The 60,948-nt window shown below is 38.3% G+C and overlaps 1 long non-coding RNA gene across 1 annotated transcript; it reads left to right on the top strand.

Annotated features, from left to right (window-relative positions):
- Window positions 1-6,590: 6,590 nt before the first annotated feature.
- On the top strand, window positions 6,591-12,619 carry LOC140533500 (uncharacterized). Its single transcript, XR_011976942.1, has 2 exons — window positions 6,591-6,839; window positions 12,556-12,619. It is a non-coding gene; the product is annotated as an uncharacterized lncRNA (long non-coding RNA).
- The last annotated feature ends 48,329 nt before the right edge of the window (window positions 12,620-60,948 follow it).

The raw sequence follows: 60,948 nt of genomic DNA, 5'->3' as shown, positions 1-60,948 counted from the left end.
CAGTATCAGAAATAGATACAATTTTATCCATGCAAATGACATTAGAGAAGATGTATTACCATCAGCTATCTCACTGCACCCTAAGAACCTTAGGACTTTTCCATCTGACTTAAAGCTAACACCTTTTTGTGTAGTCTCTACTTTTAAAATGGGAGCTCCTTGAGACCAAGGATTGTCTGCCTGAACTTAGCACAGGGCTTGGCACATAGTAAAGACTTAGCAAATGCTTTTTCATTAGTTCATAATACCTGGTTCACAAGGTTATTATAAGGTCATGCAAAGTAAAGTGAATTACAGCTGTAACATATTATATAAAAGTTAACTATTATGATACCACTGTTAAAGAATATAGGGAGGCTTTGGTCAAAAAATCCTTATTTGTGAGAAATTATAAAAATAGACATTTGGATAATTATGTTCTATTTTGCCATTTTCTTTATATTGTCAGGATGAAAATTGCAAAGTTGCAGGGGATAATGAAAATCATTTCTACCATGATCTTTTTCCTCATGTTGTATATTATCTTGTATCAGGAATTTAGTTCTTTTTCTACGTAGTCAAAATGAACACCAGAATAACCCTTCCATTGACATGTAATTCATCACTAAGATTCGGAGTTAATGTGGCCTCTTCTTGACTTTTTAAAAAAATTATGACTCCATTTAGGAAGAAATAAGATAATGAATTTTTCATATTATCACTTATCCAGCCATGGAACAAAAAAGATATCCTGGGTGAATGATTTGTGTGTTCTATGTCTTCGTTTCTTCTGTAAAATAGAGATGATAATAGCTATCTTATCCACTTCACAGTACATAAGAAGTTTAAAATAACAGGTATAAAAGAGCTTTGAAATTAAGAGTTGTCACAGGAGATTGTTATTATTAGTTTTTTTTAAAAAAAAAAACAATAATCAAGTTATAAGGAGTGTTCCACCAACCAAAAAAATAAAACAAAGGGAAATCAAACTACATTTACCCTGGCAAAAACAAGAACTAAACTCACCACCATTCCTTTTTTCATTGATGACAGACAAGGTAAAAAGTATCAACCTAGGATTCAGCAGAATCTCCCAAAGTTTCCAGAGTAAGTATAGGTACCTATTCAGGTAATGATTTAGAAGAAGACCATATGTTTAGAGAAGTGTGTTAAAAACAAAATCTGATATCAGTTGAAAATATTAATACAAAAACGACAGTCAAATTAGATCAAAAAGTTGAATTCATACTGGCATTCCTACTCCCCACCTCCATCCCCCACCATTTCATGTCCAATCTCTGAGCCTTTGTTCAAGTTGTTGCTTATGTGTAGAATACCCTTTTTTTCCTTTCTCTCCAACTTTTCAAATTCTCCCTCTCCATATGTGCAATTCAGCTCTGAAGCTTGCCCTGACTACTGCACTTCCTAGTTCTTTCTCTCATCTCTGAAATACTATTCAAATGACTTCTCTGCTTTGTAGTGTTACCTAGTCTGTAGTGATTTTTGTATTTATGTATGTGTATACAAAATGTGTGTGTGTGTGTGTGTATATGTATAATGTATATATGCATGTAGAGGTGGATAAGTGGTGCAGTGGCTAGACCACTAAGCTTGGAATCAGGAAGACCGAGTTCAAATCTGGCCTCAGGCATTTTGTAGCTGTGTGATCTTGGGTAAGTCATTTAACCTCTGTTTGTTTTAGTTTCTTTATTTGTAAAATAGGGATATAAAAAACCTACTTCTCAAGAGTGTTGTGAGGATCAAATTAGGAAAGATTTGTAAAGTGCTTAGCATAATGCCAGGCACATAGTTTATGTCCTTCATTCTCTAGCTCTCTTTTAAGTATCTAAGGACCAGGACCATGTCTTAGATTTCTTTTTATTCTCTCTTCATTGTCTACTAGTGGTTGGCACATAGTAGGCAATTAGTAGTGGTTGGTTGGTCGTTGTCCTTCATAATCAACAGGGACAAAAATGATGGCACTGTGTTGGAGTCAAGGTTCAGTGTGTTTGACTATAGCTGACCAGACCAATGGGAACACCAAAGGCTCTACCACAGATCAGGCACAAATAGTCCATGTGGACATCTGGAGGGGAGATGTCTCTAAATTTGCACATCTCACATGTCTTACGAGCAAATGAAAGTCTGCTTTGCTTATAGATCACAGTACCTTCTTTGGTATAGGCATGCCATGCTGGGCAGTCCTGTGCCAGTGTCTCCTATGTCTCACAATCCATGCCAAAGTTCTTCCAAGAGACTTTGAGAGTGTCTTTGTATAACTTCTGACCTCTGTGTGAACACTTGCCTTGTGTGAGTTCTCTGTAAATAGTCTTTTAAGCAAATGAAAGTTTATCATTCAAACAGTGGCCAGCCTATCTGAGTTTCGCTCTCTACAATAGAGTTTGAATGCTTGGCAACTGAGCTTGAAAAAAGACCTCAGTGTCCAATACTTAATCTTGCCAGGTGATCTTCAGAATCTTCCCAAGACAATTCAAATAGAAGTGATTCAGTTTTCCTGGCATGACACTGGAACACTGTCCAGGTTTCACAGGCATACAATGAGACTAACATAACAGCTCTGTAAACTTTCAGTTTGGTAGGCAGTCTAATAATTCCTCTCTCTCACACTTTTGTTCAGAGCCTCCCAAACACTGAGTTAGCTCTGGCAATACATGTGTCAACCTCATCATCTATGTATACATCCCTGGAAGGTACCCTGCCAAGGTAAGTGAATTTATCCACAACATTCAAAATTTCTCTACTTGCTGTAACCAACGGTTCCATGTATGGATGGTGTGATGCTGACTGGTGGAGAACCTCCATTTTCTTGGTGTTAATTGTTAGTCTAAAATTAGCACAAGTGGCAAAGAATTGATCCATATTCTCTTGCATCTCAGCCTCAGAGGCTCCACTGAGTGCACATTTATCTGCACACACACACAAAAATTATGCACCAACTTTCTCTTCCCTTAATAACTGAACTGACAAATCTGGATGATGGAATATCTTTCAAGTTCAACTTTCTTTCTTCTGGGTGCAGTTAATCAACAAGCATTTATTTGTATCAAGTACTCTACTAAGCATTGAGATATAAAGAAAAAGTAAAAATAGTCCTTGCCTTCAGGGAGCTTATATTTTAATAAGGAAGTCAATATGTATAAAAATAAGCAACTGCAAGATACATAGAGTAGATGGAAGGAAGCCTTAGAGGGAAAATATTAGCAGGTAAAGGGACCAGGAAATGCCTCCTGATACTTGACCCAATCATAAAAGAATACAAAGATTCTAAGAAGCAAAGGTGAGGAAGGAGAGCATTCCAGGGATCAACCAGAAATGCAGAGAGAAGGGAGAGCTTGTGTGAGAGGTAGCAAGCAAACCAGAATTACTTCATTGTAGAATACATCGATGGGCAGCTGGGTGGTGCAGTGGAGATAGCACTGGATCAGGAATCAGACAAACTCTTCTTCCTGAGTTCAAATCCAGCCTCAGACATTTACTACCTGTGTGACCCTGGCCAAGTCACTTAGCCCTTTATACCCCAGTTTCTTCAACTGTAAAATGAGTTGGAGTAGGAAATGGCAAACTGCTTCAGTATCTTTGCCAAGAAAACTTCAGATAGGGTCACAAAAGTTGGACATGACTGAAAAATGATCCAACAACAAAGAGTATAGGGAAGAGAGTGATAAATTATAAAACTGGAAGTTAGGAAGGAATCTGACTACTCAGTTTGTGAAGAATTTTAAATGGCAGATGAGTTTATATTTGATTCTATATCAGAGATTCTTACCCTTTTTTTTTGTGGTATGGATCCCTTTGGCAACAAAGTGAAGCCTATGGACTCCTTCTCAGAATAATGTTTTTAAATGTAAAAAAATAAAATGCACAGGATTAGCAAAGAAAACAATTATGTTGAAATACTGTCATGAAAAAGCCATCAAACTTGGTTATTAAGAGATTAGCAAGGTTTAACCCTTGAAATTCTTATGATAGTAATAGCTTTATCGTTTTACTTTCCCAGTTTATCAGTTGTTTGTGAATAGAGAGATAAATTTCAGTTGAGTGATGAGATCTGAGCCAGATTGCAGATAGCTTATAAGACAAAAGCATCAAGGACATATGGCTTTTCAGGGACTTTATCAGAGAAGGGGAGAAGATATATAGAACATTAGGTAGTTGGCACACTGGGATGTAGGGAGGAAAATTTTTAAGAATGAGAAAGACAAGCACGTTTTTAGGCAGCAAAGGATGACCCAGTATAAAAGGGCAGAATAAAGATTATAGTGCAATAGGAATGATACTGGTAGCTAATATGCTAGAACAGACAAGACAAGATGGGATCAAGGGTGTATAGAGAAGGCATTGCATTAGCAAGAAGAGTCACCTCTTCATCAGAGGCTGAAAAGATACAGAGATAGGGATGTGAGATGAGGAAAAACTGGAATCTCTCAGTGAATGGCCACAAGTGCACTTTTGTGTGTAACGTATAAATCAAAGGCCTCAGTTGATTGAGAACATGGGATTAGGAGGGTGCAGTGGAAAACTTGAGGAGAGAAGCAAACGTTTGGAACAGCCACTGTAGTGAATAAGATTGGAAATAGATTAAGAAGGAATATTAAGATTGCTTTCTGCAGTAAAAGCCTAGTTGAAATTAGATAATGTGAATTTGCGGTGAACTCAGTCAGCATGGCTTTATAAGTTCTTCTAGTTTCTTTCAATAGCACATGATTAGGAATAAAGGAGGCAGATGGTGGGAATAATATAGGGTTGGGGCTTGAAAAAGCATGATAGCAACAGAACATGGGAATAAGGGATTCAAAAATAGAGGATGGTATAGAGTTAAAGTGATTCGCCAACAGATCAAGATTGGGAAGGGAGGCCAATCTAATGTCCTGGGAAAGTCTTGAGAGTAGAAAGATAACAGTGAGAACAGGGTTAAGAGGAATAAGAAATAGGGATAGATATAAAGAATACTATGGAAGTAGGATAGTTACAGTGATGATCAAGGGTATGACCATGTGTGTAGTTGAGGAGGAGTGAAGGAGTAGGTCATGGAAGTTGAATGGATTAAAGAAATAGAAAGCTAGAACATTTGAGGGAATATCAACTGGTATGTTAAAAATCCTTTAATATGAAGGCAGGAATTGAGGTGCAGAAGAAAACTGTGAAGCCAGCACTGAACTTATTGAGAAAGGAGAGATGATATTGTGAGAACTGGTAGATAACGGGGTACCAGCATCTGGACTGGAAGACAAATTTAAATTCCATGAATCTTAAAGGATGAGAAGTTGCTGATTGATGGGGGTGGGGTAGAGGCAGAGTCTGGAAGTGACAATGGGGAGCAAGGAGTATTCTGAATCCCCATCTTTGACCAGTATGAGTGAAAGTGCAGCCAGAATCAGGAAGGTTGGTCAGGGGTGCAAGGTCATTCGGAGGGAGCCAGGCCTCAGAGTTGGAGAAAATGGAAGAATCGAGTGAGAAAGGAGTATAAGATGAAAAGAAATTTGTTATGGAGCAGGAGTTTTAGAGGACAAATCTGGAATAAGACATTGTGGAGGTAAGGTTGAGCGGATGGGAAAGGCAGAGTAAACAGCTAATGTTGAAGAGGGAGATTTTTCCTTCAGCAGTCACTATCACTAGAATATGGAGAGTAAGAAGGAGTGAGTGTGTTAACCACTGGAGAATGAGTACAGACAGACTATTAGTGAGGTACAAGCAGTAATAATAGCGTTGCTAGCATCTAAGATTCTAAGTCTAAGGGGATTACACTGAAGAGTGCTGCTTAATGTTCTATGGTCCTGTGGTTGTTTCCAGTTCTTTTAGAGATAAGCCTAGGGTCCCTAAGCCACACTTTCACTAGATTTGCTGTCCTTGGGACTCACCTTGGTAGACAAAGTAAAAATCAGACTTAGGGGATCAACCTGAGGGCTGCTGGACATTTAGTGAAATGTCAGGGTACATGAAAAGACAATAACTATCATTTTAACTGAGATTTCTACATGTCCCACTGTACTCTAAATGACATAGGATAAGCTCAGGAGACTGTTAATGAGGTAGAGGGTATAAATATGCATAAGCTGGAGTCACACCAAGAAGCTAAGAAAAGTTGAGACTGAATTGACTATGGTTAGCTGGTAAGAGAGTTGAAAGAGATAGGGAGTCAATTGTTAGTTAGAGGATATTCTTTCACAACTATTGAAGATGAATTTTTTCTTTTTTCTGAGCTATATAATAAGCCCTTCAATGAGTAAATTTTTAAGTTTTGTGTAGCAGAAAAAACATTGGACTGGGAGTCAGGAAACTTGTGTTCTAATTCTAGCTTTGAAACAAATTAGCTGTGTAAACTTCAACTTGAAACTTGTACCTTATTCTTTTAATTCTTATTGTTTTAAAATTTTACATGAACCTTTCAAAAATATATTGCATGACACCATTTATTAAATACTATCTTAACATAATTTAACCTTTTCATAATAATAGCTATCTTTTCCTTCTTTTCTCCTAGTCTGTCTGAATCTGTGATTCCATCCATGTGGAGAACTCTGTGGTATAGAAACTCCACAAATGCAGATCAGCAACTCCTTTGTAAGTTACAGCTTTAGAAAGAATTGTGAGAGATGTGAAGTTCAGTGGATTGTGCCTGGTCTCATGGTCTGTGTGTGTCAGAGGCTGGACTTCAACCAAAGTCTTCCTGACTCCACAATTGGCCTCTATTTGGTCGCAGGGGCGGCCTCTCAGATGACATCAAGTCATTTTATAGAGACCATTTCCTTTTATCCTCTCAAAGACTCTCTGAGGAAAGACCTGACTCAGATCTTCTTTCAATATTTCCTCTTCAAGGTAACCCTGTATCTGAGTTGCAGGTGTGTGTCATACAAACACACACACACACACATGCATATACACATGCATTATGTAGCTAGATACATATAGGCACACATATATACATAGACAAGCTCACACACGGAAGGGCATACCTCGGAGATATTGTGGGTTTGGTTCCAGACCACTTCAATAAAGGGAATATTGCAATAAAGGGAGTCACACAATTTTTTAGTTTCCCAGTGCCTATAAAAGTTATGCTTACAGTATACTGTAGTCTATTAAGTGTGCAATAGTATCCATGTCAAAAAAAAGCAATGTACATACTTTAGTTTGAAAATACTTTATTGCTTAAAAATGCTAAGCATCACCTGAGCCTTCAGCAAGTCTTACACCTTTTTGCCGGTGGAGGGTTTTGCTGGAGGGTGTTGTTTGCTTATCAGGGTGGTGGTTGCTGAAGAATGGGTGGCTGTGGGAATTTCTTAAATGAGACGACATTTGCTGCATCGATCAACTTTGCCTTTCACTTGCACACTTAGAGGCCATTGTAGGATTACTAACTGGCCTAATTCCAATATTTTTTGTGTCTCAGAAAATAGGGAAGTCCAAAGTGGGGCGGGTAGGAGCTGGGGCGCAGGAAGAGAACTGAATGGAGAAGTCACAGCATTTATCCGTTAAGCTCGCTGTCTTATATGGGCTCCACTGGCATCTCCAAACACCTACAACAGTAACATCAAAGACCTCTGATCACAGATCACCGTAACAGATATAATAAGAATCAAAAAGTTGAAAATATTGTGAAAATTACCAGAACGTGGCACAGAGACATGATGTGTGCATGTGCTGTTGGAAAAATGGCACTGATAGGACTTGCTCTCTCTCTCTCTTGCACAAACCTTCAATTTGTAAAAAAACAAAAACAAAAAAAACCCCACTGGTGTCTACGAAGGCAATAAAACGAGGTGTGTGTGTGTGTGTGTGTGTGTGTGTGTGTGTGTGTGTGTGTGTGTGTGTGTGTGTTCCTGATGTAGAATAGAAGCTCCTATAGGGCAGGGATTGTTTCAATTTTGTTTTTGTATAGCCTGTGCATAGTACAGTTTCTGGTACGTATTAGGAGTTTAATAAACATGTGTTGATGGATTTATGTAGAACCATTTAACCCTAAACTAAATGGTCCCAGACCACTGGTGGTGCTTTCATTTCCTCCCTCGCTGTCCCTTGCTACTTTCCAATGCTTCCATTTCAATCCCACCCCATCATCCTGCTGTTTCTAACCGGCTGTCCTAGTCACCTAGGTAACTCTAAAGGGCAAATCAGATAAGTGAGTTTATTAAATCAGTGACCTTCATTTATATACCTTTAATTCAGTAAGCTCTGAACTCCTCCCCTGTGGAGTCAAATACATGAGCTATAGAACACTAGACTTTTTCCCAGTTAGTTCCCTGCTGTGTTTTTTAGGTAACTGAAGTTGCTAGGAGTCTGACGCTGGAATAAATTGAGCATTACTGTATGTAAGTAGGAAAAGAAATGATACCAGGCCTAGGGCTAATATTTAGTGATTTTATTGAATAGAAAACCCCCAACTGGAGAAGCCTGAATAGGGAGTGGACATATAAGCGATACCTATGTAATGTCCCAAACTCCCCAAGCTACAATTACTAGGGCTGGAGGTGGGAGGCGTTGTGAGTACCACCCCTCAGGCTACACCACATAGGTAACCAAAAAAGCACTCCATTAAGATTCACAGGACCTGGGTTTTGATCCAGGTTCTGCATCTGTGTGACCTTGGGGAAGTCACTTGACTTCTCTGGGCCTCAGTTTTCTTACCCATATAATTGGCAGGTGGTATCTGATGTTTGCTTATGTCTATTGTGACGCTTTACATTTTCACCTCTAAATTCTATGATCCTGAAGTTCCACCCACTCTTCCTCTCCTTCCAGCCTCCCATATCCTCCCACATCTTCTTAGCCCCTCTCTCTATTCACACACACCATCCCAGTCCAGTCACTCCACCATCCCCTCCCTCACCATAATTCCTATTTTTATAATTTTTTTCTAAGGTACTTATTTCTTCCATAAGATGTATGTGGTTTGGAGTTTTGTTTGTTTGCCTAAAGTCATGTTTTCATTTAGTAGATTAATTGGCAGGGCATACTTATTTAAAAATATAAAAACCTAAGGAATTTAAGGATGTTGGGGGTCAATAGTTAGGAGTTGAAATCCAAGATAAGGAAGGAGACAGGATGGAATTTACCTAACTTCAAACTACATCCCAGACTGCTAAAAAATACCAAACAAATACCTAGTGACTGTGGTTGCTAAGTCATTGTCATCAATTGCTGAAATATTGTGAAATATTATAATATTTTTGAAATATTGTAAAACATAAGATGTACTGTAGAATTGAAGAGGTATAAAAATTTTCTAATTCTCCAAAAAATTGGAATATGAGGTTATCTTTAGCTTTGAGCAGAATTCTAAATAGGGAGTGGATATACATAAAGGGACAACTTATCAACATTAAAAAGAAAGAGATGATCGTGAACTCCAGTCTGACTCCATCAAGAATAGTCACGCAGTCATGCCATTCAATAAATGCTTGTTGAATTTTTAAAAATCTGAATAACTGAATATCCTTAATGGGTTGATGGGCTTTCAAGTACACGAAATAACTTCATTTTGGATAAGGCTTATTAGACTAGAGTTAGGATAGATCAGGGTACAAGCATGTTATGTTTAGATTTCAGCCAAGCATTTGATGACACTTCTCATGCTACCCTTCTGGACAAAATGGAGGAACATGGGATAGATAAAAGTATAATTTGTCAGATTCTGGACAAGTTGAAGTCCTAAATCCAAGGAATCCATAGTTAATGAGTTGTGTAGACCTGGAAGGAGGGTGCCCCAGGGATCTGTGCTCAGCCCCGTGCTATTGAACATTTTCATCCATTACTTTTGTAAAGGTACAGATAACATGCTTGTCAAAATAATAGGAAGCTGGAAGGGATAACAAATATGTGTATCTTAATAGGTTCACAAATACAGGTAGAGGAAAAATTGTCTGCAACCAGGAATATTCTTCTAAATGTTTAATAATTAGCTTTCCAAAATGCGTGGCATACTTTTAAGTTTAATCTGAATTGTTAGCATTTTCTCCATCACTTTCTTAAGTATAGAAAGTTAACAAAACAAAAATCAAACCCTGGTTTGTCACTTTTACCAATTTCCAAAGTATAAATGCTCACACTAAGTTTTATATCAGCTGATTCTAGCTCACCCATGTCTGCAGTCAACTCTCTGAAGAGTCCTGAAGTCCTCTCAGACTGACAGCTCCCATCACTGAGCGCAAATGATCAGCAAAAAAGTTTATTTGGTTTCTATTTCCTGCTTAATTATTAACTTGAATCACTTTAGACACTTAGTTTAGATCAAAGGGTATTTCAAGATGTCCAAAATGGAACCCATTTTATTTTCCTCCTCAACCTGACTCTCCTCTAGACTGTTTTATTTCTTTTGAGCGAACCACTCCACTAGTTTTCTAGTCAGCAGCATCTGCAGATTCAGTAATCCTCAAACCTTCCTCTCCAGATGGCTCTGGAGGAGAAAGCAAGGCTGGCAACTTTGCACAACCCTCCCTCCCTTTAATCCAATTCACTTGCATGCCACGGCATCACTTCTCTGATGTCCTGGTCCTCTTCGAGAACAAAGGACAAACAACGAAATAACTAATTAAGAAACATGGAGCCAAGTCTTGCCAGTTCTGCCCGTGCCACATCCCTTGAGTCCAATCCTTTCTCTCCTCCTCCAGGGCCACTTAGGATTAGAGCACTGTCTTAGAGTCAGAAACACTTGGTTTCAAACCCTACCTCATATGCTTACTGTATGACTCTGGACAAATCATGTAACTCCTCAGTCTTATTTTCCTCCTCTGTAAAATGAGAAGAATAACAGCACCTGCCTCATAGGATTGCTGAGAGAATCACATGAGATAACATGTAAAGTATTTTGTAGACCCAAAATTATTATGTAAATGATAACTATAAATACCCTAGTCTCCTAACTGGTACACCTGTTCCTAGTCTCTGTCTCCCCAACGCGTCCTCCCCTCAGTCACCAAAATATTCTCCCTAAATCATAGATTGTTCAAAGATCTTCAATGGTTCCGTATTACTACCAGGATAAAATCTAATCCCTTATCCTTATGGTTAAAACCCTTCACAATTTGGGTCCTACCTACCTTTTTCAGAATTACCTCATATTGCTCTTATTCACAGGCTCTACCTTCTAGCCAAACTGACCTCGCTATTCTGGGAACTCAATATTTAATTTTCTTGTCCATGACTTCGCAAAAGCTATTCCTCATGCCTAGGATGCACTCATTCCTTACCTCCGCTGGTTAGAATCCCCCGTTTCATTCAAAGATGAGCTCAAGTGCTAATTTCTACAAAGAGCTTTCTCCAGAAATTTGGAACTATGCCCCCAAAGTTACCAGATTGTACATACCCCCTTGACCTAATGATGGGTTCATCCTTCGTTGCCGAAGAAGACCATGCCATCAGAGAAATGATGACATGACTTGCACTTGACTTTGTTTTGAGTGAGGGAGGGTTGTGCAGGTCACCAGCCTCACTTCTCCTCCAGAGCCATCTGAATCTAGTGACCAGATATTCATCAGGATGATTGGAGATGACCCAGGATGAGGCAATTAGCGTTAAGTGACCCTCAGCTAGGTGGTGCAGTGGATAGAGCACCAGTGCAGGAGTCAGGAGGATCTGAGTTCAAATCTCACCTCAGACACTTGACACTCACTAGCTGTGTGACCTTGGGCAAGTCACTTAACCCTAATTGCCTCATCTTGGGTCATCTCCAGTCATCCTGATGAATATCTGGTCACTGGATGACCTAATGATGCCAGAACCACAGAGGTGGTACAGTAGATAGAGTGCTGGACTTGAAGTGAGGAAGACCTGAGTTCAAATTCCACCTCAGATACTTAGCTGCATGACCCTGGACAAGTCACTTAACCTTTCTTCAGTTTCCTGATCTGTAAAGTGGGGATAATAATAGGGTTGTTGTGAGGTTCAAATGAGATGACATCTCTAAAGTGTTTTGCAAACCTTAAAGCACTTTTATTTTATTAATGCCAGCTTTTATTATTATTAATATTGTTACCACTATTTGCCTTATATTCCAAGCAGATCAAAGAAAGAGGAAAATATTATATACATATATATGTATGTATGTATGTATGTGTTCATTTATATGTGTGTATATATGCATATGTATAATATATACAAAAATATGTATAGCATTTCTTTTGGTAGTAGCAAAGAACTGGAAACTAAGAGGGTATTTATCAGGTGGGGAACAGCAGAACAAATTATGGTATATGAGCATAATGAAATACAATTGTGCCCTAAGAAATGATGAAGAGGTTTCAGGGAATCTTGGAAAAACTTGTATGAATTGATGCAGAGAAAAGTGAGCAGAACCAGGAAAGCACTTTATAATACAATAATGTAAACAAACAATTTTGAAAGACTTGAGAACTCTGTTCAACACAATTTTCCATCGTGACTCCAGAGAACTCATGGTGAAGAACGCTATCCGCCTCTGGACAGAGAGATGATGGACTAAATACGTAGATAGAGACACAAATTTTGTGGAATGGCTAGTATGAATATTTGTTTTGTTTGATTATGTGTATTTGTTACATGCGCTTTCTTTTTCTTTTTTTCTTTTGTTTCTGTTTGCAGGGAGGAGAGGTTCAGAAAGAAGGATGTGGAAGCGAGAAAAATAAATGCTTGATAACTGAAAAAATATTAAAAGCAAAGAGTTTTTCTTGATCTACCTAATTGGGATCTCTCTCTCTCTCTCTCTCTTCTCTCTCTCTCTCTCTCTCTCTCTCTCTCTCTCTCTCTCTCTCTCTCTCTCTCTCCAAATTATCTTGCATTTACTTATGCTTATATGCTGTATCCCCTAGTAAATTACACACCTTTTGGAGGATAAATACTGTTTTTCATTTTGTCTTTTCCATCCCAGAGCCTTACCACAATACCTTGCTCATAGCAAGGGGTTACTTCTTGAATTAAATTGAACTGAATGACATGCCAAATCTATAAAGTTCAAATTTAATAAAGATGATAAATGCAGACTCCTATACTTGGGCACAAAATACCAATAGGTGATTTCTCTTCCAATGGGGCTTGGAGTGGATGACTCTGAGTCTCATCAGAGATCCTATGACTCTGTAATCCTGATAAAAATGTGTAATTTCCCTTCCTGCTCTAATATTCCATGATTCATCTCCAAGTCATAGAAAAATCTGTCTCTCTCATCATCAAAATTTCTTTTTAAGTATTCATCTGCATTTTAGTCATTATACAGGCTAGGGCTTTACCTGCCCTTAAAGTAGTTATAATCAAAGAAAGAAAATGATGATAGATAAGGCTTCATCAGATTTATAGCAGAGATGGGGTCTCTTCTCCCCTTTCTAGCTACTCAACCACAGGAAAAAAAACTAAATTAAAAGTCACATAGAAAAGACAACTTAATTTAGCTTCTCCCTCCCACCCACCTCCCTGGACCCTGGAAAGACACAAAGCATTCAATTCACCTGCTTTTTAAAACTAAAATGCACTTCAATTATTACATGTTATGTCTAATTAATGGAGTATAAGAAAGAGTAAGAGGTGTGTGGGGCAAGGGAGAAAAAAGAAAGAAAGACAAGAAGGAAGAGGAATGAAGATGAAGAGGGAAAAGTGCAGAAAGAGATACACATAGAGGAAAACTCCTTAAGAGCAAGGATTGTTTCTGTATCTCCAGTACCTAAAATAGTGCTTGGCACACAGTAAGTACTAAATAAATGCTTGTTGATTAACTGATTAAATAGCTGATACATATGTAGCAAATTGAGGTTTGTAAAACACGTTACATACACAATATCATTTCTTACTCACAACAACTCTATGATACACATAGAGTTGTTCTCATGTCATCATGAGGAAACAGCTCAGATTAATAAATGATTTGCTCCAGGCCATGAAGCTATCCAATTACTGAAGGGAAGAACTTCAAGGCTAAGTAAGTTGAGGAGGAAGAGGGAGATAAAGATATGAAAAATGGGGAGAAAGACAGCTTTAACTGTTTGAGAGTTAAATATTATGAACCATACACTCCTGTCACCTAGGCTGTGAACTTAAGGGTGCTATGACCAATTACCTATTTCTCTTTGAAGTATTGATTGCCAGAGTAACTTCGGTCAACAGCAACTCAACTCTCCTATTCCTTAAATAGCTAGAAGCTCTCAGCCAAATGATAATAATATTTCACCAAGAGGGAAATTCTCCAACTGAGCTGCTACAACATTGACCAAAGCAGTTATCTCCTCCAAAGGTTGTATGAAATCAAACAGAAGGCCACATTTGGAGATTCTAAACATTGATTTACGGAAAAAGAAGGTCTTCAATTGCATATAATTTTAGTTGCATCTGATAACTACTATTTTCATTGGAAGATTGATTGCCATCTTCATTAGAAATATTAATCTAGTTATTAATGAAACGATAAAGATGCATTTATATTAAGGATTAAGGAAATTTTAAAGCTGTCTTTGGTAGAAAATTATTATAAAATGGATAGAACTATTGCTTGGGACAATGATAAGGGAAGGAGAGAAGGCACAAGTATTCAACTTTTGCTTATGTTTTCCTGCCAAAGAGAAAAATCTTTGGATTAGAAAGGGGGAAAAATGCTAATGAACAACTGAAATCCAAGATAGTTAAGGAGATATAGTAAGAGAGTAACTACCCTTCATGAGTTCAAGTTAGCAGACCATATGAACCACATCCTAAATTACTGAAGGAACTACCATCAGTGATTACTGAGACATTGTCAGTAATCTTTGAAAGATTCTGGAGAATAGGTGAGGTACTGTAAGAGTGGAAACACTCACATATTATTCTTATTTTTTTTCACAAGGGAAGAGAATAAAACTTGAGAACTTATTCCAGAGAATTTTACTTCGATTTCTAGCAAAATTCTAGAACATCTTATTACTGGAATAGTTACTGAACATATAGTGTGATTTGGCAGTCAGTCACTCAAGTAATTATTAAGTACCTACTATATGCTGAGCACTGTGTTCAGTGTTAGGGATACAAAAAGAGGCAAAAGACAGTCCCTGACTTCAAGGAACTTACAATTTAATTAGAGAAACAGGTAAACAAATATTTACAAACAAAAAGCCAAAAAGGTTAACATGATCTTAACTGCACAAGATGAAGAACCAGTTAGTGTCTCTCCACCCCCACCACCCCTGAACTTCTCTGATCAGATTCCATCTGGAGTATTGTTTTCAGTTCTCGGCACTATTTTAAGACTATCCATTTGCTGTGAAGTCTCTGTGTTCATCCTTCGTTACCCGAAGAAGACCCTGCCATCAGAGAAATGATGACATGACTTGCACTTGACTTTGTGTTGAGTGAAGGAGGGCTGTTCAGGTCACCAGCCTCACTTCTCCTCCAGAGCCATCTGGATCCAGTGACCAGATATTCATCAGGATGAGTGGAGATGACCCACAATGCACTAGGAGACCTTGGGCCCTTTAGTCCAAGTCTTTGCAGGTACTCACTTAGGGTGGGGTAATGTTCATTCATTGAATAGACTTGTTTAAGCTAAGGCTAAATGCCCACCTGCCAGATATACTGTAGAGGGAATTCTGGCTCAAGTATGAGTTGAATAGATGGTCCCTTCTGGAGACCTCTGAGATTCTGTAACTACTTCAAGAGTTCACAAAATTTTATATTCTATACTATGTGGTTTAGATCTGGTTTCAGTTTTCATGGCCACAAGAAAAATTATGTACCTTCATTATGTGAGAAAAGAAGAATTCAGATCTATTGTGTGTGCTTTATAAACTTAAATTTTGTAATTGCTCTCTATAATTATTAATGATAAAATTTATACTCTAGTTTTATAATCCTGGGTCATTGATGCTCTAAATGCCTAACTTTGATTATAGAATTCTTTATTCTAAGATTTTAAGTGTAAAGTGTTCACATATCAAGGTTTTGTTAGTGAATGTTTTTAGTGCTACTTTTTAGTATACTCATAAAATGGAACATATGGTTGCATAGCCATATGATATAAGGCAAATATAGGGTAAATTAATGCAAATCATATAATTACAGTAGTTAAGACTAGGAATTAAAGAACTTAAAGTTTAGGAAAGAATATAATATCTAGATATAACTTTCTTTAATTAAAGGAAACAGGATATGTGGACTTGAGAACTCCCTTACATTCCCAAACCAGATTCCCAGAATGTGTTGATTTGAGGTTGGGGAATAGAGAGAAAGAGAATAAGCAGACCTTGAAGTAAAGGATTCAGAATTTTTTAACTATTCCCAACTGACATGGAATGGCTGAAAAGACTTTACAAGCCTCTTAGTGGCTATAAAACCAGAGAACTAAGTCACGGATGATGTGGTGTGTGTGTGTTCATCCTTCATTGCCGAAGAAGACCATGCCATCAGAGAGATGATATGACTTGCACTTGACTTTGTTTTGAGTGAGGGAGGGCTGTGCAGGTCACCAGCCTTACTTCTCCTCCAGAGTCATCTGAATCCAGTGACCAGATATTCATCAGGATGCCTGGAGATGACTCAGGATGAGGCAATTGGGGTTAAGTGACTTGCCCAAGGTCACACAGCTAGTGAGTGTCAAGTGTCTGAGGTGAGATTTGAACTCAGGTCCTCCTGACTCCTGCACTGGTGCTCTCTCCACTGCACCACCTAGCTGCCCCAAGTCATGAATGGTAGAGTTTGAAGGGACCTTATACATCATTTAGTCCAACTGCTATTCAAAACATGAATTCCAGCTGGGACATCTTCAGCAAGTAGTCATCTGACTTCAACACGAAGCCCTGCAATGACAGGTAACTCACCACTTACTGTGATAACCCACTCCATTTTTGAACATCTACAGTTGTGAGGAAGTCTGTCTTTGTACTGCATCAAACCGTATTACTTCATTTTACAGATGAGAAAACCAAGGCACAGAAGGATCAAAGAACTTGCCCTTGGTCACACAGGTAACAAACATTAGAGCCAGGATTCAGATCCAGGTAGTATTGATTCCAATATTCTTTCTACTACACCATGCTGCTAAACTGGGGACATAGGTTAATATTCTTCCAGAGGTCATCAGCTTACAGCCAGGCACACATCTCATAAAAGTCATCATAAAAGAGAGCAATTCTAGTAAAGATGGGGACTGCCATCCCTGTCACCAGCAACACCAAATGCTGCCTATAGGCAGGTATGCTTAAGAGCTTCAGAAATAGTAGCACCTTCAAATCACTGGTGTTTCATGCAGTCCAACCTTGTAGATGTCATCCAGAGAAACAACCATTGTAGAGATGTAACTTAGCCCCTGCCTCTTCAGCAGCCACAGCAATTGGAGACCCAGAAAAGACAGTTCTTATCATCAAAGTCTTTAGCACTGTCAAATAGCTTAATATCAGAAGTGGATATGATTTTATCAGTGAAAATGACATTAAAGAAGATGCATTACCATCTGCTTTGCTGTTGTACCCTAAAGAACTCTCAGCTTTTCAATATGACATGTAACTAAAACCCCCTCTATTCATTTTCTTCCTTATCAGAATCTGGGCTCCTTAAGAGCATGGATTGTTTTGTTTTTTTTATTTATCTTGAACACTTTGCATATAATAAGTGCTTAACAAGTGCTTTTCCATTCATTGTTTATCACAATTTTTTATCAGCTTCATAGGAAACTCCCCAAATGAAAATCCTTGAACCTCACATAATTTTATTAATGCATAATGAATTCTGTTGTCCTCAAATGGCTCTCTGCAGATATTTCTTTGAATTTAAAAATGAGATTTACACCACAACCTGCCTGCCCATCCTTCTGTGACTCTTGTCTATGCTCTTTCTTAAGTTTTCTAGATACAGAGGTCCACTCAATGTGCAGGGTACCCCAACAATTTCTCTTGGCAATGAGGGGGTATCCATAGAGTGTATATAGGCTGTCCATTAATTATTCCTTAATCTTTCCCCATGATTATATATTTATATGATGACATCTTTTATTCTGTTTTTCCTTTGTAATCTCCTGTTTAAATTATGCTACATCTTACTTGCACCCAACATATACCTTTCCATTGTCCTCTGGATTGTTTACAATTATTTTCAATTCTGATTTTTCAGAGGCTGAAAACCATACTGAAAGAATATTGGTGGAGAAACTACTAAGTGATTTCAGGAACCTCAAACTTCTCCCTGAAAGGCAAGGTCTTTTAACTCCAAGGTCTTTTAGGTATAAACCTAAGATACAATAGAAATAAATGTAAACTTATATACGTGGGTTAGGACGGAGAGGTAGTACAGTGGATAGAATGCAGGGCATGGAGTCAGGAAGACACATCTTTCTGGGTTCAAATCTAGTCTTAGTCACTTAACCCTGTCTGCCTCAGTTTCCTCATCTGTAAAAGGAGTGGAGAAGGAAATGACAAACCATTCCAGTATCTTTACCAAGAAAACCCCAAAAGAGGTTATGAAGAGTTGGACACAACTGAAAATGAGTGAACAAACAACTGTTTTATTCAGTTCAATATAATTCAACAAATACTATTGGTTTCTCATCTTCTTCCCACCCCTTAAAAATGAGTATTCCCATATGTCATGTTCCAGCTCACTCCTCTCTCTGTACTCTATGCCTTAGCGATCTCATCTACTTCCATAGCTTCAATAATCCCCTCTATGCAAATGATTCTCAAACTACATTTACACTCTCAACCTTTCCCCAGAGCTCCAATCTAGTCTTTCAGTTCAATTTATTTAATTCAATAGACATTTCTGGGTGCTTACTACTTGCCAAAGAACTGTGATATATACTGGGGATACAAATGTGAAAGCAAAAATCCTTGTCTTCAATGAACTGACATTCTACTGAGAGAATACAACTTGTATATAAAGTCAATATAGAGTCATTTGGGGAGCGGGGAGCACTAACAGCTGGGGGATCAGGAAAAACCTCCTGTAGTTCCTGTAGGAACTGGGATCTGAGCTGAGTCTTAAAGGGAGCCAGAGGCTCCAACCAGCAGAGAAGAGGAGAGAGAATTTTTTAGTCCCAAGAGATAGCTTGTTCAAAGGTGCAGAAGTAGGAAATGAAATATCACGTATGGGAACATTTCTCTGCAGATCTTTACTTTATATCTCTACCTACTTATCCTGATGGCTCCTCAAAGTTAACATGTCTTAATCTGAATAACTCTTTTTCTTCTCTATACCTGCCCTGCCTTTAAAAATCTCTATTCCTGTTAATGGCTTATCCATCTTCTTAGTCTCCCGGGCTTACCACTTTGGAATCATCTTTTACCCCAATGCACTTATCAGATTCTATGGATTCTATCTCTGCAATAGTTTCTGCATACATCCTCTCCCCTCTTTTCATGTTGCATTGCAACTTCCCAAGTTCCTTATCTGTTCTTGCTCTATCCCCTACATTGTCACTCAACCAATGTTTCCAATATGTCACTATGATGTCAGTCCTCAGTTAAAAAACCTTCGGTAATCCCCAGCTGCCTAACAAATCAAGTTGAAGTCCTGATTCCAACTCACCCAATCAGCCTTTTCTCATACTACTTTCTTCATGTCCTCTAGAGTCTAGGGCAATGGGTCCCTCATTCTTAATTTGCTCTTTCCTTTACCTATGTCTTTGCTGCCATTCCTGTAATTAACTCCCTACCTCCCCATCTTTGTCTCGTCTCTCCCAGCCCTCCAAGATCAAATCAGTTCCTTACTCTCTTTCTCTCCAGGTAAAAATGATTAGTTACTCAGAATCAGAATTGCAGATTTTGGAGAGTAGGGAAGGACTTCAGTAGTCCTGATTTCTCATAGAGCTTTTCCAGAATCTCTCCTTTATATTTCTCACTTTTCCTGTCAGTTATTGGTATAAACATTCTTCCTACCACTGAATTATAAACTCCTTGAGAGTTAGGTCTGTGTCTCTTTCTATCACCTTAACATAGTGTCCTGTTCATAGTGGATACTTAAATGTTTGTTGGATTGAATGGAACTGAACAAAACAATCCTATTAACAAAAACGTATGAGAAAGTAGTCAAGTTTATGATCCAGTGGTCCTATCTGTATTAGTAAAGATTAAAAATAGGAAGTACTTGGGATCTTTTGGTGATCCACTAAAATGAGTAACAATAGGTCTGCTAACCAGGATGCTCCCACGCAGGCCTGATTCTTTTCGTCCTGCCTGTTTTCCTGTCTGGAAATATGCCCTCTGCTCTTGCCTCCCTCTAATCAACTAAACCACTTCTCCTTTCCCAGCCTACAGAGTGCCTTGTTTCCATGCAGCCTGACACACACCACCTAAGCAGTCCTTGGCTCTACGATGGGGCCTTCGTAATGACTCCAGCCAACGCCTGGCATTCATGAATGTGTCTGTTCTGCCGGCCCTGCGGGGAGAAATAAGGAATGAACCCCGCTATGCAGCTGTGACATAATATGCCAGAATAGACCTCCATGTCCCATGGAAGAGAGGGGGGTGGGATAGAACCAGAAAGAATCTAGCTCCCATTTTAATTTTGGTGTATTTTACAATCCAGATCAGATGGCAAGGCCATTATTACGGGGGAATTCTTGTGGTTTCATCTTCTGGTGCTGTTGCTTAAAAAAAAAGTCAAGCGACATTAGGGCAAAGTCAATACAAATAAATACTGTGTGAGTGCTTTAGTCCAGACCCACTCAGTGTGAGACTGTGAGAGAAAATACAACCCTGTGTGCAGCTGCTTGTGGATAAATGAACAGCTAATTTCAACAGGGTTGCTGAATAATCAAGGCTTAGAAGCAGATTTCCGCCTGGAAAATTAACTCTTATTTGTCTCATTGGAAAATAAGCATCTTTAAATCAAAACACTAGGCATCTTCCTACCTTATTTTAAAAAAAAATGGAGAGGGTTAGAGCCATAGGACTGCCCAGGTAGATTTCAGATTTAAAAAAAAATTAATGTCGTGGTTGTTTTGAGGTTGGCAAAACAGGAGGAAGGGGGATGGGCTGGAGTAGGGGAAAGCCATCTCTTGTTCTTTAAATGGTTTTATTTAAAGCGCTGCTGGCTAGTTGCTGCCAATCCCTGGGTGGCCACAGATTAACATAAACTCACTTGGTTAGACAGGAAGCCCAGGGAGCCTCTTTGTCGTACAAAAGGGACATCTCATCTCTCCCTCTCAGACATTCGATATTATGGAAAGGGGAGAATAATAATGAGGCTGATGACGATGATGATGATGATGGCTCTTTGATTTCGAAGTACTGACTTATACTTTATCTCATTTGATCCCCACAACAATCTTATGAGGTAAACAGGTCACATAATGTGATCTCCTTTTCCATGGAGTTGTGAAGCTCAGAGAGGTTTATTGTTCAGTCATTCAGTCCTGTCCCACTCTTCCTGGTCCAGTGGATCACACCATGCTCATACTGTCCGTGGAACTTTCTTGGCAAGGAGACTGGAGTGATTTGCCATTTCCTCCTCCAGAGGCAAACAGAAGTCAGGTGACTTGTCCAGGGTCACACAGGTAGTAAATGTCTGAGGATGGATTTTGAACTCAGGTCTTCTTGACTCTAGGTCCAGAGCTCTAGCCACTGAAGAATCTAGCTGCTCAGGGAGGTTACATAGAGGAAAACTGCACCACCAGGAACCCCAGAGTTATGTCTTCTAGTGCAAGGCAAAAACACAGAACTTGAGGTTGGGTTGGTATAAGGAAAAGATTAGAATAATTCATCTGCTTCCCTCTCCTCCCTTCTTAGCTCTCCCTACAAAGCTGGGAGGGGGGGGGGGGGCCGGGAAAAATAGAAGGAAGCAGAGAACAACTTTGTACTGAAAGCTATCTATCAAGTTAAAGAACTGGAATGGCATTGGCCCTCATTTCCTCCCACCCACTGCCCAGACTAGAGCACTGAAAACCACCTGAATGAATCACTTTCCTTTAAAGTCTACTGTAACCCACTTCATTCAACAAAACTTCCATTGAGTGACAAACCACTGCCTAGTCCACATCATTTCAGTGCTTCTAGGTGGATATTAACCTCCTCTATTTCTGCTTTACTGAAGTACAAATGAGACACAACAGCCACTTCCTTCCACACACTCACACACCCTACTGCCCCAACATCATCATTTAGAGAGTGCAGAGGGGAAGATTTTCTTTGGTCTAGGAAAATTAAAGGGAGTGGATATCAGCCAACTGGCACCCAAGAGGTAACCAAAGATGGAAGAACTATGTCCCACTAAAAGCTCAGCCTAAAGTTCCAGCTAACCACAGCAGGTAGTTTAGTAAACTTGGAAGGGGCAGATTGCAAAATTGGGGATATCTCAGTGAAGGCTTGGCTGGAGCAAAGTCATCTAAGTGTCCATAATCTATGAACTTTTTAAACCCAGTGAAGCGATCCAGAGATAGCTCATACAGCATAGTCAGTTCAAACGTGCCCAACCTTTCCCGATTTGTATTTCATGGTGCTTCTTAAGTCATTTTCTATTGCTTGTCCATCTTAACAAGGATCCCTACTGACAAATAGCTAGGATTGATTTACAAAGAACCTTAACCCCTTGATCCTGGATCAGCCCGGGAAAGTCTCATTATAAATATAAAATTTCCCTGCTACATTCATAAACCAGTGTGATAACTCTGTGTGCTTCCCCCTTAGAAAACTTATTTTTCTACTGTTTTAGTAAATTCTGTATGATGACAGTACTGTGGGGACTGTGTTAGTGAGAGGGAAGCAATGGACTTCCTCCCCACCTTGGGAAAAGAATAGGGACCAGACTAAAGATACAGTGAAGACCAAACCCTTCCTGAACATCTGGTTTATCTGGAATCCAGTATAAAGAGTATACCTGATTGGACATTGTGACCTGCCCTAGGGAAATAAGTCACTTATCTACTGATTCATTTGACAATCATTTATTAGGTGTCTATCACACACAGAATGCTAGGCACTTGGGGAAATACAAAAATAACCTCTTCCTGGGACTTACAATCTAATACATTTACAGGATGTCCCAAAAGTTTGAGTGCAGTTCTAGTAGGGTTTAAAACTGCACTAAGACTTTGGGGATACCCTGTATACAGTATGCACAAGAAGGTATCAAAAGCCCCCCTAGATAACTTTGATTTCTGTGGATATCTAGAGCAGATGAGTATGGTTACTTGCTAGGCCAGGGAGTTAGGGAGCTTGAGCTGCATGAAAATCCTTGGAGTTGTGAAGCTGGGAACCTCAATCTTTGCCCCTTTCAGGAAATGGTTTTAGAAGGCTTATCACCTTAGAACCTGTTGCCCTGCAAAGAACTATCTCCTTTGTGTCTCATCCCCATCATGCTTTGCTCTACCCTTCCCTGAAACCTATTCTATTTCACCCTCCCCATACATTGTGCCCTGTCCATTTGGAAGCCCAATTCTAGCATTAACAAATATCCTGTGTTGTGGTCTTACTTACTTTGGAGGAACAGTTGTTAAATTTTTAACATGAGCATTTACACCTTAAAAGAGGACAAATGCTATAAATCATGGATTGAGTTACTGACTAACTGATTTCTAAAATTAATAAAGTGATGGAGAAAATGTTAATAATGCAGATTAAATGTAAAAATATGCCATACATTTCTGGGGAGCCAGTTGTTAAACATTTAACAGCTCATTCCCCCAAATCACCCTTCATCCTAAACCTTTTCTTCTCAAATTTCCTCCCATTTTCTTGTACTCACAGAAGACTAGCTCTCTCTGGAAAACACTTGAATTCCAGCCCACCCTCTGCAATACTTGGTGTTGCTTCTTTCATGCCTTCTGGAATACTGGGCTACTTTTGGGGGGCATGTTTTCTCTCCTTTACCTATTTTTAATAGTATTTTTTTTCCAATTACATGTAAAGACAATTTTTAACATTCATTTTTTTAAAATTTTGATCCAAGTTATCTACCCCTCTCCATCATCCCCTCCCTAAGACAGTAAGCAATTTTATATAGGTTATATATGTGCAGTCATGTAAGATGTATTTCCATGTGTCATGTTGTGAAAGATGAAACAGGACAAAAGAAAAGAACTACAAAAAAATAAAGAAAGTAAAAACAGTCTGCTTCCATCTGCATTCAGACTCCATAGTTCTTTCTCTGGATATGGATAGCATTTTCCATCATGAGTCCTTTGAAATTGTCTTGAATCATTGTATTATTAAGAAGAGGTAAGTTGTTCGTGATCAATCATTGCACAATGTTGCTGATGCTGTGCACAATGTTCTCCTAGCTCTGCTCACTTCACTTTGCATCAGTTCATATAAACCTTTCCAGGTTTTTCTGAAATCCATGTGCTCATCATTTCTTATAGCACAATAGTATTCCATTACATTCATGTACCACAAGTTATTCAGCCATTCCCCAATTGAACCAATTGATGGGCATTCCCTCAATTTCCAGTGCTTTGACTGGGCTACTTTCTTGCTCTACTTCCAGATCCTTCCTCTGCCACTATCACTCAGCAAATAATCCTGTTCTGAAGTTCATTTTACCTGACTATATATCACCCTTATCAGGATTCTCATTATAGCGATCTGCTGGCCACTAGGTCACTCTCCTTTCTCAAGGAGTTCAGTTAAATCCTACACTCTACCCCAATATCTGCTCTTATTCTTAGGGATTTCATTATACTCACTGATGTTTCCTCAAATACCTTGATTTCCCAATTCATATTCCTCAATTCTCAACAGGACTTACATATTCACTCTACCTCATCATCCTAAGGGTCATTTTGTCTTATATCTCCACTTTTTCTTTTAAATGCTTTATTGATGTTCACTTCTCTTTATTTCATTTTCTTATCCCAATGATACCATAAACAGTAAATCAGTATAGATAAACAGAGCACTTGTTAGATGCCAGACACTTGGCCCTGGGGGTATAATGACAAAAATGAATTAGTCCTTGCCCCTAATAGAGTTTACATCCTGTCTGGGGACTTGCACATATATAAGTATGTGAAATACACAAAAATTAAATATAATTACATATTTTTGGAGGGGAAAATCTAGTAGCTTAGAATCAGGAAAGGCCTAAGGCAGGTATCATCTGAGCTGAGCTTTGAAAGAAACTAGATATTCTAAGAAGCAGAGATGAGAAGTGGCTGAATTTCAAGCATGAGGGACAACCTGTGCAACAGGAAGCAGACAGGAGGTCAAATGCTACATGGCAAGAAGACCAGGAAGTCAAGTGAAGCTGGATTTATGAGTATGTAAAGGGGGGTAATACATACTAAGTCCAGAAACACAGGATGGAGCCAGGTTGTGAAGGGCTTTAAATGAACAGAAGAGTTTATATTTTATCCTAGAAGTAAAATAGGGAAGCAGTGGAGTTCCTTGAGCAGGAAAATGACACAGTCATTTAGGAATATCATTTTGGCAGCTATAATAAAGACATCACAAAAAATGAAGCAAAACTTGTGTCCTGGGTCCTTTCACAGGCTTCTGATACAAGACCTCACCCTCCCCCCCCCCCCCCAGATAAAGACTTTTCTCTACCCTTAACATTTGTTATGTACCTACTATAGGACAGAGACTGCTAAGGTTTGGGTGGGGCACACAAGAGGTTTTCCTTGCTTGGGTATGTTACTTACTAATCTAGCACTTCTTCTTGGATGTGAAATGGCAAGGAAGATAATTTCACAAATACTAAGTATCCTCTGTGTGAAAGATTCATACTGGGGACTGGGGATACAGGTACAAAAACAAGCCACAGTCCATAAGGATCTGGATAAAGTGAGTTCTCAGATTGTTCAAGGATTTCCTAGCAGAAGACAAACAGGTTTGTTTGCATATGCCTACTGCCCATACAGAAAACAGACTAACAAATAATAGATAAAACAAATGCACTTAACCTTTTCATATTAATATATTATATGCCTAACTTCCATCTCAAATCCCTATCAATCAATCTGCTTCTGAATTTCCATCCTGTGCACTGACCTTCAGTGAAAAGAGAGTATAAAAATATTGTTTCATATGTAGAGATTTAATTTCACAAATAATTACATGATGCAGATTGAAAGATGGTCTGTCTAGTGGACGTGTATTATTATTGGTAGTGGTGGTGGTGGTGGTGGTGGTAGTAGTAGTAGTAGTAGTAGTAGTAGTAGTAGTAGTAGTAGTAGTAGTAGTAGTAGTAGTGATGGTGGTGGTGGCGGTGATAAATTTTTAGGAACCAATAGAAAACTCGGACCAGAATAAGGCAAAGAGAAAGGCATGATGGACAGAGAATACTTTCATTTCAGCCTTCATCTTACATTGCATTAATCCCGATGAACTACTCACCATTTGAACCAATGCAAAGATTCTTGCCATGATGTATAAAACAATTTTTGTTATTGATTTCTGTTTTCTTTTCTTATCCTTGTCTTTAAATGTTACCCTCTGCTATTTGCGCTCAGTAGTATCAGTCTGGTTTAGGCAGTCCTTAGCCACTGCCTCCATAAAACATTTTCAGGATCCCTTTCATGAGTCTCTGCCATAAATTTTGAGTATTATCAATACAAAAGAGCAAACCACAATGTAATCTTGAGGTTTCTTATATCTCTAGAAGTTCTTACCTTGGGTTCTCTGGGTTTACCTGGCTGTATATCTTTGTAAACTGAGTTAACTTATTAATGGAAAAGCATGGAGTCTCGGTTTGAATTTCAGACCTTACAATATACCATAACCTGTAGAAAATTCTAAAATAGACCCATTTGCTTCCCACAAAATCTAAGTTCTCATTTTGGCTTCTTATAGAAAAGGATCAGTTGTGATCCTATTACTTACTGGTTGATTTCCAACCCTGATACTGCTACTATGTCTGTCTTCTCTTTTTGTTGCAAGACATTCTCAATGGGGCGCTTGGTCTACAAAGGCTCTCCAATACTCATCAGCACTACCATTCTTTACTGGCTTTAGGTATCCAATGACCCTAACTCAGACACCTCCTTTACTGGTCTCTCCAAAGAAAACTCATGAACCATCCTTTCATTTAACATCAGCCTTCTTATGTCTTCTGATTCTATTTAAGATAAAAATGTCAGTATTGACATGGGTCAGTTTCTCCAGTAATATGTCTTCTCACAAAGACTTCATGTTTAGAGGACTAATAATTAAACTCATTTATGTAAATGATCTAAACCAGCAATTCTTGACTTTTTTGTGTCATGGACTTCTATGGCAGTTTGGAGAAGCCTTATGAACCTCTTAGAATAACGTTGTTAAATGCATAAAACAGAGAAAAATACAAAGAAACCAATTTATATTTAAAAACAGTTATAAAAGCTTTTTTAAGTTCATTGACTTTCAGTTAAGAACCCCTGATCTAAACTATGTGTAATTCTTAGCACCTTGGACTTTTGTCACAGTAGGTAGGACCACCAGGACTGATATCTATTTTGTCTTTTTCTGCATTCTACATGTTACCATGGCCAAAGAATTTACCACTTAGTGGAGAACTCACTGGTGATAAATGTCCCTGTTCTTAGCTAAGTTGGTCTTCAGACAGTAGACAATCTGTCACCAGTACAATTCTTGAAGTCTTTCCAGATTTGTTGAAGCTGCCAGAGTATAACCCTACCCTTTGAAAAGCCAGGTGTCATCTCTATTCTAAAATGAAGCATTAGAGAAGGACTTTTTAGAGCAGCAATGGTGATGATATTCAAAATTAATATAATAACAATAATGGCAACTAAAACAAAAATAATAACTAATTCCAGGCAAAGTGCCATCCATCAATTAATAAACTTGGTATTCTCTTATCTAGGCCATTTACTGAAATGTTATTTCTTCAATAAATAGCTTGAATTCTGCTTACAGTACACAAGAACACACATTTATATTGGTCATCATTGCTGAAATATTTATCGTTTCTATTTTGAATCATCAGAGTACAGCTTTGAATTAGGTAGAGAACAAGAATTACTATTCATGTTTTAAAGATGGAAAAAAGAAAATCCAGGAGGTTAAGTGACTTGCTTGAGGTTATAGCTAAGTGAAGTCAAGGCTAGAAATCAGATCTATGATGAATCAAACCACTAGACCATCTTGCTTCCCTCTAGGGAGGGTAAAGTGATAAATTGGCGAAGTGCATGTGGCTTTAACAATTATCATTTTCATCGTTTGTAATATTTTGTGCTTTGTGCCCAATATTGATGTGAATAGAGGAGCCATGGGTTTCTCATCGTTTCCTGGGCTTGCTCAGTACTTGAGGGTCAGCGTTTTACATGACTGCACAAGTATAACCTATATCACATTGCTCACCATCTCAGAGAGTGGATAGGAGAGGGAGAAAGGGAGGGACAGAAGTTGGAATTCAAAATTCTTTTTAAAAATTGTTTTAACATGTAATTAGGAATATATAAAATATTATTTTAAAAAAACCTTACCTACCCTTTATTTATTCACATAGTGTCTACTAGGTGAAGACTAGATAATCTAAAAAAACAAATTCAAAATAAAGGGTTAATGATAAAAAAAGGGGGGAGGGGGCTTCTGGCATTTCTAGAAAAGTAAGATGAAAGTGAATGAGTGATTTTATCCAGCAGCTCAATGCCTTCTTCATAGAAAATGAAATTTTATGTGGTTTGATTTTCCTCTATATACATTGTCATTAACTACTGGGAATGGGAAAAATCTTTCCAAAGCAGCATCATAATTGCTGATGATTTGAGCAAGCCTGTGGTGTCTGTTGCCTCTTGTTTTGCCTTATATATAAAATGAAGGAGCAAGCTAAATGACCTCTAAAATTCCTTCCCAGTTTTCAATCTTAACAAATGCAGCATGATGCAGACCAAATATGACCTGATCAGAACAATATGTTAATTACCACCCTCATTCTGGATCTTCAGATTCTAGTAATGAAATCTAGGTTTAGATTTGAAGCTAACTTGATTAAGTGTTTCCTCATTTTGAGTTTGTGATTCACAAAAAGTGTCAGACCTTTTTAAGTGAACTTCTGTACAGATGCATTTTCCTCATTCTGCACTTAGGTGTGGCTTTAAATGGAGAACTTTGCATTTGTAGTACTTATTAAATGCCTGTTGAGTTGAATTGAATTCTAATTAAATTTCTTTTATTTTAGACATGTCCCTTCATTCCAACTTGCTGAGATCTTTTTAGATCATAAGTTTGTTAGTGATTTTTTTAAAATGTCATTTGAAAAGCATTCTCAATGCTTTTATCCGTATCATTGATAAAAATACTGATCTGAACAAGCATAAAGATAGATACCTGCGAGCCTCTACTAAAGATCTCCCTAAAAGGGTGGTCACACTAAATCTAGTCTACTTCTTGATCTTGTCCAAAGTTATGAAAGACTTTGTCAAATGCTTTACTAAGATACAACAAATATTAATGCTATTCTGTGAGTCTCCTAACCCTACCAAAATTAGCAATGGAGATGGTTTGACATTACCTGTTCTTGATGATGCTATGATGGTTTTTAGAGATCATCACCTTCCATTCCATGTGGTCACAAAACATGCTTGTAATAAAACATTTTCAAGAATTTTTCCAGGAACTGAAGCAAAGTTTACTGGTCTCTAGTTTGAAAAATACTTTCTCTTCCCCTTTTAATAATCTGGACAAAATTTCCCATCTCTAGTCCTATAATATCTCTACCATTTTCCCTGATTTTTCAATGATCATCAAGAGAAGTACAGAAATTCTAGGCATAAATATTTTCAATACCCTGAAATACAATCTGTCTAGACCTAGACACTTGAACTCCTCAAAAACAATTTATCCTCTCCTGAAGTGTCTTAGATTTCAGTTCCTGGTTAACTTTTTTTCCTCCCTATTCTTTCTAGTCAGAAGATTTACATCTGTAGTATCCATATAAGTTAAATGGGAAGAGAAAAATGATTTCTTTTTTCTATTGACTACACAATTGAATCTAATTTTTTTTAAAAAAAAAGTCTTTCTAATTATAATTATTTAAATTTAACTTAATTTTCAAACTTAAGGTTTTTTTTTAAAAATCCATTTAACTATTCATTATCCACCTAAAATGTGAAGACACCATGCTAGGTAATAGAGATTCAAAGACCAAAATCAAATTGTCTCTGCCCTCTCAGAAACTGCATTTTACTTATGGATATAGTGTATGTACAGAAATGTAATACAAGGCAATTTGAAGAGGAACAAAGAGCACACAAGTGAAACTACCAGGAATGACTCTATGTAGATGGAACCTGGAATGAGTCTTGAAGAAATTTTAAGAAGACATGGAAATGACAAATAAGTACATTCCAGACACAAGGGTCAGCATGAAAAGGGGAGATCTTAGGATCATAAGACAAAAGAGGATATAGAATACTTAAATAACCATATCTTAGAAAAAGTAATTGCACAAGTCATCAATGAGCTCCCTAAGAAAAAATCCCCTGGGCCAGATGGATTCACAAGTGAAATCTGCCAAACATTTAAGGAACAATTAATCCTAATTCTATATAAACTAATTGAAAAAATAGGTAAAGAAATTGTATCAAATTCCTTTTATGATACAAATATGATTTTGATCCCTAAACCAGGCATATCAAAAACAGAAAAAGAAAACTGTAGGCCAATATCCTTAATGACCATTGATGCAAAAATTTTAAATAAAATACTAACAAGGAGATCACAGCAATGTAGGACAAAGATCATACACTATGACCAGGTAGAATTTATACCAGGAATTAAGGACTGGTTCAATATTAGGAAAGATATCAGCACAATTGACCATACCAATAATAAAACCAACAAAAATCACATAGTTATCTCAATAGATGAAGAAATAGCTTTTGATAAAACACAATACTGGTTTCTGTTAAAAACTCTAGAAAGCATAGGAATAAATGGAGCTTTCCTTAAAATAATAAGTTATAGCTATCTAAAACCACCGGCAAGCATTACTGTAAAAGACATAAGCTAAAAGCATGGATGAAGCAAGGAGGTACATTATCAACATTGTTATTCAATGTTGTGCTAGAAATGTTAGCTCTAGCAATAAAAGAAATTGAAGATACTAGAAAAAATTCAAAGGGGTCATCTGTGGCAAGGAGCATTCTTACTTCTTCCTCAGAGTCTAGTTCCTAGAGGCAAAGAAGCAAAGAATTGGAGTGACATAGAAGGAGGTATAGAATGGAGGAAAAGAGAGATCTCATGTGGATGCCTCAATTTTCTCAGTAAAGTAGTAAATGGGGTCCTCTGTTGATAGGGAAGGTCAGTAAGTGATGTAGGGAGCCTGAGGAAAAACAAATACTAATGGAATATCATAGTCACAAAATCAAAATCTAGAGCTGGAAAGGATCTGGGAGGCCATTTAGTCCCTACTTCTCATTTTACATATGAAGATACTAAGGTTCATGAAAGTAAAATGACTTGCCCAAGGTTTCATAGGTAATAAACATGAGATGAAGGATTTAACCTGGATCCTCTGACTCCAAAGTGTCTATTCTCTTTTCTTTGTACCTTGCTGCCTCTTTTCTACTGTATCACACTTCCAACGAAGAGTAAGAAAATAGCTGTGCAGCAACAAGGGTCCAGTTGAAGTGAAATAACATAAATTATGGATGTAGTCAGCTTGTTTGTGTGACGTCCTCCAGCATCAGTGAGAAGCATATGAGAAGGAAAAGTAAAGGATGATGGTGGAATTTGGCAAGGTATGAATGTTACAGAACACGAGAGCAAAGAATCAAAGAGTAAAGGAGAGTAAATAGTTGTATTGCTTAACTAAAAGGAACAAGGGAAAGGAGCAAGCATTTATTAAGCACCTGCTATATGTCAGACATTGTGCTAAGTCTTTTACAGATATCTCCATTTGATCCTTACATCAACCCTGTGAAGTGGGTGTTATTTTGACCCCCTTTTACAGTTGGGAAAACTGAGGCAGACAGAATTTAAGTGACTTGCTCAGGGTTACATAGCTAGTAAGTGTCCAAGGTCATATTTGAACTCTAGTCTTCCTGACTTCAGATTCAGCTGTCTATCTACTGTGCCACCTAAATGCACTATGAAGACTATGAAAGTGAACAGTGATCAAGGGTGATGGATAGGAAGCTGTGATCAGAAAGAATTTCAGAGATTGAGATCGTGGAGGGAACAGTTATAGGGATAGTGAGCTTTGTGGGTGTCTGTAGTTGTAGGCATGGAACTTCAGAGTTTGATAAGTGGAGTCAAGGGGTTTGAGTGAGCATCGATGTGCATATTGAATTCCCTACGACTGAGGGAAGGATTTGGTGTCGAGAGGAAGACTGTGATTCTGGTAGATTATTGCAACAAGGATCTGGACAGAGAGATTTAAACTTATGAAATACACCTCAAAAAAGTATGGTTTGATGAGGAACAGTGGCAGAGTGAACATTTGCAAGTGGGGATCAGGAACAAGCAGCCTGCCTACTCTGGGTCCAGTGTGTCAGGTGATCTGAGAGGGGATGAACCCTTGAAAGAGGAGTCATGTCCCTACAAAAAACAAGAGGATAAAAAGAATGTGAGAGGAAGATGTCTAGAATGTTCGAGGCTTAGTGTTTTTAACATTTAAAACATATATTGATGTCTTTTGTTCAGTTTTCCTCTATATCGCTTCTCCTCCCCTCCCCTATAAGAAAGAATTATTTCTAAAGAAGAAAAGGAAGAGGAAAAAATCAGCAAAAATAATTCATATGTCTTGTCCAACATTTATCAATGTTTCATAACAATGGATCTCCTACTTTTGTTTTCTCTTTTCTTTTTTTCTTTGTAATTTTGCAATATTCATTTAAATTATTTTGTGCTTGTTTTTCTTTCCAATTTATATTATTATAGTCATTTAATATATTTCTTCTTGGCTCTGCTTACCTTACTTTGGATCAACTTCTCCATATTCAATATATTAATCATTTCTTATATCACAGTAATATTCCATTACATTCACGTACCACAGTTGATTTAGCCTTTCCCCAACTGGTAGATAACTACTTTGTTTTGAATTATTTGCTACCACAAAAAGTGCTGCTATTACTATCTTGGTGTTTATAGAACCTTTTTGTTTTATCAATGACCTCCTTAGAGTATAGATCTAGCCCTGGAATCTCAGGATTAAAGGGAGGAAGTTTGCTAATCATGGAATGGGTGATTAAGAAGGCACAATGGCATGAAGAAGAAGGTAGGGAAAGCTAGGAACTGGTCTATGCTGCCTACAGGCTTTGACTTCTGCTGTTACTCTTTGGGGGAAACTGTCCTTTGCAAGTCATGTCATTATTTCTCTAACGGCATGGTCTTCTTCAGCAATGAAGGATGAACACACCTTTGTTTCCTAATGCAGACCCCTTGGTCTACCATTAGCCCAGAAAAGTACTGATTTTAGGCATGCAGAGAATTTAACATTACTAGTACACCATAAAATTCTTGCATCTGCAACTCTATGGATTGGAGATGTGTTACTGATATCTTTCCTTGGAACTTTGGGAACATTTTCTTATGGAAATATTCAGGGAAGCTGAAATAGAGTATTATGGCTTAAATAGACTCTTGAGGATTGCCATGATTATTTAACCACTATAACATTCATTCAATGGAAAATACGTTCTGAGTTTCAAATAGCTTAATTTAAAACAGCATTTGGGAATACATCCCTTTCATAACAAGGTCCGGCCCAAGGGCATAGACCAATTGAAGGCCCGGGTCAGTGATCAAATTTGTAAGGCTAGACCTGAAAGATGTTGAGTATGACTGATATCTAAGCAGTTGAATCACATTCAGAGCTGAAGCTAATATGTGATGACATGTCTGCTGTCAAAATAATTCTCTTCCTTTCAAGACCCTATAGGATTTCCAAAGATCACAGATTTAGAATTTGAACCTCTCTCATTTTATAGGTGAGGGAACTGAGGTCCTAGATGTCAAAGCTCAAGAATCCATAATGTCATACGGTAACAAAACTGTTTATTGAATTTAGGTCCCTGAACACCAAAATCTAGTGCTATTTCCATTCTCCTATCATTCCTTGATGAAATCTTCCCATATCCCCCTAGATAAAAGTGATTCTTTGTTCCTTAAATATGTCAAACTATGCTGTGTCACTATCAATTTATAATATAATTTGGATTAGAATTATTTAGATACACCTCATATCCTCATTATATTTTAACACCACAAGGAAGGACTTTGGATTTTATTTTATTTTTTGTATGTCTTTAGAACCTAGAGATGAACTTTGCATATGGGCTATGATTTCAAGGACCTATGATTTCGATGTGGCAACTCCTTCCACCAGTGAATGTTCCAATTTATCTATAATGTATAATCTTAGTTTCCTGAGGTTCAGAGAAATTAATTAACTTGCTATATGGTTATACATCTACTGTTAGAAGAGAGATGTGAACTGAGGTCTCCCTGAGTAAAAGTGCAGCACTCTAACTGCTATATTAAGCTGCCTGCTTTACACATGGTAGGCACAGAATGTCTATTGGGTTGTTGACCTGCCTGAGGTTCATTGTGAGAACATAGGCTAAGGCACAATGACAGGTGGGAAATGGGGTCAATAAGGTAGTTGGAGAGAGAAATTTAGGTTAGAAAGGAGGACCAGAGCAACCAGAAAGTGAGCTGGTTTCTGAGATTGTTCCCAGAGGTCCCTTCCATCAACAATTTGTTTCTAGCTTAGGGTGACCTTTTATGTGATCAAATGCCAATCTTTTCTTGGTGGCTTTACCCTGGGGAAATACCTTAAGGAATCAGAAGCCCTTATATTCTCACAAAATCTGACGCATAAATATTTGGAAAACAATAGAATTGCTATTAAAAAAGGTGAATATGATGAATAAAGAGAGACTTGGGGAAACACATATGAACTGATACAAAATGAAGTTGTTGTTTGTTCATCCTTTGTTTCTGTAGAGGATCAGTGACATCATGGGGTAACATCTTGACTTGCCTGTGAATTGGATTTAAGTGAGGCAGAATTGCATAAAGCCTCACTCTCTCCTTGTGAGTCCATTGGCAAGACAAAAGTCAGGTGATGGCCTGGGATGCAGTCGATTTCTTGATGTCTGACCAAGCTCCAAGCACTCCACAATGCCTGCTTTAGCTGCTTTCATGGCCTCTGGAACAAAATACTCTCATCCTATAATTCTACCAGGGGAAAACTTTACATGCAAGGTAGAGATCCCCCTAAGTCACTTATGGGTTTGAGGCCTGCTGGTTATCCTCAACCTGGTTTAGCTCATCTGTTGAGACAGTTTTACCAAAGTGTGGTCACTGTACACGCCATAGCTTCTTGGAACCACAAGTGAAAGTTGGATGAAGGCGGACACCAAAGATAAATGTTTGTTATTCAGGCCTTTCCATCAAATCTGAGTCTTCATGACCCTTTTTGGCAAAGATACTGGAGCGGTTTGCCATTTTCTTCACCAGTTCATTTTACAGATGAGGAAACTGCGACAAGTATGGTTAAGTGACTTGCCCAGGGTCACACAGCTAGTAAGTGTCTGAGACCAGATTTGAACCTGACTACAGGCCTACTGTTCTTTCTACTGTGCAACCGTTTGGCAAGCCCTCACACCAGAGGTGCTAGTCCTCCCTGAATATCAAGCAAGAAAACAAATATACACAGTCACTGCAACAATGTAAATGGAAAGAATGAAAACAACAGAACTACCAAAACTGTATGTTTTGAAATATTAATCAAAATTAGACTAAAAGAAGAGATATGAGAAGGTATCTGACCCTGCTTCTTTGCAGAGGTAAGAGGTTATGGGTGAGGAACACTGCATATAATGTGAAGGGGAACCTGCAGCCTCAAGGCTACATGTGGCCCTCTTGGTCTTCAAGTGTGACCTTTTGACTGAATCCAAATGGATTCAGTCAAAGGGACACACCTGAGGAAGACCCACACATGGCCTCGAGGCTGCAGATTCCTGACCCCTTGGCCATTGCTCCATATAGCCTTTCAGATTCCTTCTTGTTCTAAATCTAGAATCCTATAACTTTTTGAATATCTTGGTTACTTTTTTTTAAACTTTTTTTCTTTGTTGTAAGAGTTGGCTCTCTGGGTGGGGGAATAAGGAAGGATACATTGGGAAATATAAGTGGCATAATGACAGAATGTATCAAAAAAAATTTTAAAGAAATTTCTCAAAATCTTGTTCAAAAATTTATACCTTTGTTCATGATGTTTCCTCTGCCTGGAATGATCCTCACTTCTTTTGCATCTCTCAAGATCTTACCCATCCTTCTAGACCCTACTCTTACTAACTGGTTCATGAAACCTTGCCTGGCTACCCCATCCCTAATCCTAACCAACTCATTTTACAGGTAAGGGAATATGAGGCTCATAACTCACATAACTAGTATGTGTTGGAGTCACATCTAGAATTTGTTGATTACTAGTCCAGGGTCATGAAGAAGAAAGGAAGTGTTTTGTCTTTTCTTTGCCTTGCATATACTTCCTTTTCATCTCTGACTTCTAGCTTCCCTGTCTTCTTTCAAGACTTAGCTTAAATCCTACCTTGTGTAGGAACCCTTGCCCAATCCTTCTAACTGCTAGTAATTTCCTCTCTGAGATTACCTCATACTTTTTTAATGGGAAACTGGTCACTGAACCTAGTCCTTATGAGCATGTACAGAATGCCTCTAATGTGATTCCCTATGTGGAAGAGTCTACTTCTGGGAGAGTTTTGATGACATGTGATAGAAGTGCCTTGGAGAGATCCGAAGCTTCTGTAGATGTCTAGCTGTAAGTGGTTCGAATCTGCTAACCATGTGGTGAAGAGGAGCCTCTTTAATCATCTGCAACCGTGTAGCTGGAACTGAAGGGAATTTAAAAGGCACTATTTGTCCTCATCCCTTCTCTTGGCTTGACATCTTTAGCAAACTTATTTCTGCTGTTGGCATTCCAGAGAGAGAAGAGAGACAATGAAGTAAGAGAAGGGTCTTGGTCCCTCTCCATCTGAGGCCAACATGTGGCTCATGCATAAAGGCCTTGTTTCTTTGCTCCAGAGTTTGTTCTTTTGTTTTGGATGAAGAAAATGGAGACTACAATCTTACAGATTTTGAAATATCAGAAGAATGAGCCCATTTCAGAATAAGATCTAAGGAGTATGACAGTGAATTCAACACTGAGTTTTGCAGCCAGCTCAGAACTGACGTCCCAAGGATCAATAGTGACCTTCAGGATCCAGCCTAATGGTAGCTAAGATGAGGATTCATTGAGCAACAATGTTGCATATGGAAACGAAGTTGGTGGGACCAATGTGACGTAGGAACTACATTTGAGTCTGAACTTCTCTTCCTAGATAACAAGATGCTATATGGGATATAGTGCCCTTCTACCCCACTCCCCACTCTCCACCAATGTTGGAGAAGAATTGTTTATTTCTCTTCTTGTATTTTTGAAGTACGTATCCTTTTGTAAAAACCAATTGATGTTAACTAGAAAAATAAAAGTTATGACTAATAGTGGGGGTGGGGGAGAAGACATCCAGAATGTGGACTGGAGCTGATGGCACTGGAGAGCTGATGGCATTAGTGAAGAGATATCCCAACTCCTCAGGGATACCCCTAGAATCCTGAGGGGAAGATGTAGTCATTCTTGCTGCAGTAGAGTGTGGTCGGGGCACTCACTGTATTTACACTGTGTTTATCTTCGCATGTATGTAGTTGTTTCCATGTTGTCTCCTCCATTAGAATATAAGCTTCCTGAAGGTAGGCACTATGTTTTGCCTTTCTTTATATTTTCAGTGTTTAGTTCAGTGATGACCACATAGTAAACTCTTAATAAATGCTTATTGACTGTGACCTGTCTTTTTGCTCCTTAGATAAAGGTCAAACTTAGCATTTTCTCTTCATTTTATTTTCATTAAATAAAAGCTTATATGAAATGGAGACTCCAGTTCTAATTATTCAGTAGATTGAATATCCTTTTCCCAATGGGAACATCTATCGCCTCTAGCTTTAACTAGGCTTGGGTTCAAAGCATAACTGATTATACTACATACTCCCCTGGTAGATATCCACTTTACGATCACACAGATGCTTTGAAGATATTCCTTGCTTTAGTGCTGTAACATGTTTTGTTTTTAGAGAATTTAGAACAGGAAAAGTCTTCCAACTGGTCCAACGTGATTTCTTTTAAAATACTGTCAACAAAGACCTACTGTCTTATTACCAGCAATCTACTTAATCTTTTCCATCTCAAATACCTCCATTTCTTTCTATTCTTATTACTTTAGCAATTTTTACAGAACCCCTGCTAATTTAGGTGCAAACTATCAAGATAGAAGAAGTATTTTGTGAGTTGGGGCTCTCATATCACTCTAAGCTTGAGAAAACCAAGACATTGAGTCCTGTATGTGGCTAACTCCATGGATGGAAAGCCCACATGGGATAATTCCAAATCACTGTCCTTCATCTAGAGCATATCAGAAGCCTTCAGATGGCTGCCAGGAAATAAGGACAGAGTTAACATTGAACAAAGTCACTTTGGGCAACATGATGAGATAACAGTGGCTTAACAGAATTTAAAAACCCATGTGAGGTTTCTTGTGTAGGTTTTACTGAGTGACACCAGTAGTGAGATGTCAAGCAAAAAGGGAAGGATGTTTCCTCTAGCTTTCTTTCTTTCTGTCCATAAGTAACTTACTTACCTTTCAGATTTCAAATAATAATAATGCATTTATAATGCGTGTTAGGACTGGCAAATCATTTTTCTCATTCTGTCATTTGAGAGGTGGATATTTCAGGGACAATTATGTCTATTTTATAGATAAACAAAGCCTCTGGGTTGCTTAAAGTTAGCACAACTAGTGATTTTCTGAGGCAGGATTCAAACAAAGCTCTTTTGATGCCAATTCTCGCACACTTTCCACTATACTTCACTGTCTCTCAGCACTCTGTTCTTCCTTTCTCTAATATATTTAATATGTAATATTAAGAAAACACAGTTGATTTCTTTCAGTAGTGGCCAACTCTTTGTGCCTCCATTGGGGATTTTCTTGGCAGAGATAATGAAGCGGTTTGCCATTTCCTTCCCCAGCTCATTTTACAGATAAAGAAACTGAGACAAACAGGGAAAAGTGAATTGCCTATGGTCACACAGCTAATAAGGTCAGATTTGAACTCAGAAAGATAAGTGTTCCTGACTACAGGTCCTGCACTTTATCCACTGTGCCACCTTGCTGCCCCAAAACTGTAGTACATATGTTTATGTCTAATTTCCTTATTAAATCATATATTCCAAAAGGAAAAGGGCCCTGTCTTACATTAACTTTGCATCTCCCCCAGTGTCCAATACACAGTAGTTTCATAATAAATCTCTGTCTCTCTTTCTGTCTCTGTTACTGTCTCTCTCTTTCTGTCTCTGTCTGTCTGTCTCTGCTTATAACTGCTATAGCATTAAGGCATGATCCATGTAGCAAAGATGACAAAAAATGGAAAATGGGAATAGTCAGTGTCAGTGAAGTTGAAGGAAGCCAGGCACACTAATACTCTAGTAGTAGAGCTATGGGTTGGAGTTCAACCATGCTGGGGAGCAACTTGGTGTTGTGTAAATAAAGATCCAGAGACTGCACAGCTAGGCATATATTCCAAGGAGTTCACTGATAAAAAGAACATTTCCACATACACTCAAATGGTTTTGACAGCACTTTATGTGATTGCAACAGGAAACAAAGTAGATTCACCTCAGTGGGGAAATAGCTAAACAAATTGAGGTACATTACAGTAATGGAATATTACTGTGCTGTAAGAAAGAAAGAAGATGATGAATACAGAGACTTTACAAGAATTGAAGCAAAATTAAGTAAGCAGAGACAAGAAAATAATATGTCCTGTGGCTACACCTATCTAAATGGAAAGACAACAAGCACAACATTGTAAAAAAAAAAAAAATGAAGGTTGCTTAATTACAAAAAGAAATTTTAGCCCCAAAGAAGAAATATGAGAAAGCACCTCACCTCCCTGCTTTGCAGAGGTCTACTGATATGGAAAAATGTTAGATTTTTTTTCCTCTTTGATGTAAGAAAGAAAAGAAAGAAAGAAGAAAAAGTTATGACTCTAAACTGAAAAAGAAATAAATATATCTGGGGGAAGGAGGAAGATGTGATTCACAATCTTTTTAGCAGCTTGTAGGGACCATTAGCAAAAATAAATATGATAAAGGTTGATATCTTGCATTAGACTAGGAATCAGGAAATCAGGTCTAACTCTTGGGTATGCCACTAATTTACTCTATGGACTTGGGAAAATTACTTGACCCAATTTCCTTATCTATAAGATATATACCTACAAATACTTTCCTTATCCATCCCACAACATTATATTGTGAAGATTAAATAAAATAATGGGCATGAAGCCACTTCCTATATCTGCATAAGCATGATGAGGATGATGATGATGCTTGCTCTAAACCTAGAGAATAATGTCTCTTTTCACCTTTATTGGAGTGATAGAAAGGATGTTTCCTCCATAATTGTTTCCCTCTTATCATCTCTCATTTCTACCTGCTCATAGCAGAAAATAAACAACTCTCTACTGATTTATGAGTACATAGGGTTATAGGATCATAGATTTTGAGTTGAAAGGGCCCTTAGGGCTATTTTATCATTTTATAGATGAGAAAACTGAGTCCAGAAGAGATCCATTGACTTGCCCATCATCATACATGGGAGGTGTGAGATAGAAGTCCATTTCCCTGATTTCAAAATCTATTATGTCACATCAAGTCCCTGATAAAGGGAATAAAAATGAAATTGTTTATTATTCATCATCTGTGATAGGGAAATTGTTTGAAAGAGACTCCATAAAGCTACTGACAGCATGAGAGTCCTTTCTGACTTGAAAATTTTATATTCTTCACAAGAAAATCAAAATTTTATGGTATTAGTACTTTAGTCAGGAATTTTAAAAATATGCTCAAGGTTCAAGCAAGCTAAACTTCTTTGAGCATAGTGGGGAATACCCCAGTTACCACTTTGTTCCATTAGGATTCCAGCCCCTGCCTTCAGTAACGTAGTCTACAGAGTTCTCAGCTCTTTTTATGGATGTGACCTCAATGTCCTTTTTGCCCTTGGGTACAAATCACTTACACAGCTTCAAAAAGCTCCTTTATTGCCTGCCTTGTATTCTTCACTTCATAAATCTTCCACTGGTGTCTTCTCTATGGAAAGCAGTGACTGTTTCCCTCATTCTTGCGATTTAAAAAGTTCCCCAATGGCTTGTCACCTGGATAAATTATGAATGACTTTCAGACGTGTACTCCCCATTAGTCTGAACAAGCCTAAGAAAGAAGACATAGTGGCTGTCTGGTTTTAGAATTTGCCCTTTCTTCTCCTGGACATTCATCTGCAACTTGTTCTCTGCTGGATAACCATGACGGAGCTGAGCTCCACTGGAGAGAATCAACTGTTTGTGTGAATCTATGACTTTGAAAGAGTGCTGGCTTCCAAAGAGTTTGTGTGTTGGCTTATGTTATTCTTCTCCTCCCATTTGCTAATGGAAAATAATGCCTCAGAAAGAAAACAAGATAAATACTTTTTTTTTTCAAATCTTCTCGTGCCTCACTCACACTTCAGAAAAGGTTTGCTTTTTTTTCCCCAAAAACTTTTCTTAAATCCAAGATAAGTTCCCTTCCAGATCCTGTTTCAACTCACTTTGGCTCCCACATGTCAAATTCTTAATACTGATTAAAAACAATCTTTCTTGGTGGAAACAGAGTATCATGACACAATGGGATTTTTTTGTAGTTTGTTTTTTTTAAATGAACTTAATTTTTTTAAAAGAGCTAGCTAATAACCTTGGAGACCAAACCATCTGTTTATGCAAAAACAGAAACAGTTTAGATGGCTGTCTTTTTATCACTTCCTCTTTGCCACATCAAATTTGTTTTATCACTGGATTCCAAAGAGACCCACCCAATTTCTACCTTTGACTATCTCTACTAAGATGTGATAAAGATAATTCTCGGTAGTCAAGTTTAGATACCAAGCAACTGGGTGTTTTGCTTTGTTTTTTAATTTGCCTTCAAACTAGGTCAGATTCTGTAAATTGGTAACAGTCCACTTTTCCAATAAATTCAACCTATATTAAGTGCCTACAATTACAAGGCTGATTGTATGTACAAGACGGCTAGGCATCTCCTCTCAGGGCTCTGTTCTCTTATAATCAACTTGCTAGTTTGAAAAGGGTGAAGGCATTTCCAGCCAACCAAAATATTTATGAATTCATTAACAATAATTGTTGAATAATTGACATTTATAGAGTGCTTTATGTTCACAGTGTGCTTTCTATGCTTGACCTTATTTGAACCTCACAAATAACTGTGTCAGAGTTAATATATTATTATTTCCATTTTTACAAATGAAGAAACTGTCAAAAATGAGAAATGACTTGCCCAAAGTCACACCATAAGTTGAAGAACTAAGACTGGAATCCAATTCTCTTGATTCTAAGTCCAGTGCTCTTTCTATTATATAATCTAGCAAACATGAAAAAAGAACAATAAAAATTCATATCCACTTCGTACTTTGATGTTTGCAAAATGTTTTCATCACAACAGCTGCATGAGGTAGGTGGTACAATTATCATTGTTCCCATTTTACAAATGGAACCCATTACAAAATATCATAGCCTGCCATGGGTGTGCTCCAAGACTGTTTCACATTATCATTTCATAAGGCAAAGAATCAAAGGTACAAAGCAGAGCAGTGACTAGGTCTGCCTACAAATTGTATGGAATTTAAAATTGTCACTGCATACATAAGTACAACCATCCTAATTTTTCAGTAGCTTACCACAATTCCTACTAAGAAAGGCGAATACTGGAAGGAAAAGACATTTGAGGACCATTGAAGTAGAGCAAGAGAAGAGATAATCAGTTGCCCTTACTATATAAGAATCTAGCATCTCTCTAGGTGGAGATGTTCTTCACAATATTTCTCAACATAGTGTTTTGCTATTACTTAGCCAATCTGCCGTTTGTGTGTTTTTAGATGCTGACCTATAGAAAATGAACAGTTTTATTTGCATTCAGAAAGAAAAAGGAAGAATGAAGATAGGAATGCAATGAAAATTGATTCATTTGTGGGGCAGGGGGGATGTCAGTCTAAACCTGCTCTGAACAGTTTTAGCAAATTTGAAGGAAAAATTTTAAAAATTACCTTTTTAAAAAATCACAATTGTTTGAATTTTCAAGTGCTTTCTATTTTTTGGTAAAAATTGAATCATAACTAGGCTAAAACACTGAGGAAATTTTAGCTCCATAGTTATGAACTAAACAATAGCAAAATATATATTATATATAACACATTAAATGTAATATATCTATTTATAATGTTTATATATACATTTATCTACATACCTACACATACATGCACATAGATATGTATGTGTGTGTGTCTATGTGTATCTATCCAGATCTCACCAGAAAACTTGGATGAAAAAGAAGAACAGTTTCATTTAGAGCAACTGTAATGCTATGGTTTACCCACCCTTAACCAAAAGCAGGCGTAACAGTTATATCTGTAAGCTGACTAGAAACACAAAGGGGAGAAAACATAAGGAGGAAGAGGTATAGTTGGCTAAGTCTTTCAGAGGGTTCCAGTTGCCAAGGAAACCACTTCCTTTCTGTTCATGCATCTAACCAGTGAGTTATTCATACCCCAGTAGAATAATACTACTGGGCTTAAGAGGAAAAAGAAACTGCTCCCAAAGTCCAAGACTGTCATGGTTACACTAGAGAAGGCCCACTTTCCCTTACAGTCACTAAAAGGAAAAGAAGAGAAAGGGAATAGATGGTCTTCTAAACTTTATTTTATACAGCATAATATCTGCTCCCACCAACCCTGCCCCTCTTTCTATCTTCACCTACATGTGAAATAATCTCTCCAACAAATATTTATTGGGATATATGTGTTTGTATATATACATATTTATGTATCTATATAGGACTATGCTACATGCTATCCAACATTGTCCCTGATTTCAACAAGCTTATAACCAATATTGGACACGTGGACAAAATGTGATCTATGGCAAATTCTAAGAGAGTAGTACAAAGCACCATAGGAAATCAAGAGGACAAGAAGGGGAGAGATTACTTTTGATTGTAATGATCAGGGAAGTTTTCATGGAAGAGCTGGGCCTTGAAGAAGCAGTGGAATTTCAACTAGTGAAAATGTAGCAAGTGTAGTTTAGGAAGAAGATGTGAATACATGGGCATAGATAGTAAAAGTCAAGGAACTTGAAGAAAACTAGGTAGTCTAGTGTGAATGGAACACAGGGAGCATGAGAGTATTTGGAGATTAAGGTCAAAATAATAGATTGGGGCTATATTGTTAAGGGATTTGAATTTTAGATAGAGTAGGATCCAATAGGTCATAACTAAAGTTTTAAAGAAAGTAAATGAAAACATTAGAAGAAATGAGAACATTTAGGAAGATTAATCTGGTAATTGTGTTCAGGATAGATTGTGGAAGGAGATACCAGAATCAGGTTGACCTATCTTAATAGGTCTAATAGGAGGCTATCTCAACAGTCTCTATGTGAATTAATGTAGTAGAAACAGAATGGAAGAGATGTGAGAGGAATCCAAAGGAAGAAATGTCATGATTTGGTGACTCTTATTGTTATCCCCATTTTATAGAAGAAAATAAAGTTAAGAACTACTATGTAATGGGCTGGATACAATCCAGCTAATAATTGTCAAGGCTAAGATTCAAAACCAGGTCTTTTGTTGAAGTCTTGGGTGCTGGAAACCCCAAAATGTAAAGGTACAGAGGATCTGCCTTGAAAGAATTAGACCACCCAAGCCTTCTTTCAGTCAGAGAAGCGAGGTTTTATTATAACACCAGCAAGGCAGACAAGATTCCTAGTAAAGCTGTAGTATTGTAACACCATTATTTGGGTTTGGATGACTCAGAGTCAGTGTAAATAGTAATTGTTTCTGTTCTGTCCAGTAACTCTGAGGGTCTTCCCCTTCAAGTTTTGTTTCTTTCTTTCTTTCTTTCTTTCTTTCTTTCTTTCTTTCTTTTCTTCCTTCCTTCCTTCCTTCCTTTCCTTCCTTCCTTCCTTTCTTTCCTTTTTCCTTCCTTCCTTCCTTCCTTCCTTCCTTCCTTCCTTCCTTCCTTCCTTCCTTCCTTCCTTCCTTCCTTCCTTTCTTTCTTTCTTTCTTTCTTTCTTTCTTTCTTTCTTTCTTTCTTTCTTTCTTAGTAGGCAAACTAGATCATCTTTTGCCTCATTTCTTAGCTAACCTTCTTGCCTCAGACAAACTGAGACCTGGAAAAGACCTTAACTTAAAAAAGCCAAGATCTCCCACTGCATCTGGGATCATCTATGGTCATCCTGACCTATGTCTTGCCACTGGACTCCAATGACTCTGGAGAAGAGAGTGAGGCTGATGTCTTTGCACAGTGCTGCCTCACTTAAATCCAATTCACTTGCAAGTCAAGACACTACCCTCCTGATGTCAGTGGTCCTCTTGGAGGGCAAACAACAACAAATAACAACAACTGGCTGACCTGAGCAACTCACTTAGATGCCCTTGGCAAGTATTTAAGACTATAAGTTGAAGAGCAAATATTGAACTGCATTGATAGAGGAAGTTTCCTTTTCGAGAGTTCCTTACACTGATAAGATGACAGGTTTGATCTAAATACATGTCATAACACAACACAACACAACAATACAACATAACATAACACAACACAACATAATGTAATGTAATATAATATAATAAATACCTTTTTTCACCTATGATTTCATTTGTATTGGGAGCTCTTTGTAAGGAACTTAATCTCTTTATAACCCTACCAGTCATAATAGATAGAGGGCTGAATTCAGATTCAAGAAGGCCCAGTTTCAAGTCTTGCCTCTACAACCTACTGGCTGTGTGACGCTAGACAAGTCACTTACCTCTCTCAGTAATTTGCCAGGCAACTCTGTAAGTTGTAACTATACATTGCAGAGAAGGTAATGATCTGTGCTGGGTGCTAGCATGATATAATGGAAAGAACCCTGAACTTAAGAGTTGTGGGACCTGAATTTGTAATTCCAGCCTTACTTCTTACTACTTTTATGATCTTGGACAAATTATTTAACCTCTCTCAGACTAAATTTCCTTAGCTGTAAAATGAGGACTGGACTAGCTGAGTTCTGAAGTCCCTTCTAGCTCTATGATCTGATGAAGTTACAAACAACTACTAATCTGCATCAGTGGAGGGATTATCCATAAGGGCGTTCTCTGTACCACTGATATCACAAGTACTGACCCCTCTCCTACATATTTATTTGTTATTGTTGAGTTGTTTCAGTTATGTCCAACTCTTCATGACCTCCATTTTGGGGTTTTCTTGGCAAAGATACTGAAGTGGTTTGCCATTTCCTTTTCCAACTTATTTTACAGATGAAGAAAGTAAGGCAAACAAGATTAAGTAATTTACCAAGGGTCACACAGCTAGTAAGTGTCTGAGACCAGATCTAAACTCATGAAGATTAGTTTTCCTTATTCCAAGCCACCTAACTGCCCCAATATATGTATATATATAGAGAGAGATACATATATATATATGTATATATATATTTATGATAAAAAGAATACAACTCTCTACCTGGATGGAGACCACATTTATGTTCTTGGGGAAGCTCCGAGAATGATGCCATCTGTTTTAGAGCTTCACTAGATCACTATTCCCCACCCTTGCTTCCACTGCATCTTGGCCATGACCTATTCAGTATTTCCATTAATCATTAACCATTATTTATTAACTATTAACCATTAACCACTTTCTCTTTCCCTCCAAGCAAGAGCTTTTTCCTGTATTATCAAGTGGTTAAAAGAAGATTTCAGATCTGCAGGGTTGCAAAGAGCAGGACATGACCAAACACTGAAGCATTCCTCAAGACTTGTTTGGTTCATATTCCCAAAGAGCTATAAAGATATGCATACTCTTTGACATAGCAATACCACTTCTAGGTCTGTATCCCAAAGAGGTCATACAAATGGGAAAAGGTATCACATGTACAGAACTATCTTTTTGTGGTGGCCAAGAGTTGGAAATTGAGGAGATGCCCATCAGTTAGGGAATGACTGAACAAGTTGTGGTATATGAATGTAATGGAATACCATGGTACCATAAGAAATGAGGAGGAGGTGGACTTCAGGAAACCCTGGAAACACTTAGATGAACTGCTGCTCAGTGAAATGAGCAGAACAAGAACATTGTACATAGTAACAGCCACCATTGTGCAATGACTAACTTTGAGAGACTTTTCTCTTCTTAGCAATGCAAGGACCTGAGACAACCTCAGAAGACTCAATGGAAAATGCTGTCCACATGCAGAAAAAGAACCATGAGTCTGAATACAGATCAAAGCATATTACTTGCTTTCTTTTTTTTTTTATTTGTTTCTTCTTTTTCATAGTTTCTCCCATTGATTCTAATGCTTTTTACACATTACTTGATGTCTTGGGGTTGGGTAGAGGGGAGAGATGGGGAGAAAATTTGGAACTCATAATCTTATGAAAGTGAATGTTGAAAACTAAAAAGAAAAAAAGACTTGTTTGGTTCTGGGGAGTAAGAGCTCAGATGTTGTCATCATTTCCTCAGTGCCCAAGTACAAAGCAGCCACAAGGAACCCTAGATTTTGAAATTCTCAGGTAGTGAATTGCAGTGGGAGATTTATTCACCTCAAGATGTTCTCAGTGTCTGTTCTTATTGACTAGCCTTCTCCTGCAAGAGCTAAATAAACTTCCTTTTTTTAGCTATTAAATGACTTATTTTGTTTCAGTAGCAAACTTAAATCATCAAGGCACTGGCCTGACTCAAGAAAAGTCTCCAGTGAAATCTCTAGACTATATAAATGTGTGTGCAAATATATACATATATGTTAAGAATATATGCAAACATATACATAGATCACATGCATTGGTAGGTATGAGTATATGTGTGTACATTTACATTATATGTACACTTATGCATATAGTATGTTCATCTACGTATATGGTGTAACATGTGTATGGGTATGTATATATATATATTGTATTGTAGGTATCATATATACTCAGCATCTCAGTTTGAGAAATTATGAAAACTGCTCTACTCCCATGCACAGGAGGGAAATTCTCTCCCCTGCACAAACCTCCAAAGATTTATAACAGCAAACTCTCTAGAAAAAAAAAACCTTCAAAAATAGACTACATCTAAAATCTCACTGATATAAGGCCAGATTCTCAAATCAGAAGGATACCATAAACAAGAACTTTTTTAGTCCTATATTTCTCAGAGGTTCAAATCTTTCTTCAGAAGTTCATGCCTACAAGATACTCTGCTCTTACAGGAATTTAAAACCAAGGGTAGGAAGTCAAGGAGGACTTTATAGATGGCACAGCCAAGCACGAGATACCAGATGTTTTACATTCACTTGCAAGCAAAGAGCTGTTAAGATAACCCCTTCCTGAGAATGATAAGTACAAAAGGAGAAAATGGACCAGGCTGATAGAAGAAAAACCAGTAAATTATATGAGTGGTAAAAAGCACAGAAAGATAAAGCCATCTATAGGAATTAGGACAGTTGTATATTTTCTTTTAATCCCTTATTCCCCCCCCTCCTCAAATATGATTCCCTATTTTGAATCCTCATGTTCTAGAGAGAGGATGGCATACATCCTCTGGTTAGCAGGACATTGGCAGAGAGAGACCCTTCCTGAGGTAAAGAGGCATGTTCCAAAGTCCCAATCTAGTATGATTAACAAGAAGTCCTGCCAAATCTAAACAGAATCCATAAGATAACCAAATCCAAGGAAAGAGGCTTGGATGATTTGGGACAGTTCAGTGCACTAGGGAGGGGTAAGCACCAAATCAGGGAGGACATATAATAAAGGGAAGAAATTGTCATTGGCAACAGACTAACAAGCAAACCTACTGGGGAAAAACCATGTCAGGCAGTGGGAATACAGACAAAAACGATCCCTCAAGAAGTTTATAATCTATCAGGGGATGTAAATGTACACATATAAAGATGTACAAAATAAGTGCAAGGTAAGTTAGGCAGGGGAACATTAACAGGTGGGGGCATCAGGAATGGTCTCATAACATTCCATATGTCCATTTGGTGTGTCTATTCAGACATGAGTTTTGAGCTGAGCTTTGAAGCAAACTAGAGATTTTAAGAGACAGAGGTGAGGAGGGAAATATTCCAGGCATTAGGGACAGCCAGTGCAAAGACAGACAGGAAATGGAAATGTTGTGTATTTCAATTTAATTGGCCAGCTTAGTTGGACTATCAAGTATGTGAATGGGAAGAATGACAGATTGGAGGCAGAATGTGAAGGTTCTAAATGTGGAACAAAGGAGTTTGTATCTTATCCTAGGGATTGTAGTTGTTGAGTCATTTTCAGTCATGTTCAACTCTTAGTAACCCCATTTCAGGTTTTCTTGGCAAAGAAACTGGAGTGGTTTGTCATTTCCTTCTCCAGTTCATTTTACAGATGAGGAAACTGAGGCAAACAGGGTTAAGTGACTTGCCCAGTGTCTCACAGATAAGAAGTATCTGAGTCTGGTTTCAAACTCAGTTCTACCTGACTGCAGGCTTGGCACTCTATCCACTGTACCACCCAGCTGCCCTTATCCTAGGGATAGAAGGGAGCAACTTGAACTTATGGAGCAGAAAAGGAACATGATCAGACCTGTGCTTTAGGAGTATCTCTGGTGGATGAATGAAAGATGGATTGGACCTGAGGGAGATTTAAGGAAGAGAAGTGGACATTTTATCTCAAGCAACATGGGAAGAAACATATTCCAACACAAAGGGTAGTGCATCAGGAAGCAGAGAACATACTGTTGAATTCTGGCTTTGATATTTAATACCTTTGTGGCCATGGGCAAATCACTTCACTTTGTAATCTCTCTTCCTATATAGAAAAGCCAACAATAACTTTATGTTACTTAAGTTAACTGAGGACTGTGAAATGTTCTGGAACTGAGAATGATCCCTAGATGCCAGACTATATCACCTCAGTTTCCTCAACTGTAATATAAAGGGTAGGTAGGTGGCACAGTGGATAGAGTGCCAGGCCTAGAGTCATGCAGCCTTATCTTTATGAATTCAAATCTGGCCTCAGACATTTACTAGCTGTGTGACTCTGGGCAAGTCACTTAACCCTGTTTGCCTCAGTTTCCTCATCTGTAAAATGAGCTGGAGAAGGAAATGCAAACTACTTTAGTATCTTTGCCAAGAACACCCCAAATGGAGTCACAAAGAGTCAGACATGACAGAAAACGAGTCAACAACAACAATTTAAAGAAGTTGGACAAGATCGTATAACCTGTGGCCCAGGGGTGGCTGATGACCCACAGGTACATCAAAGGATTTCAGGCAACCCGCAGCAAAGGGACTACATTTTTCGTGGACTGCCCAAAATTCTTTGGCATGTTGCAGGTTGTATAGGCCTGGAATAGATGAACACTAAGGTGTTCAAAGAACTTCTCTGATATCAGACTTCTTTTGTTCCTATAACATGCTAGAGTCAAAGGACTTAGGTAGAAATCCTCCCTTACCACCTTCCAGCTCCCTGTCTGTCTGTCTTTAGTTATTCCTCCCATTACATCACTGCCTTGGCATTTCACGGTTTCAAATGCCTTACAATCATGTTGTCCTGTCCTCATAGTTCATTTTTGGATATGCAGTCTTGAAAGCAATCCCAACAGACAGTACAGAAATGCCTCCATCACAGCTCAAAGAAATCATAAACTGGGTTCGAATGAGGGCTGGGCTAAGAAAATTCAAAACCATTGCATTCACACAGAAGCTGGAAATGGACCTTTGTAGACCTAGCAGTGACTTGTCACACCCTTGATACGTTTGTTCCTTCCCACGATCAGAGGAAGCCAAGGGCAATTTGTTCTTTTTGTGAGTTTCTCCTTGGAATACATGACTTAAATTTTCTATGATTCTATAATACTGGAGTCATGCTTGATCAAAATCAATCTAAAAGTTGCCAGGCACAGAGCCAGGTGAACAAATGCACACAAAGAGAATTGTACATCATCAGTTTTGCCTACTCTAAACAAAAATAGATGCCCTTCTCTGTACTTTGTGCCCATGATCTCTTTGTGCCCTGAACTCCTTTGTTTTAAGATGGAAGAGCTGAAGAAGGAAACCATTTGCCTGGCTGCTTTCTCTGGCCCCTGTGTGTTCCTGCTTGACAATGGTATAAATAGAACCATACTCCTAACCACACCCAACCGAGACTTAGTTTGTCATCTAGGCATCATTTTGAGTTTCAAAATATTTTGCAATCCTCAGTTAACTAAAGTAACATGAAGTTATTGTTCTTCTTCTGTAGAGGAGGAAAGACTTAGATATAAATATAAAAAAGAAATAAATGCTTCCCTCAAGAAACTTAAATTCTACTGAGACTATTTGCTCATAGAGATCGTATAATCCATCCCTCCCCTTTTGCCGATAAGGTTCAAAGAGGTAGAGTCATGTGTGTGTGTTCATCCTTCGTTGCCAAAGAAGACCATGTCATCAGAGAAATGATGATGTGACTTGCACTTGACTTTGGTTTGAGTGAGGGAGGGCTGTGCAGGTCACCAGCCTCACTTCTCCTCCAGAGTCATCTGAATTCAGTGACCAGATATTCATCAGGATGACTGGAGATGACTCAGGATGAGGCAATTGGGGTTAAGTGACTTGCCCAAGATCACACAGCTAGTGAGTGTCAAGTATCTGAGGTGTGATTTGGAGTCAGTGAGATCTGACTCCTGTACTGGTGTTCTATGTACTGTACCACCTAGCAATTGCCTCATCCTGGGTCATCTCCAGTCATCCTGATGAATATCTGGTCACTGGATTCAGATGGCTCTGGAGGAGAAGTGAGACTGGTGACCTGCACAGCCCTCCCTCACTCAAAAACAAAGTCAAGTGCAAGTCATGTCATCATTTCTCTGATGGCATGGTCTTCTTTGGCAACGAAGGATGAACACACAGCAGAGTCATGTATAAAGCTAGAAGTAGCAGAGCCAAGATCTGAACTCTGGTCTTCTAAGTTCCCAGCTTTTTCTACTACATCATAGCTAAATTTCTGATCATCAGTCAGCCAATTAATAAACAGTTATTGAACATTTACTTTGTACCCATCACTGTGCTAAGTAAGCACTTGAGATACAAAGAAAAGTAAAAGACAGTCCTTACCCTTGAGAACTGCAAACTAATGGTGGAAACAGCATGCAGATTCTTTACTGCTTCCACAGTATTGGCCACACATTCTTACAGACTATTTCTGATGATCAGAGAGAATATGATAGTGCTCGCAATATTCTAAACATTTATGGAGAAAGTCATTACATCTAGTTTTGCTTTCACTGGGAAGGATGTTTTTGAAATCATGATCTGTATTTCACATTTCTCCTTTCATTCTAAGTATAGCTAAAATTGCTTAAGCAACTTTATAGAATTATCTACTATTTTCTGGAAATTTAAATTGACTTTCTATAGTATCTGAGCCATCTATCATTTCTCTTAAGTATTACACATAGGAAACCAGATTTCATCAGAGTTCTATCATGGTACTTTTATTTTTAGCCTAGCTATTATCTCCACAGGTAATATGCTCAACAGTTAATGGGGCATTATCTCAGATGCCCTGAACTGGAAGTTAGACATATCTGTAGTCCTAATTGTCAATAACAGAGCTAAGCCTGTGGGCACTGCAAGACTTCAGAGGCAGCATGTCATAGTGCAGATGAGGAACCTGAAGCCTCATGGCCATATACGACCTCCTAGATCCTTGGGTGCACCCTTTTGATTGAGTCCAAGTTTTACAGAACAATTCCTTTTATTAAGGGGATTCAGTCAAAGGGCCACACTTGAGGACCTAGAGGGCTATATATGACTTAGAGGGCTATATATGGCCTAGAGCCTGCAGGTTCCCCGCCCCTGCCATAGTGGATAGGAGGAAGACCTGGATTCAAGTCTCATTTATTCACTATGTGACCCTGGGCAAGTCACATATTTTTTGCAACTCAATCTCTTTATCTCCAGGACAAGAGGCTAAAGTAGATTAGTGGATTAGGTGGCCTCTGAACACCCTCCCAGTTCTAAATCTACGAATCTTGGAAAGAAAGAAAATGAAGGGAATTGGGGGAGGGGAAAGAGGGAGAGAGGGGGGAGAGAGAGGAGAAAGAAAAGAAGGAAAAGAGGGTAATAGAATGGTAAAAGAAAATGGAATGCAAAACAAGAAGAAAAAAGGGAAAGAGATGGCATGAAAGAAAGATAAAGTAAATTTGAGATAAGAAGTGCTAGAATGCTGAATGCTGACATCATTAGATTTTCTGTAATACTCAATGGTACTGGGAGCATTTGTAAACTTCCTTAGTGTGAGTGATAAAAAGGAAAAACCCCATGGAGTCAGCAAGTTTGACAAAACTACCAATCCACATTTCTAATATAGGCACCCTTACATGAGAACTTCAGTCTGGGAAGTGATGGGATTCAGACACTAGCCAAGACATAGCCAGGGAAAGCACGTAATCTTAATAATTGCATTAGAGGTCTGGAAAGGTGTCAGGATAACAAGCAGGCAGGGATGCTGGGGGAAAGGGCAGATTTAGTGATTAGATTTCCCAGTAGGTGTGCACAGATCTGTCATTTATTGGAAGATCTGTCACTGGTCAAGAGGATGAAGTCCAGGCAAGGAGCTGGTCAAAGTCAAGGGAGTCTGGCAGCTACTGAGTGCTCTAGAGGATAGAAAGGCATACCAAGGAGTCTGAAAGCAGCTGGAGATGCAGTGAGAGAAGCTTAGAAGCAGGGACCCCCACCACAGGTCTCAGGCACAAGATTTTGGTTCCTGGGAAGACTGGACAGAAAAAAGGTTTCACTTCAGTTCTAGGGACTCAGAAATGGGACAAGGCAAGGTCCTAGCTATTGGGAAAAGATCCAAGACTAAGGTTTAATTCTAAGGAATATAAGGAACAAAAAAAAGTCCATGGTAGGAGGTCAGAGCAGGTCTTACTATAAGATAAGACCCATTTGATGCAAAGCTGCATAAGCTGCGCTGTCAGCCATGGGATCTTGTATTTGGAACCCATGACAACACTGAAACTGCAGGTCAAATGAAGTAGGGTGAGGCAATGATACAGCTATTTGTGGAGAGAGGAAGTACACTGCTGGATATTGACTCTCTGACTTCCTTTAAGTCCCAGCTGAAACCCCTCCTGGTGTAGGAAGCCTTCCACAGCCCCTCTTACTTGCAGTGCCTTCACTTAGCTAATTATTTCCTATTTGTACTACATATAGTTTGCTTTGTGTGTATTTATTTGCATGGGGGGTCATCCCCATTAGATTGTAAGCTCCTTGAAGACAGGGACTGTCTTTTGCCTCATTTTGAATCTCCAGTGCTTAACACAGTAATTGGCAAGTAGTAGGCACTTGGTAAATGTTTATTGATTGGCTAAGTCTAGAAGGTACTCCAGCTCCCTGGAGGCAGACCCTTCATAGAAACGTCCTCTGTCCTTGCCTCTACTTCTTAGAGCTCCTAGTTTCTTTCAAAACTCAGATTAAACACCATCTCCTTCAGGAAACCTGTCCTGATGTGTCCCCAGCTGCTGGCAGCTTCCCCTCTCAGCTTATCTTGTACCTACTTTGTATGTCTACCTACATATGTGTGTTTTGTCTTGTATTAGGATGTGAGCACCAGGAAGGCAGTTGTTTCATTTTTGATTCTACTCAAGTGCTCAAGATATGTCAGGCATTGGCATGGAAATTGGAGATACAGATACTCATGAATATGGAGACACATGATAAGCATGAACAGGATACAGTATATAACAAACAAAAAAAACTAATGAAGAACATCCAAAAAGAAGAAGAAAAATAAAAGATGTCATCAAGGAATTACATGCTAGGAAGAGAAAATAGCTGACCAGATGCTAAGGGTAAGGACAGCCAGAGTGCTCAACTAGCATTCTCAAGATAACTTCAGAACAATCAATGAATCTCCTGTGGCAAACTCATGGGAGACCATGGTCAAGATCACACAAGATGGACCCGCATGGATGGCTTACAATCTCTCTCATTGGAATGAACTTGAAAATCAATGAGACCACATGTCCATTGGTGTCTTCAGTGCTTGGCACATTATAGGCACTTAATAAATGCTTACTGATTGATCCTCCCCAAGTCATACAAAATAGAATAATAGAAAATCAGGAGTAGAGTTAACAGAGAATAATTTCATGTGAGGCCTTTATTCAAACCTGAGGCCACCATTTTTCTTCATCCAAAATCATCTCCCCTCTTGATCCTGAAAATGATGGATGATATAGTTGAAGGAGAGTAGATAGAGGCATTCACCTACTAGCCCAAACTGCTCTAAGACCTAGGAATGTGTTCCTTTTATACATTTCTTTGTAACAGTGAGGGACAGAGGAAAGAGTGATGGATTTGGAGTCAAGAGTGATCTATACTTGAATGCCAGCTCTGAAATTCATTAGCTCTATTGCCCTGGGAAAGTCAGAGAGCTTTTCCAAGGCTTGCCTTTGGTTAAAGTACTTATACTACCCTCCTGTTATTTTTTCAAAGACAACCAATGGCATCACAGGGTGATATCTTGACTTGCATTTGAATTGGATTTAAGTGAGGCAGATGACTTCTGGAGTCATCTAAGTCCAGTGACAAGATAAAAGTCAGGATGATTGGTGATGGCCCAAGATGCAGTGGATGACCTTGGCATATTCAGTGTCTAAGTTCTAAGCATTCCACAGCACCTGCTTCAGTCACCTTCATGGTCATTGAAATATATTGTTCTCATCCAACCATTCCACTGGAAGGAAGTCTTCACATGTGTGGGGTAGTGGTGTATCTACCTATATCTATCTATATCTATATCTATATCTATATCTATATCTATATCTACATCTATATCTATAGTGGTATCTATAAAGATAGCACTAACTTACTGACCAGTTTAAGCACTGTCGGTTACACTCAGCCTGGCCTAGCCCATCTGCCAAGATGGTTTTACCAGCGTGTAGCCACTGAGCATGGTATATGTTCTTGGAGCCACAAGTGAGAGCTGGGTGAAAGACAGACACCAAAGATGGATGCACAGCCCTGAAAAGGGCTCAGGAAGGTCTCACATCAGAGGTGCTAGTCCTCTGTTAACACCTCATATATCCCTATTACCCACTAGCTTGATACACTTAACAGGAAGGCTTTGCAGTAAGAGGGGCTGGTGTGATAGAAGTGATCTTTGTTTTAGATAGGCTGAACTGGTTCTTCAAGGAAGCCCATGAAGGTGAGTTTACTTCCTTGCTGCCTGAGGCATAAAAGGCCCAGTCCATGGGGAGTTGGTTTCAGATGCTTTAACGTGAGTCTTACTGCCAGAGTTTCTGTGTTGATTCTGAAGGAGGAACTGAGAACTGTTTTACCTTAACCTTTTGTCTTTTAAAATTTATTTTTAATCTCCCGTATGACCCTGAGTAAGTAGCTTACCCTCTCTATTTTCTTATCTGTGAACTGAAGGGGTTAGACAAGTTGACCTCTAAAGGTGTAGCTCTAAATTATGATCCTATTTATTAAAGTGGTTTTTAATTTCAATTTTTATGTTTTGCAGTGCTTCTTTTTATACATAGGTTCAAATCCCACCCCTGATGAGTTTTATTTGACCTAGAAAATGTCATGGGCCTCAGTTTTCTCATTTGTAAAATGAAGGGGTTAGATTAGCTGACCTCTAAACTCTCTTCCAGCTCTCACTGCGTCATCTTATGGTATCAGACAATTGTTGTGAGGAAAAAAAGTGTTTTGTAAGCCTTAAAGACACCTACAAGTATGACACTGGCACAGGCGTATAGATTTGCAAAATCCTTTACAAATATTACTGCATTTCATCCTCACAACAGTCCTGTGAGATATATGATATTATCCATATTTTACAGAAAATAAGGTTAGAAATAAATACTCATTTAGAAACAGAGTTAGACTCAGTCTACACACTTAGAGCACACCAGTATAAGAAATATGTTTTTTCATGGTCCCAACCAAAATAGTTTCAGCATGAAGCTATATCCAAACATTTCTAACTACATATGATACATATTTTAAAATGATCCTCCATCTGCCCCTCAACTGCAAATAGTTCTTATTTCTACGAAATAACACAAAACAAAAACCCATATTGTTCTGAAAAGGTGTACTGTATCCACAACCTATTAGAGATCTGCATGAATAATTTTAGTAGTACAGCAGTATTTCTACTAGGCCTATCTCTTATGCCTCAAGAGAATCAGGCTCAGAGAGATCCATTAATAATGAGTAGATCAGTAGATTTCTTTATTGACAATTCTACTATTAATCTAGTGACTTGTTTATTTAGCTATGGGCTTTTGCTCTCATTAGGGGCTATTAGCACAACATGATGGTATTTAGATTGAGATTGAAAAATGTGACAAATGAAGATTGTATTTACTCATCAGTGTCACTTTTTTAATAAATCAAGAGTCTAATTTGGGGACAACCAACCTTCTGTTAAAACACACAACCATTAGTTTGAGCACTAACATGTCAACAGAGGCAGGATCTATTAATTTGCTAATCATCATTCAGAGACATTGACTGATTGCCCTATAAACCTAACGAGCTCAAAGCATTTTCACCTAAAACATCTTTTACATCCTCATCCTACCCCTATGATGTTGGAAAGGGACTCAAGTTTCTATTTGTATACCAAAAGGGAATCTGCTGTAGGGGAAAGGACACTGGATTTGAAATCAGAACATCTGGGTTTCAGTAGATGCATGACCTCCTTTGATATCTCTGAGGTTCACTTTTTTCATCTGTAAAATAGAGTTAGGAACATCTGGCTATCCATCTCACATGAAGATCCAGCGAAATGTGCAAAAACACTTGGTAACCATGAAGCACTAAAAACATGTAAGTTGCAGTTTTGTTATTGGTCAGAAAGAGAGTGATTTGTCCAAAGTTCCATATGGCCGACTGAGAAATGGAACTGGGAAGAAGTCCAGAATTTTAGGCCTCTCTGTCTTCTGTTCTATGCACTGGACATTGCCGTTGAGGCCCTCATTCAGTACTTCCAAATCTGTGGTAATGGGCTTGAATATGGCAGGAGGGGTAAGTGGAAGCTAGGTAGAGTAGCGGATGTCAGGCCTGGAGTCAGGAAGACCTGAGTTCTAATTCAGCCTCAGACACTTATTAACTGTGTGACCCCCAGGCAAGTCATTTAATCGTCTTTGTCTCTGTTTCCTCATCTGTAAGATGAGCTGGAGAAGGAAATGGCAAACTACTCCATTATCTTTGCCAAGAAAACCCCAAATGGGGTCACAAAGTGTTAAAATGGACTGAACAACAAAAGTAAATGGTCTTCTTTAACACCTTGGAGAAAGGAAAATTCCATTCCTTTTAACCAACTAGTCAGTCCTTCTACTGGGCACAAGATTATAGTCAATCAATAAGTATTTGGTAAACACCCAGTATCTTCCAGGTACTGTGCCAAGACCCAGGAAAGAAGCAAGACAATCTCTGCCCATAAGGAACTCACAATCTACAGGGGGCTGTAGATCCAAGAAAGATGATATATTTGACAAAATGGGGAAGTCCTCCAACTTATCTAATTGATGTAGCAAAATTAATGATTGCTAATCAGTTGCATGGAGAAAGAGCAGCAGTTTTCAGGGCAAACCAGTTTTCATAGACTGGAGCTTGTAGACTCAGTCAGGTTCTCTAGTGCCTTCATATATGACAAATAAATGTATGTGGGATGGTATGCTTCTAACCTAGTAGCTCCTTATTAAAGCCTAATAGAGAGGAGTGGGAGAAACCCAAGAATCTGACTTCTCTGGAAAATAAAAGATGCATTTAACTGGTTCCTGAGATGCTCCGAAATAAGCAGTTAAATAGTTGAGTGACTAAAAAGTAGTACAAGCCTCATGGCACTCAGTAAGCCCATGTGTCATAGCCTAGACTACTGGCCTATTTGCTTCTGAGTGCAATTTAAGGGTTGAACATTGTTCTATAAAGCTTTACAAGGCTGTATGGTGTGGTAGAAAGGGAGTTGGAACAGCAGTCAGGAAGCCTGGGTCCTAATCCTGCCTTGACCTTTGTGTGACCTTGGGCAAATCACTAAATCTCTGAGTTTCAATTTCCTTATCTGTAAATGGACCAGGCAAGGGTTCTTAATCTAGAATTTATGACTACTAAGAAATTTGTGTATCAATTTCAGGGGTGATATGAACTGGTTTTTTGCTCTTTTGATAACCATATTTCAATATAACTAATTTCTTTTGTAGTACTATGCTTTTTATTTTATGCATTTGAAAACATTATTTGGGGTAGGAGTTCTTAGACTTCACCAGACTTAGCCAAAAAAGGCTAAGAGCTTCTGGACCAGAGGATCCCTAAGGAATCTTCTGACTCTCAAATTCTATGACATCAGATAACTCTCCCTATGAAACATTGCAACAGTTTGTGATTCCCCTCTTGACTCTCTCATTGGAATTAGAAGTAGGGCACGTTTCAAGGAGAACCCCTAGCTATGGATTCCCTGCCTGGCAAACTTAGAGTTTCCTGTCTAATAGGAAGAGTCAGGACAAGGTATTTGTGTACTCTAGACAAAGTTTGAAAATTATGATTCCCCTCGCCTTTGAAAATTGTCCCATAATATGTTACTTACAAGAGATTTCAAGTCTTCAGTATTAATTAACATAGGGAGTTTGACCTGCCACAAATAAATATCTGTGTATCATAAAGAGCAGGAGTTTCTGGACTTAGAAATATTTGAGACAGAGTATTTTAGTAGAGAGAAAATTGGTTTTGGAGTCAGGAAGACCTGGGATCAAGTCTTATCTCTGATACTGTCTGTGTGAGCCAAGTTATGAAATCTCCCAGTAATCCAGACAACCTAAAAGACTACCAATTGTAGAACAGTTGTTAATCTCTATTCATAGAGAGGATGTCCTTAACAGGAGATTCCCAAACCAATGAAATTATTGGTTTAAAAAAAAAGTATGTATGTATGTATGTATTTGTATATATGTATGTATATATATAGATATCTCTCTCTATATATATATATATATGCATATATATATACATAAAATAAAAACACTGTTTGCATTCTACTTTTCTTTAATGTTGCATCCTAGGCAATTATCTATCTTATGTACCCCTAGTCTAGGTTGTGACTGTCTGGCATGTAGTGTTAGCACTATAGAAAGTGCAGTGAGGCTGAGATTTTAGAGTAAGAAGCAGATAAGGTATCTGCTTTGGGAAGTATTTCCTGGTTGATTAGTCAGTGTATCAAGCCAAGTCAATAAACATTTAAGTACCTACTACATACCAGCACTGTGCTAAGCAATTCTTTGTTCCCTAAGGATTATATGTGAGGAGAGAGAATGAGGAATAAAAACTATTATTCATCAGAACTTCAGAATAGTAAACTGGCAGTGGTCTGGTACAATAATAATAATAGCTAACATTTATATAGTGCCTACAATGTACCAAAGCACTTTATAATTATTATCTCATTTAATGCACACAAAACCCTAATAGAAAGGTACTTTATTATCCCCATTTTACAGATGAGGAAACTGAGGCATACAGACTTGGCCAAGGTCACACACCTAGTAAATACCTGAGGTCACATTTGAATTCAGGTCATCTGGCCCAGAGTTCTGTGCACTATGCCACCTAGCTGCCCAGGACAATTTTTATGCGTTTTGTTGGAAGGACAATCTTTTCATGAAGGTAACCCAGAGTCTTATATACTCATGATCATATGTATAATAATATGGAAGCAGCTATGATAGATGAATATCTCAGATGCAGTTAGAAGCTAGGTATTTGATAAAATGGTCCAAGTCTGGAAGTTTCCCTTTCTTTAAATGCATACAGGGTTGAGGTTAGGGAGGTGGTAGTATGATCTATATTTTTTCTCGTTTGGTTGTTTTTAATCTATCTAGTAATGGAGGAAAGATAGATTCCCAGTAAGATCTCATTTTAAGGATAATTCTTTTACAGTATGATTTTTTTTTTTATAAGTTCAACTGTTTTTTCAGTAATTTCTGGATTTGTTTTATTCTTATGATTGACT

The sequence above is a fragment of the Notamacropus eugenii genome, chromosome 3 (assembly GCF_028372415.1).
Source record: "Notamacropus eugenii isolate mMacEug1 chromosome 3, mMacEug1.pri_v2, whole genome shotgun sequence".
Lineage (NCBI taxonomy): Eukaryota > Metazoa > Chordata > Mammalia > Diprotodontia > Macropodidae > Notamacropus > Notamacropus eugenii.
Note: the sequence above shows the minus strand (reverse complement) of the source record. Positions and strands in the feature narration are given on the sequence as shown.